Source organism: Solanum dulcamara, chromosome 12, assembly GCF_947179165.1.
Source record: "Solanum dulcamara chromosome 12, daSolDulc1.2, whole genome shotgun sequence".
Lineage (NCBI taxonomy): Eukaryota > Viridiplantae > Streptophyta > Magnoliopsida > Solanales > Solanaceae > Solanum > Solanum dulcamara.
In genome coordinates, this window is record NC_077248.1 from 4,219,084 (window position 1) to 4,280,031 (window position 60,948).

A 60,948-nucleotide genomic window follows, 5' to 3' on the forward strand; every position below is an offset into this window, starting at 1 on the left:
ACACACCTCTCTCTTTTATTCCACTCACACCATGGTGTGTGTGCTACACTCTCTCTTTCATTTTAAAAAATTTGTCACATCACACTTCACATAGACAAAATATTTCACCTAGACAAAAATTAAATAAATTTTTAGAATTAGTTAAAATTAAATATTAAAGTATTACTATCCCACCTCAAAAAAAATATAAAATAAAATATAAAATATTTTTATTACCCCACTCCACCACTTTTTCTCACCATACTCCCCCCCCCCCCCCAAATATTTTTGTTTTATTTTTATTTTCTAAATTTCTTTTATAAAAAAAATTTTAAAAAAATCTTATTTCATCTTCCCCTCTCCCTTCAAATAATAACTTAGATATTATTTTTATATATACATATTTTTAAAAAAATTCTATCCCGCCACACCTAATCCTCTGCTTCCAATTTTTTTTCTCGTTTTGTGTAAGATACATATGAGTGAGAAAAAAATTTATACTTTTTAAAAAAAAATAATTATCCCGCCACACCTAACCCTCCGCTTCCAATTTTTTTCTCCTTTTGTGCTAGATACTTACACATGAGTGAGAAAAATATTTTATACTTTTTAAAAAAAAAAATCGTTTTTTCAAAAAATAATTTCTTTTTTGAGGGATTGAAATACTTTAGTTTTAACTTTTAACTAATATTAATAGTTTATTTAATTTTTATCAATATAGAATATTTTAGCCATGTGGCAATAAAAAATCAAAAAATAGAGAGAGTAGAGAGTGTATTACACACACCACTGAGGTGTGTTTTTCAAATTGAGAAGTGATAGTTTAAGTATGAAACTCACGCTCCCAATAATTTAGGTATGAAATTCAAAAAAAAGGAATAATTTATGTGTGTTTTGACACTTATTTCTTAAATAAAGTAGCTAAGTGGTATGTCTAAGAACAAACTCCGGAGAAACTATAACATAGCTTTTACCCTTTACCAATAGAACTTACGCATCGTAGGGCATCAGTTATTTAGAAACTAAAATCCTGTCAGGGTATAATTAACTTGTCAGATATTATGATACAAAAACATAAATTTAAGCTTCGCAAAAAAAAATTGTGAGTTATGAAGTGCATAAATTAAAGACCAATACAACTTGTTCATGAATGTATGCTGGGAGCTGCAATAAACTCTTGGTCCAGTAGCAAATTATAGAATTGGGCTTACAAAGTATCTGTTCATTTAGTTCCTTTGCACACACTGACCACTGTTACATACAACACTTCCTCACAAGTGCATGAATTACTTTCCTGCTATGCAACAAAGAAAGAACTAAAAATTCTCAAACATACAGATATAATCAAAGACATTATGCAAAACTACAATATAATAATAGTCGTAAGAGTTTGCTCCAAGTGACCAGTTGCTACTACTGATGGAAGTTTTCCAACCTTGTAAAAGAAACTAAGACACAACCTAATCCTAAACTTGGAGTAACCCAGACACCACCAACGTAAAACAGGAAAGGTATGACTATTACAAGTTACAAACTTTACGTATAATCCTATAAACTACCCCTGCAGGATTAACTGCATCAAAATTAATAGCTAGAAAACATCAAGACCTAGACCTTAGCATTGGAGCTAAGGATTAACAAGCATCCAGTTTGCCTAACATCCTATATACATGTTAGTTACGTATTCTATTTACCAGCCATATATTGGGTTTTCTACCTGAGGAGGCAAGAGATGGAGATCATTGCAATGCTGCTTGTCATAATCCCGAGTTCTGGGTATTGCGCCAGTACACAACCTCAAGAACTCGTTCCCTGTGAGACAATTGTGGGTAAATGCCAGACCCCCATCAACCATCTCTTCTAGGTTTGGCATGGAAACTGATTTACCCATGCCCTTCCGACGTCTCCTGTCCAGACTTGTTTCATTACTCAAAACCTTATCGAGGTCAGAATATTCCATGAACCTCAGTGTAGCAGCTTCCCATGATAGCCTGTATTGCTCCTCGGGAGTGAGTGGTCGAGGCTCACTAGACATTGCCTCTTCAACTTTTGCTACAAAGTCTTCAGGTGTCTTGTAAGTCAAACAGTTGGAAAATGCCTGGAAAAACTCATTAGATGGGTGATCTGCACAGACTACAAATTTCCCCATTGCAAGAGCCTCAGCTGTGGCAGTACAGAGCACATCACTGATACTAGGATTTATGAAGACTTTGTAACTGCAAGCAAAATATGTTACATTAAAAAAGGTGAACTGTAAGAAATCAAACAGGGAACACGGAAATGGGAAAAATCAACTGCTAGCATCAAACAAAAGGCAGCAAATTGTATGTACTCAACCTTGTTGATCAAGTACAAGATCTAGCAATTAGAAGTATCATGTAAATGAAAAATCCATAACAACTACGCCTCAGTCCTAAACAAGTTGGGATCGGCTTACATAAATCCACACTTCTTCAATGAAAATGCAAAAAAAAAAAATAAAAAAAAAATTGTATTCAGTTTTTACAAAAGATGTTGTAGAGAAAAGTTTAAGACTTTATACAAGTAAAGTCATTAATGAGGCATTAAAAAGAATAAGAAATTTGCACCCAAGTAAAATAGAAATTCCCACAGTATATCTGCCCCACACTAGAACTCACATAAATCAGGTCTCTTGAGGTTACCCTTGCTGATCATATGAATATCTTTACCATCTTAGAAATGGATACATTAAAAGTAATTCTAGAATCATTTTGCCAAAAGGGAGCAGAATGTTATGATTGTCAGTTCCATTAAAATTCCTCTCTGATGCTTTATAGATCATTGCACCAAAAAGGAACAAGACGCACTGAATAATGCATATTTTGAATAACAATTTCTGAATTTTTCAATAATAAAAGGTTCTATTAAAGGATTCTTACCCATGAAGAGAATCATCTGCATGGTCTCTACCTTTCATGAAGTTGACATTGAGATTTAACCTCTTTGCCGTACCCTGTACTTCATGAGCATCTTCCCCATTGCCGAATACATCCAAATTAAAGCCATCAAGGTCAGTTTTGTGCTTTGATAAGAGATCTATCAACTCCCGGTATCCCTTCGCCCAAACCATTTTGCCTAGGAAATATGCCCCTTTAGAGAAAACTTTCTGACCGCTTTGTCTATCTGCAGCTGCTTTTTCTCCTATTTTCAGAAACTTTGGATTGACACCATGAACATTGCAGACCAAAGACCTGGGTAAATCTTGTGTAGCAGCAGAAAGACGAAGAACCTAAACAGGAAAATTGACATCTCAATTAGGACCAACATGAAATAACATGCTTAAAATTTATAAGAGGACATAGTGCTTTAAAATGCAGTGTTAAAGCATCTTCCAATGCTCAATGCATGTATAACCCACAGTTTCCCTCTTTCTCCTTTTCTGATGACAATTTAGTCCATAGACTAACCATACCTTGTCACAATATGCTCTTGTGACCCAATTGTTAATGTGTTTCACAAAAAAAGCTTGAAGAGCCCCATTCTTTTCCCTCTTGATATATTCCAAATAGTTTGTGTGGACGATGCCAACAACATGATTAAATTTATCAGTCCAACGTTTTCCATGGTGGTACCAATTGAGATGTTCTGGCTCCTCCAAAATTGCAATATCGGCATCCCTAGATGGGATAAACTGAGAAGTGTCTCCAGCTGGTAATATGCTCCGTCTTTCTTTGGAGAACTGGAAGGGAAAAAATATTTGTCAATAATCACATCCATCTCAACATCTTCGCCTATCATATTATAATTTATTTAGCTAGTTAATCAAGGACTACCTTTCCAGGGTAAAATGAAATCTTGAAGTCAGCCTTGAAACCAATTCGCTCCTCAAGCCAATTGCGTATATAAAGCTCTTGAGCTTCAGGAGAACTAAAAGTAAGTTGGTTTGGATAAACTAACTCTTGGTCAGACTTACATAGCCATGGAACCAGCAACGTAACATTCTGCTTTTCTAATTTGGCTAAGTAAGCCGCTCGAAATAGAGGATTTACAGCAGTTCCCGTCATCCAAGGAAGGCTAGCAGTTGTAACTATTGCTACATGTCTCTTATCACCTGCTAGGTTCTGCTTGGTAGAATCTCCCCAAAATCCACCATCATAACAATGACCTGTACTCTGAAGAACACTGGCGATTCTTAAATCTAGTTCATCATTCATAATTTCACCATCAATCAGTGAGGATCCTTCTCCAGGTAAGGATTGTAGCAAAAGCTTGCTTTGTCCTTTACTGCATAAACTTTCCACAATCTTCTCTGATATATCTGCAAACAAATTAAAGACACAGAGAAGATGGCAGACAGCAGATAGACATTTAAAATTAGAATAAAAGTTATAACAAATAAAAAAGAAAGAAAAGTTTAGTTTATGCTTGTACATCATTAGAACCCAGAATTCATACATTGAAGATCTGACACATCAAGTTCCATTGTTAAATTATGACACCCATCACTAACATCTGTCTGTTACAGATTTTGTACTTTCAAATGTGCTGCATCACCACGTTGGACATGGCAAGGACACATTATGAAGAAACTATCCCATTATACTTATTGAAAGTTTGTAAGAAGTTTGTAATTAACAGTGCTACCACAGATTTCACACAAGATGAAAAAACTCAGAGCTTTATGTGCAAACATTTACCATAAATATAAAATGAGAACATTTTAAGAAATATAACTTGTTGCAAAAGTAAGCTAACCATCCTAGTTAACGTGCAACAGTAGGCTAATCATCCTACTAAATGACCAAAAAGAATAAGTGATATCTAGAGAAAAGTGAAAGTACTGATAAAATATCAAACCAGGAGCGCATAGGTAGCAAGCATCACAAGTTTGACTTATGCTAGTGAAGAATATCTACCTTCGACAGATTGAAGAGACTAAGCATCAAAAAGCAGAAGAAAAATAAGGACATTCGCATAGGGTCATAGACTAAATGCATAGATTGAGCATTGCAAACAGAGCATAAACAACAAAGACAATCCAAAATCACAACAATAAATTTGTAAATGCCAATTGAACTATTACCTCTTCTTATTCCAATATGATCCAAAAATGGGCTCGATTGTCTAACTAAATATGCCAATAGTTCTGGCACATCAAGTGGTGGCACTCCCTGCATAGATGAATATCATGTGAGAATGGATAAGAGAAAGAAGATGTCTCTAGTCTAATTGCTTTCAATCTACTAGAATATAATTTAATCCTAGTTTAGATTCACCAATAATTTCGCCAGCAGAGTCTAACTACTAGGTAGTAAACATTATGTCCAATTTTTCAATAAAGGTTAAAATCCATTCTTCTGTTGACATGTAATCCAACTTGTATACATGAAAGGAAAGATTAGGTCGTTTAGAATGTTAAATTCACAGTGGTAAATCAAGATTTAAGAAAGAGATGATTTATTTCACTAGTTTAAAATAGAGAAAAAATAAGAGTGAAACGAAAGCGAACTCTTGCTCTCGCTTATCAAGAAAAAATAATATGTCCCCACTGTGTTTTCCTCTTAAATTTTTCATCACCTCACAGATTATAAGTGTATAACCAAACTAGGCAACAGAAACCTTTTTATTTTCTCTTTCGATTTTCTTCCTTTCTCAAACTTTTGAACCAGGGTATTAAGTGCAGGGCACAGTCCAAATCAAATGCATATATAACCTTGTAGAATAAAACCTCATCCAATGTTAAAAGATAAGACACCAACCTTTGTCTCTTCTGGTTCCTTGCAAATTGATTTCTAGAAAACAATTAGACAAATAGAAAAACAATATATTAATCACATGGATAAACATCAATCAAAACAAATGTGAATAAAGACAACTTACATAACAAAACACATAGTAGTGAATGAAGACAGGAACCGAGAGACACAAAGAAAGAACTAAAAGATCTTAAAATAAAGAGAAATGTCTGTGGCTGACGAGTTGAACAAACCCAAGCTTACCCTCCTGTTGCGACCAAAACCACTCACATATACCATTAAACAGCAAGCTGAATATAAGAATCCACCAACCATTTAAAAAGAAATTCCAGCAATTACAGCATCAAGGTGGGACAACCTATCCCCTAGGGTTTTAGGGCTTTGGTCTAATGGTAAGAGTAAAACACATGATGTGTGGGTTAGGCGTACGTCACATGTTCGAACCCTATAGCAGACAAAAACCTGGAATTTAAGTGAAGAAGGGTAGAGGGGCAGACCCATTACCCACCTAGTTTCTAATCGTGCATAGCTCTGAGGAATTTCTTGGTCATTTTTAAAAAAATGATGGGATAACAAAAAACTGAACTCCACCATTAGCACAGTAACTCACAAAATGGAAGTTTCAAAAATAAGAGAAGTGAAGTATCATGAAAACATCTAGCACATATGAGAAAAAACCATGTACCGCCTAAAGAGACAGAGTTGTTGTGCTTATCCCGAAAAGGAGATTTGTAATACCTAACCTACTAAGCAGAGGTAGATACAAGATTTGAACTTTATGGGTCCGAGTTCAAAATTCTGCCACATCCATTTGATTCACCAGGGTCGGAATCTATTATTCTGCATATTTAGTGGATCTTTTTACACATATATTGGGCCAGATTCGAAGTTACTGGGTTTGGATGAACTCATAACTTGTACACCTAGTCCGCCCCTGGCTACTAGGTGATCCGACAGTCCAATTATTGCTTAAAAAACTTTAATGGGAGAAGGCATATCAGATAATAATGAATCACACTACACAGTATTTTTCATAAAATGAGAGACGTGTTCAGGAAAAATAACCACAGAGGTAACTTTCAGCATAACAACATTTTTTATGCTCTAGGAACTAAAAAGGAACCACAAGTGCAAAGCTAACAAAGTGAATTGAAGCACCGTCATAAACGCATACCATCTTGCTTGAGATAACTTATGTTAAAAGCTGAAGAACCAAATTCAGACTCTATTCCTCTGACGAGTAAAAGGTCTTTTAAGTTACAATTTACTTAAAAGTTTTTTTGTTTTAGGGAGAAGAGGCAACTAGCTTGTTATTGAAGAATTTCTGTGACTGTCACATAGTAGCAGCTCATAACCACTAGCTTATCCAGATCATTCATCAAAGCCAAACGCCTACTATATTCCCTCAAACTAAACAAATAACACACATCAAAAGTTCCATACCAATTTTTACTTTACAAAACCAAAGATACTGCAACAAATAAAAACAGAAGAAAAAGACCATCTATATACTCATCCAAGATTCATTTTTTTTTAAAATAGCAAATCATTTCAACAATGATGGTAAATTGTAGCTTAAATATTACCAGCAAATGAAAAATAATTATACATTTAGTCCATTGAATGAAAAACATATATATGTTTCCATAGTAAGGAATGACAAAAAGAAATAAAGCATAATAATCAGAATCAGAATCAGAAATTACCAAGCTTGATTTTACTTTCCCCACAAATTCACTATTCTTAATCACTTCAAAAATCTCTGCCGGGGAGGAACTCGATCCCTTTAGCTCCACCTCCAGCTCCTTTAACCGAATCTTGAAAGCTTTAATAGGCTCCCAATCAAATTCCCCAAAATGCCTCTCTTCCTTAAGCCTTTCTCTCCTCCATTTCCTCCATATCTCCCTCTCCCTCTCCCTCTCTTCCTCCTCTTCCACTTCCACATCCGCCACAATTGCATTCTTTATCGCTGATAAATCAATCCGAAGCTTCCCCTGCGACGGCCACTTGAACTCCGACGACGAATAAGCTCTACGAATCTCGGAAAGCTTCGGACGAAGCTTCTTCACAAAATCAATCTCAGCCGGTGTCGTATTGGCATAAGCCGTAATTGCTGGAACAGCGAAGGGCGATATTGAAGCTGAATTAAGGAAATTCTCCAGTTCCCTATCCGCTAAGTTCTTAAACTTGTTCGCTCGGTTTTTTATGAGCTGAAGATCCGCGCCCGCTGATGATCGTACCTCTTGCCATCCCTTCGATATAAACGATAACGCTTTCTCCGCCGTCACGACTGAACTCGATCCCACCGAAGGCCTTGTTCTCGTCTCCGGCGGCCTGAAATTGATCATTTTCTCCGGTCAGATTTTGGAACTTTCTAGGGTTTCGAGACGAAATTGGAATGTTCTCCGCTTTCTCCAATGGTGAAGAAAGGGAAGTGAAATAAGAGGGGACGGCTGAGAATTTAAAGGCTGTGATTTTGGGGATTAAAAATAAATTATTTTTTGGCTTAAAATAATTGGGCGAGAGATGACACGTGGATAGACACGTAGGATGAAACCGTGTTGATTGGATTCGCGGAAATGAGGTGGACGTATGGAGATCAGTGATGTGGATTTGGTCACGTGAGTTGATAACGGAATTTATATAGCATATTCCAATTTATTTAAAACTAAAGCAAATTGTTAACCACATTTATTATCTCTTGAGAATTGAGTAGTCTCTATTGTCTATATTTAAAATGAGCCTAATTCAATAGCAGATGGTTTAGCTAATTTAGAATTCAGTTAAAAGTTTCGTTTTGAATGACATTTACTTATGTGTGTTGCGGGAGATATTGTTGGAGTCTCATTTCTTTGTTTAACTTCAGATTAGTTACTTGGTGTCTTAGTTCTCTTGCAAAAAAAAAAGAACCATAATTTATAATGAAGAAAAATTAAGCTCGAGAAAATTATTATATGAATAAAGACAAATCAAGCAACAGTTCTTCCCAAATAATGTCTTGTGCGAAGTAATATGTAAACTTCGAGAGTTGAAGCAGACAGGGAACATGCGTGATTATATTAATGAGTTCACTACCCTTATACTTTAAATTCCCAACCTCACTAGTGATGACTTGGTGTTCTATTTTATGGACGAATTGGAAAATTGGGCTAAATAAGAATTGCAACGCCTACTAAACATTGGTGTATATTAAGCTGAGTCTTTGATGAATTTTAGTAATGAGAAGTATCACAAAGACACGTGTAATAGTCAAAGGATGGATTGCTAAGGGTGGAGGAAACTATAGTAAAAGTAAGGAAATACATCAACAACACCACAAGACTCAAAACATCCACAAAATTGATAATAAAAAGTCAATTGATCGTCGATCTACATGGTTAAGAAAGCACAATTCGAAAAAAAGGATGCTACATATATAGAGGGCCACATAACTTCAAGGATTGTCCCGACTTAAAGAGCCTTAGCGTTATGATGCGTGAGCAGAAGGAGCTGGCGCAAGGAGATAGTTCCATCATAACTCAATTAGGTGTGATTGGACTATGTGGAGCCATCAAAAAGTCAGGTAGCCAAGTTAACAAGAATAAAAATCAGTATGTGGACCTTATCATCAACAATAAGCCTGCTCATGCATTGGTTGATAGTGGAGCAACTCATAATTTTATAACCGAGGATGTAGTGAAAAGACTAGAGTTGAAGCATGCTCCAACTAACTCTCGCATCAAGACCATGAATGTCAATCCATAAAATGCTCATTGTGTTGCCAGTGGTGTTGGCGTGAAATTGGGCAATTGGAAAGGTAGGACAAACTTTACCATTACAAAGATGAATATCTTTGAAATTATTCTAGTCTTCACACAATGTCATACCTTGATTGACCCCTTGTCTCTGGATCATGGAATGAGAAGGAGTTTGCATGGTGCCTATAGTAACTATACCACACAAACAGAATCAAGCACAACTTTTGGCTATAGAACTTGTGAAAGAGTTTAAGAAGGAGGGGCCAATGTTCTTGAAAATCACTACAAGTTTGAAGGAGACAGAGACAAAAAGTTATTATCGTGTTTCACATCCACTGAAAGGGGCAATCATCGAAGAAGGCTACACGAAAATGATATGAGGACTTGTGGCTATTTAAAAATAAGATCCAAGTGTTTATGTAATAGCAATGTGTCGTGGTCGTCGCAACATTAGGTAGGGGAGAATGTGATGATCTGTCATGTCATCATACCGTATAAGTGCCACATGGCAAAAGTGTGGAAGACTTACATAGGAAGAAGGCTAGTCCTTAGTGAAATATTCTAGAAATATGTGGAGTATTCCCTTGAAAAACCTTAGAGTTCCATAGATTTACATGAAAAGTCCTTAGAACATTCTAGTTGTGTAGCGTATTCTAGAATGAAAATTTATTTGTAAATATGTAGTGACTTACATAACAATTATTATTTATATATTAACCCCTAACTTAGTAGTACAAATAGAGAGGCTTCCATTTGCAAAAACATGAAACAAAAATCAAAATTCTCTACAATACAATTTTTCCTAACAATTCTCTTGTATCTCTCTTTCATTCTCTTAGCGATTCGTAAAGTCTTAGGCTGACCTGCCATAACAAAATCGTAAATAAGTGGTGCAAGAACGTGAGCGAGTTGTCAAGTGCCACACGTATTCTTAGTTGAACGTGACCGTTTGTCCATAAAAAAATTAATCTTATATATATTATATAATTTTCTAATAAAGATAGTTAACCGTTCCCGTCATCCTAGGTCGGTCCATGGACTTTAAGATGGAAAGGTTATTGTTACACATTCCATTATTTTGTGATATAATCTTCTTCTTTTTTTAATTACAGTATATATTCAGGGAAAATGGAATATGCTTCCACAGCTTTGGAGCTTTGTTTGGACAAAAACAATTATTGTATATAAACATCTGTAGTGTACTGTTCTTGAGTCTCGACTTTACACAAGGCTTCTTGACACGTGTCATTGATTTGCTTGTTGAATAGTGTTATTGAATGTCGTTTTATGAAGAAAATTTGGTTTTTAGTTTTCGTTTTGTCTTTTGTTTTCAGTATTTCATATCTATAATTATTGATCCGACTAATTCAAATTTATATTGATTCTGGAGTATATCAATCTAATTAAGAGAGTAAAAGACTCTATATCAATCCTATATTATATATTCAGAATTCAACTCGATCTGAAAATTTTAGTTGAAGATAGAGGGATTTCAATCATTCAATCACAATTGTAAATGATGATGGAATAATTAAAGATTACATTTGGTTGTTCAACAGTAATATTAACAGTTGCTTTGGGAAGAAAGGTTGTCTGGTTTTACACTCTTTTTAATATTTTCCACACGTAATTATGTTACTTAGGATAAATTTATGTCCGAATAAAGGGGTCAGTGTCAATTTCTCAGTAAATTGAAATATTATATAAAGATGGGAAAAGAGTCAAAAATGTCATTAAACTATTTGGAATATATAAAAATGTCTTCCGTTTATAGTTTGGTCAAAAAATATTCTTGCCATTAATATTTTGGTCCAGAAATACCCTTATTGTTATTTAATGGGTTAAAAATGTCCCTATTGTTACAAAATGCACCAAAAATGTCTTTTTTCGAATAAAATTTTTTTATATAAAAAATAAATAAATCTCGTTCCTTATAAAAACATTACTTTTAAGGAACTGCATTCTTGTTTTCTTTCTATTTAAATCACTTTAAGTAATAAAAATATCATGTACTCTAAGTTTCAACGGATAATATATGTCATATATATAAGATCATGATAAATTCATCTTTAATTTTTATTCAAATAACGATAAAAAATACTTATAATAAGATAAAAAATATTTTTAATTTTTTTCTAATTGAAGTAGGATAAACATTTGCTAATAAAAGAATTACTATTAGGAAAAATAAGTGTCAAAAAGAAAATAAATAATATATTTATTTGAGAAAGGATATTTTTTACCCATTAAATAATAATAAGGGTATTTTTAGATCAAAATATTGACGACAAAGACATTTTTGAACCAAACTATAAATAAATGATATTTTTATTCTTTTCAAATAATTTAAGAACATTTTTGACTTTTTTTCTATAAAGATTAAAAAAAGTGTCAACAAATATAAGTGACGACAATGAATACTTGGATAAACATAAATTGAAGTATAATTGACAACAATGAATATAATTGTCAAATTTGTTTTTCGTTTTTTAATTATATTTTTTGGTTCTAGTTGATTCCTAGTTGTCTTTTCTATCGACATGTGATAAGTTTATTATCGTCTAAAAAATACATGAAGTTGGTAAATACGTTTTTTATATCGGGATTAATACTATTTAACCTTTTTGTGTGTGTGTGAAAGTCTTACTAATATAACCGACAAACTAATTGATAATCTTTAAATCGATGCTGATTAATCAATATCTTATAGGTTCGCGGTTTTAATAGTTAAGAATTAATAATCGATAAATTGAATCGAACTTTTTTAGGGGAGTGGTTTATGTTTGTTGAACAGCTTTGTGGGCTACAAGAAAAGTGAGCCCACAAATCTTTGTCGTATATGGGCTTCACCGTTTACGTGTCCATCCACAAATTCTTCTTTAAAGATTTCAAAACTAATCATTTTGTTCAATAGTATTTTTTAGTTTCATTTAATATTTTGGACCTAAATTTGGAGTTTACTTGTGTCACTGATTTGAAATTGATCAATTCAATTAAATCACTTTAATTTGTGCAGTTTACAAAGACATAACCCCATCTGTACTTTGTTTCTTTTAATCAAACAATAATAAGTTTTCATGTTGTGGCGGGATAGGATTTTTCCATTTTTAAATAATAATTTTGAGTTTGAGTTTTAGATATGAAAAAAAATCCTATTAGAAGTGTTTCTCCCTTTTTTTGGATCTTATGTAACGGGAATTCAAATTAACTATGACTCAATGTAGTACCGAATATCATGTGAGAAATCAAGAAAAATTTCCTTCACAATTTTTTTTAAAGGAGACACAAGCTTTAAGCACTATATGCGGGGTTCGTAAAAGGACTAGATTACAACTCCACAGAGGTATATTCTACGCAATCTTACCATATATTTCTACGTATGATTGTTTATCTTTTTTTTTTATTTATGAGAAAAGGATGGGTTTATTATTGAAGTGACTTTTTTTAATGTGAATTTCAACCAAAGTTTATTTATGTTGAAAACATAATTAAAGAAATAAAAGAGATAAAGTGTCAAAAAATATATCTAAACTATCTTTTTTTTGGTTTCATACCTAAACTATTGGAAGTGTGAGTTTCATACCTAAACTATCACTTATTAGTTTGAAAAACACACCTCAGTAGTGTGTGTAATACGCTCTCTCTATTCTCTCTATTTTTTGAAAAAACTTTGTCACATGTCATTCTATATGAATAGAATATTTCACCTTGATAAAAATCAAATAAACTATTAATATTAGTTAAAAGTTAGAAACTAAAGTATTTCTACCCCAAAAAAATGGAGGGTGAGGTGGAGCGGGGTATATTTTTTGTAAAAAAAATTTAAAAATATCTAAATTATTATTTGAAAGGGGGAGAGGGGACATGAAGTAATAATTTTTTTTTAAAAAAAATTATAAAAGAAATTTAATAAATACAAAATAAAACTAAAAAATTGGGGTTTGGGGGTGCGGAGGGGGGGGGGAAGGGATATGTTGACAGAAAGTGGTGGAATGAGGTAAGAAAAATGTTTTATATTTTATTTTATATTTTTTGTTAGACGAGAGATAGTAATACTTTAATCTTTAATTTTAACTAATTCTAATAATTTATTTAACTTTTTGTTAAGGTGGAATATTTTGACCATGTAGAGTCTGATGTGACAATTTTTTTAAATGAAAGAGAGGGTGTAGTACACACAATGATGAGAATGGAATAAAAGAGAGATGTGTTTTCCAAACTAATAAGTGGTAGTTTAGGTATGAAACTCACACTCTCAATAGTTTAAGTATGAAACTCAAAAAATGAAAATAGTTTAAATGTGTTTTTTATATTTATCTCAAAATAAAATGGTATTGTTGCATTTTGGGAAAGATGGGTTGGGTATATATATTGCTATAATAACTTCATGTGAAATGATACATTGAAATGTATGTAGTTTTCCAATAGATTAGACATTAATTATTTAATGTTCATTAATAATTACTATAAGGCAGTGATAAGTACTTTATGAGGTAAATAACATGGTCCATGACATGAGATAGAACATGTCTAATTAGTAATTACTTGAGTAGTTGAGTGAGAAAAACTTACTAATTTTGCAATTTAGAAGGTCTAAACAGTCAACATAATTACAATAACATAATTAGTACAATCTCATAAGTTACTATAATGAATCTTTAAATACTTTTGGCACTTAATCTATTTCAAGCATATTGGCTCCATCTTTGAGAATATCCTACCAACATTGGCATCAATTTAGCACCACTTTTAGCACTTGTTACAATGAAATGATGAATATGCCTCATGTTCATGATAGACAACAAATTTCTTAAATTGAGGAAACATTTGCTTTGGAAATAGATATTTTAATGATTTTGAACCAATAAACCTCACCTATTTTTCCCTAGGCTATATAATATTGAATTAAATATTGTACGCATCTTATATACAATTATGTTGTATCTTACTCATTTCGTTCCATATTAGTTGATCATTTTTTTTACACGCATATTAAGAAATCATAATTAAGAGGATAGTTTTATTAATTCACCGAATAAGAACTTCTTCGAAACTTTATAAACAAATGCGAACATTTTCAAAAAAAATTAATTGCAAGGATAATATGAAAAAAAAATTAAAGCTTTCTTAATTTAGTAAAGTGATCAACTAATATGAAATAATTATTCTTAGTATAGTGACCAACTAATATAGAACAGATGAAATATATAATAACATTTCACTTTTTTATTCCTTTTCAATGTTGAATTTGCTTCATGTATCATATGCACCCCTTTCTCAAGAACTTATTAACCAATAATTATACTTATCTTTCTTTTTAACCCGCCCTCTATCATAGATATCACAAATAAGCCCGTCAACAAGGATAGGAAGGAGGAAGTGAAAATGAATTAAAGACATATGAGTAATATTGTGCAACAAGTTTTTTTAAAGTTTTTTTTTGCATATATAAATAGCCAAGCAAATTTACAATTTGCTTTTTCTAATTAGATACATAAATTATACATTGCTTATACACGATCATGCATTTTGATTGTTTCTTGGAGTGTTATTTGTCAAATATTCTTTAATTGATCTACTGCAGTCTTGTTTTTCTTGACAGTTACATGTAACTTTTTTTGTGTATGGCTTTAAAAAATTCACTAAAATAATAGTCTTTAAAAGGGAGGCATAAATACAAATTAAGACCACAAAAACTTGGCACCCATAATTTTATGATATTGATGAAAGTCTTTTACATTAATATTTTTTTTATTTCCTTTTCCAAGTTGATTTTTCAATAGTCGTTCAATTAAAAAATATTTCTTCTCAATTGAAATCGAAAAAAAATATACAACAACAATAATAACAACCCAGTGAAATTCCACAACGTGGGGTCTGGGGAGGATAAAGTGTACGCAGACCTGACTCCTATCAAGGTAGGACGGCTGTTTCCGAGAGACCCTCGGTTCAATAAAAGCATAAAAAAAAGAAAAGAAATATGATTTTATAAAATAATAATTATTAATTGAAAAATAAATATCAATCCTTTTTTATTGCGGTCCTTTATATCATGGAAATTTCTCTTTTATTAAAGAAAAAGTCCAAAGTACTAGTGGTACTTCCAATACCCACTTAAATCTAAGAATATTTTTCTTTCAATTAAATAATTCAGAACATAAACATTTTTCTTCAGGGAAAAACAGGAAAAAAAAATATATGTAGAGAAGTGCTACAAATGCCCCAACTTTTTGACCCTTTAAACTCAAGTAATCTCTCATGCTATACAAACAAAAAGTATGATGTAAGATGGTACCAAAAGCCAGCTTTGCACCATCAGGCCGTCCAGTCAATAAATAGTGCTATATAATATATATTTTTAAATATTATGAAATAATAAAATTCATAATAATTAATAGAATGGAAAGTGTTACAATGAAAATGTCATCATGAAGTATATGTATGATAATTAACAAGGTCCGTGGGGAGATGGATCGTGGCGGTGTACACCTAGCTCTATAGCTGGGTTAGTCACTGGCTAGAGGGCGACCGACCTACTGGTGGGGAGATGGATACGATCGATATCCTTTCTCCTTTAATTAGGGATGAGGTTCGAGCATATACATTCAGTATGAATCAGGATCGGCTCAAATAAATCGATGGCCTAAAGTTAACTTGAATATATTTTTTATGATGTTTATTATAGCTAATTATTTAATCTTTTTTGAAACATAGTATTCAAGATTTGTTAAACTTCTATTACTTTTTTTCTTTTACATGAAAAGTTTATATTTTCTACAAATTATACTCGATATTGAAAAAATATATACTTATAATCTATTATTTTTGTAAAAAATGAGGCCCCCAAAATTTAGGGGACTAAGGCAATTGCCTTTTTTTTTTTCAAAGCTATAGAGCCGCACCAAGTATGAATAAGAATATGGTGTGAGAGCGTTTTCTCTTTAAATATGTCTTATATATCGTTAATTCAAATTAAATCAGAATCCTTATATAAATATCGGAGTGAGATAACTATTGGCCATCCAATATGTCCAATAACGTGCAATGATTATATTCCTCAGTATATTATCACATGTATAGTCTAAGAATTTATTTTTTATAGTTGATTATTTAAATTTTATTGACAGAAGATAAAAAAGGCTTCAAACGAAAAAGACAAGATCCAATCGTAACACTGTTTGTCCTGTTGAACTTCAAAAGTTATCCTATATTTAAATTTCACATATAAAATAAAAATGATAAGATATTATATTTGCTCTCTTGAAAAAAGTTAAAAACAGGTAGAATTTAAAGGTATCATTCATAGTGTAGAAAACAAAAATCCAAACAATTACATTCTTGTGAAACTTAACAAAACATTTTATAATCACAAATGAGTATGTATTGTAATAAATATCATAAGGAATATAAAACTTCATGCATAAGCATCCATTCCAATTTTTATTCGGTGTCCAATATCTTTTTTAAATGCAATTAATTCGAATTTGCATTCAAAAGTCTATTTTAGCCAATTTAATTATCAGAATCCAAACTCAAAATCTCTATTTAAAGATAAATAAATACTTATCATTCCATCATAATAATCTTTAGCGGTAAACATCCATTAGATGAGCATTGATTGAATAATCACTAGTAATATAAGTGTTACAAAATTCAAGTAGTCCAAGGCAAGTGACTAGATTTTTTTTTTATATATATATAAAATCATTTGGTATATATATATATATTCACAACTAGCGGCGTAATTATTTTAAATTTGCATCGTGTTGAGCACATTAGAGAAGAAAGCTTTTCATATCAAAAATTATTTTACTTTAAAAACTTAAAAACAGAATTTCTAATTAAAAATGAAAAGATTTCATTCGACTCTGTGATAGTGAAAAGGAAAAAAAATATTATTGGCATAGGTAGACAATTTGTTAGGGGGTTAATTTGTATTTTCTGTTACTTGAGGGGGTGTAATTTATATTTTTGTTAAAAGACAATTTGTGAAACAACCTCACATGCCGTGAAGTGGCCTCTCAATCATTGACCACTCACGAGGCATGATGGTAATGTGCTATCCACGTGGATCAGCTTAAATTATGGGCAAAATTGTAATTTTATTTTGACACGACAAAAGTTGCAATAAAACGAGATAATTATTCAGTAAATGATTTTTCTTTAATCGACTTTTTAGATCACGATATGAAATTTATTTTTGAGCAGAGAAAGTAGTGACCATTATCTAAAGGAGTCTGATTTTGTTTGTACAATTGAACAATATTATATAATACAAAATCTAAATGATTGTTCATAGAAGAGATATTTGCGTAAATCAACCAACATATCATTAGCTTCCATATATATATATATATATATAATGATATTAGTGAGGTGATTAGAGAGGACATGATCGTTGATAGAAAAGTGTAAATATAAAAATTAGAATAGAAAATTAATACATAGTCAGACGTATTTTTTTTGGTTCCTAAAGTATTATATTGTCTTATTCTTAGATTTTTATTAGGAGCAGTACATATTTTTTTTACTCTTAATTATTTTATTATCATATTGTTATTTCTTCTTGCTTTTAATGCTTCTTGTTTTATCCTATTTGAGTCGAAAGAATATAGAAAACAACCTCTCTATTTTTTAAGATTTGTGTACACTTTATTTTTTAAAAACTTTATTTTTAAGATTACAGCGAATTTATTGTTATAATTGTTTTCTGGGGAAATCAAACCAAAATATATTGAAAACAAAACAAACTAATTTCACAACATTCTTTAACTTTTAGATGTATATATTATGTATATACTCTATTATATTTTGATCCTTTTTTTATTTCGTAAGTTTTTTTTTAACTTTCACATCTTTTTCATACCTTTAATTTTTATAGCTAAGGCCAAGCAATTCCAAAATCTTTTTCCTTAAAAAAGGGCAAATAAAAGACTTAAATAATGTGTTATGCCTTTTGTTTGAGGAATGAAAAAGGGGATTTACTATAGGCAGAGGGAGCTACTATTGAAAATACTACTAACTCTGTAGCAGAGGCGAAAGTGATTCTAGAAGCAAGTAAACGTAATAGGAAGGAGCAGCACAATAATATAATCATTTAAACAGATTCTATGCTATTGTACAAGATTCTAGAAAAAAAATTGTCATGCCACTGGATAATCACAAAAATGGTGACAGAAATCAAAACATGCTTATAGAACAAACAACATACATTCAGCACATTTTGAGGGAAGAAAATCAACTAGCAAACTACTTGGCAAATATTGCAATTGACAAAGGAGGGTGCAACTATCAAGATTTCAACAATTTGAAAGTAGCAGAAAGAAAGATCATTAACAGTGATAAATTAAAATATCCCTATTGGAGAATAATTCCACCAAAGGGATAGAGAGGACAGAGAGATTCAAATTGTTAGGTGTTTTGTTTTTGGTTGTTTGTTTATTTCTTTCCTAATCGATTGAGTCATGTAAGGAATGAACTTTGTCCGAAGTGGTGTAAGGTGGTGTTTTATGCTCATTAATTCATCAATAAAATATCAAAATTTAACATTTTTTTTTGAAAAAGACAATGATGTCCTTGTCATTATTATTATATTTCCTAAGGACCAGAAAATTAGGCACAATTTTCCCTCCACTATCTGCATTTTTTATTTGCATAATAAACCTTTTAATGGAAGATCCACTTTTTATGGTCATCACTTGCTAAATCTTCACAACCAGATTTTTCTTGTTTAATGTTCTTTCATCAATCATACCACTTGTATTAATTATATTGGATTATGCTTATGAGTTCTGCACTTGTCACATAAATTAAATATTTATATATATTTAATAAATTTTTAAATATAAATACAGTGATAAAAGTTACTGCATTTATTCCAAATTGTTTGAAACTGATGCATAGTTATTAGTACTCTTTTTATTTTAATTAATTTATCTTACTTTACTTTTTAGTTTGTTAAAAAAAAATGTCTATTTTTTTTGTTAATAACTCATTGATTCAAACTTTCCAACTGACATATTTAAAATCATATAATTTAATGATATTTTGATACATTCATTAATTTAAAATATCATGAAATTCAAGTGTCACAAATAAATTGATACTAACACTGTTTTATTATGCAACAAAGTGTGCAGAATTCCATACTAATAGAGTTTCTCACTCCAATTATAACACTCTCTCCATCTCTATTTCTCCATTATTCTTGGGTTTGTAGTGATCTGAAACCCATGTTTCCCATCTCTCCTTGTCTAAATTCTAACATGGGGTTGTACAAAAAACAGCCATTAGTTGGCACAAAGAAATCAACTTTCTTGATTTTGTGATTATTGTCAATACATGTCTAGTGGTTCTTGGTGAAATCATCATCTATGGAGGCTGTTCAGCTAATGGGGTTTGCTCTAACAATCTTTGTTTCACTTTTTTCAGTTTCTTATTGTGTTACAGACCCTAATGACTTAGCCATTATCAATGAGTTCAAGAAAGGGTTAAAAAATCCAGAGCTTTTGGAATGGCCAGTTAATGGTGATGACCCTTGTGGTCCTCCAGCTTGGCCTCACATAGTTTGTACTGGTAACAAGATTCAGCAGATTCAGGTTATGGGTTTGGGGTTAAAAGGCCCTTTACCTCAAAATTTTAATCAGTTGTCTAAATTGACAAATTTGGGGTTGCAAAGGAACCAATTTAGTGGAAAGTTACCATCTTTTAGTGGTTTGTCTGAGTTGCGCTATGCTTTCTTGGATTTCAACAAGTTTGATAGTATTCCATCAGATTTCTTTAATGGGCTTGTGAGTTTAGAAGTGTTGGCATTGGATGATAATCCTTTGAATGCCACTACTGGTTGGTCTTTGCCTAATGAGTTGCAAAGTTCAGCTCAATTGACTAACTTGACTTTGATGAACTGCAATTTGGTTGGTTCTTTGCCTGAGTTTCTTGGAAATATGTCTTCTTTAGACGTATTGTTGTTGTCCAAGAATCGACTTTCGGGGAATATTCCAGGTACTTTTAATGACTCTGAGCTCAAGATGCTTTGGTTGAATGATCAGTCTGGTGATGGCATGAGTGGTTCAATTGATGTTGTTTCAACAATGAGATCACTCACTAGTCTTTGGCTTCATGGGAACCATTTTTCAGGTAAAATTCCAAAGGATATTGGTAATTTGACATATCTGCAAGATCTTAATGTCAATAGCAATGATCTTGTTGGTTTAATTCCCGAATCTTTAGCAAATATGCCATTAGGCCATCTTGATTTGAATAATAATCATTTTATGGGGCCAATACCAAATTTCAAGGCTACAAATGTTAGTTATCAATCCAATTCTTTTTGTCAAACCAAAATTTGTGCACCAGAGGTTATGGCACTTTTAGAATTCGTTGATGAGTTGAATTATCCATCTAAGCTTGTTGAATCATGGTCAGGAGATAATCCTTGTGATGGGCCGTGGTGGGGATTAAGTTGTGACATTAACCAAAAGGTTATTGTGATAAACTTGCCTAAGTCCAATCTTTCTGGTACTTTGAGTCCTTCAATTGCACAATTGGATTCTCTTACTCATATTTATCTTGGATCTAACAATATTTCTGGTTCTATTCCATCTAGTTGGACCAACTTGAAACATTTGATTCTGCTTGATTTGAGTAATAACCACATTTCCCTTCCTCTGCCAAAATTTACTCCCCCCTTGAAACTCGTCCTGAGTGGAAATTCGTTACTGAACTCTAGTCCTCTTAGAGCAAGCCCTTCACAAAAAAATAGTACATCCGTTGCTGCTTCACCCTCTTCGTCAGCCAATAAGTCAAGCTCTTCTAAGTCTAACTTAGTCATTTTTGTGGTTCCTATTGCAAGTTTCGCACTTTTAGTTTCTCTTGCTATTCTACTGTATATTTATGTTCGGAAGAGGAGTATGGATAGGCGCAAAGGTCCAACTTCTCTTGTGATTCATCCAAGAGATCCTTCTGATTCGGATCGGATGGTCAAGATTGCAATTTCCGATGAAACTAAAGGAAGTCTATCGATACTGACTGGAAGTGGTTCTGCTAGTATACACAGTGGTAAATACCCTGTGATGGAAGCTGGCAATATGGTCATATCAGTTCAAGTACTTAGGGATGTAACCAAGAACTTTGCTCCAGAAAATGAACTCGGGCGTGGTGGTTTTGGAGTGGTTTATAAAGGAGAATTAGATGATGGAACAAAAATAGCTGTCAAAAGAATGGAGTCTGGAGTAATTAGCAGCAAAGCGTTGGATGAATTTCGATCTGAAATTTCTGTTCTTTCCAAAGTCAGACATAGGAATTTAGTGTCTCTATTGGGATATTCTGTTGAAGGCAATGAACGGATTCTGGTTTACGAACACATGCCACAAGGTGCTCTTAGCATGCATCTTTTCAACTGGAAAAGGTTGAACTTAGAGCCTCTTTCGTGGAAGAGGAGGCTGAATATTGCATTAGATGTTGCTAGAGGAATGGAGTATTTGCATACGCTGGCTCATCAGTGCTTCATACACAGAGATCTCAAGCCCTCAAATATCTTGCTGACTGATGATTTCCGAGCAAAAGTATCAGACTTCGGACTCGTGAAACCCGCTCCTAATGGGGAGAAGAACTCTGTGGTGACCAGGCTAGCTGGAACTTTTGGATATTTAGCACCTGAATATGCTGGTAAGCATTTCATTTCCTGTTCTTTTATTTGTAACATGACAATTTTTTGTAAAACAGGAAAGCGATATTCTACTTGCCATTTGATGTTCTCTTTGTTATGAATACAGTTAGTTACTGTCGTCTGTTTTGGGGTGGATTAGTTAAGTTCCATGGATTTGGCACATGATTGATCTCTGGTCTAATCTACAAGCAAAATATACGATGATTTCAGTAGTGTATCAAAGTCTTGGATATCTTCAAGATTTCTTATGACGATTTCATTCATTTTCTCATTCCACGTAAACAGCAAAGGACGGTAAACAAAAATGCCAGGATCAAGATCTGGACTATTTAGTCATAGTCTAATTAAATCTTATGTTCACTGATAAGATGATATTTAGTATCAATTTTAATGGCTATTCTTGTAGACACCTAGGATTTGCTTTTGATGATTCTGTCTTTCTTAACTCAATAAGCTTGCTGTTTTGATACAGTTACTGGTAAAATCACGACAAAAGCCGATGTCTTTAGTTTCGGTGTGGTCCTAATGGAGTTGTTAACTGGATGGATGGCACTTGATGAGGACAGGCCAAATGAGAGCCAATACTTAGTTGGATGGTTCTGGAATATCAAATCCTCTAAAGAGAAACTTATTGCATCAATCGATCCGGCTCTAGATGTGAAACAAGAGAGTACATTTGAGAGCATCTGCACCGTTGCAGAACTTGCTGGTCACTGCACAGCAAGAGAGCCTGGCCAACGCCCCGATATGTCCCATGCTGTGAACGTACTCGCCCCGCTTGTTGAGAAATGGAAGCCTCTTGAGGAAGATACAGACGACGATTGTGGCATCGATTACAGTCTTCCACTCAATCAAATGGTCAAGGGATGGCAAGAATCGGAAGGAAAAGACTTGAGTTGCGTCGATCTTGAAGACACTAAGGGTAGTATCCCTGCAAGACCTACTGGATTTGCTGAGTCCTTCACATCAGTTGATGGTAGATAATAAAAAGGTACTGCACTACTTTTAGTGTAGTTGATCTGATATTCCTATTCAGTAAATGTGGATAGCATTTTTATTTGTTTTGTGTGATATTTTAATCCTGTTTACCTATGCTTTCTTTCATTTTTATTTGTAGAAATTTCAATCCAATGTATAGTCTTTTTAAGTTCTGTGGGATGTAGATATGGTATAGTGATGAATGAAAACTGTTTCCATATGTAATTCTTTGACAAGATCTTTATTTCCATCAAGTCTTTGAACGCAAGTTGCGCCCGAAGCCATTAGGCCGAGGGAACGTCTGCCTGGGCGTCACACATCATGTAAAAAAAAAAAAATTTACTCAAAAAATAATAATGTTCCATTAAAATGTGTGAACTTGAAAAAGAGTTGAAGTTATACATACACAGTTAATCTATCAGGTCGTCTGAATGATATTGACAGGTAATTAAAATGTGTGATTTGTAATCTTGAAAATACGAAATGTTACATGCTACGACAGGTAGATATGACCTGGTAGTGTAAAAAATTCTTTTGTTGTATGTGACTTAAACTCTTTGAAAAAGGGAGAAGATGCTTGAGGGAAAGGACCAGGTTCATGGTTGGACTTTCCTCTTCAATTACAGCTCTCTTCAATTACAGCTAATATAAGCTTCAACTTGCCAGTGGTACCATCTAGTATGGACCCTAAAGATATTGATTGGCGATATTGGCTTTATGCTTATTACAAATGTTCTTTTAATTATATCGTCATTTTAATAGGAGATCGTGAAAAATAATGTACTAGATCGATAAACGAAATACAAAAGATTGTTATTTTCTTTTCACCGAGTAATATGGTGACACATGAGGGACAAATTCATTTATTTTCACAAAGATCTTTCTGTCCTTTCTAAAGTCCAAGCCCTTAATGGCTCTTTCAACCAATCGAAGTATATATTTTTTTAAATTAAGTTAAGTTATACTGATCATGTCAAAATAATTTGACACTCGTAATATATATGTATAATTTTAATCATATATAGTGTGTATATTCATACAAGACTTTACCTATGTTTGCTGACCCAATAAAATCAATGAAGAAGAGTGATCACAATCAGAGGTGGCCAATATCAATTCAATAAGGAGTCATTTGGAACGTGAGATACAAATAATAATTCTGAGATAAATTTAGAATTAACTTTGTTTATATTTGATTTGAGATATTAGTTGATTTTTAATTATTTTATTTCACCATTTATGTTTTAGTCCGTATAGAAGGTATTAGACTTTAGGAAAAATTCCTTTTCATTGATGATGAATATACTTTACAAGCTATCTTATTGAATATTCTTACTTATTTCTATCCTGCACTAAACGACTTTTATAACACATGAATTTTTATCACTAAATTATAATTAATTTCCTTAAATCGTATTAATTTTATACACAAACTTGATTATTTATTATAGACAGATTAGTCAAATTGAAGTGATTTTGATAATTTTTTTGAAATTGTGCGGAATAAATCATGCTTCATGTTTTTTTTTAAAATTTAAAAAGTACATCTAAATATGATCTTTATTTTGTTTCAAATGTACTTTGGTCAAGAAGATGATGCAACACAATTCCATCTCCAAAATCAAACTTCATTCAAATTTCAACAAATTACTTGGAAACTATGTCCAAGTGCCAATAAAAACTATTGCTATATTTTATATGTATCTTACAAATTTTTTCAACTAGGAGGCTTGCAGCTATCACGGTCGTAAATACTCCGCTCATTCGTAAATTTCTTTAGAGATAGAGGCGAGCCAACAACTTACTTTAAATATTTATGATTCTGATGGTAACACGTGACAGACGATTGACATGATTCTCGAGGAGTTACACGACGGTCATGTGATGATGCATCAAATAGATGCAAGGGGATGACTCAGTAGGTCCTTGTATGGACTGATTGTGTTCTCCACAAGAAGAGCTTTAGAGGATATAGGAGTGGACATCTATATGAGCTTCATGTGATTCAAAGCCAACCACTATGTATTGCAAGAAATTATCAATTTTTTCAACTATCAATATAAAATTTTATTCACACACCCAACAATTTATCTCGAATCAAGTATCACATGATTATTACCACGATCCCCGTCGGATGCACATGTATTATTACTGCTAGTTTTATTCTTTAGAAAGTCTCATTCGCTTAGTGGATCAAATTTGTTCTACTTACATTAATTTAAGGGATTAATGATGCTTAAAGATATATTTAGTTATTAATAAATTTTAATTCTAGTCCTTATAATATTTGATTAAACATATTTACTTTTTAATCAGTTAAATATGTATTTTTGATTCCCTTGTTTGTGATTAATCACATTTAATTACTCATCTATTATATTGAACTTGTAGTGTTATAGCTTGTTTGGATTGACTTATTTTTAAGTAGCTTATAAGTTGAAAACTGCTTATAAATTTTTTTTTAAAAAAAATAGGTGCAAACCAACTTTTTTTTTGACTTATAAGCTGTTTTCAACTTATAAACTGCTTAAAATAAGTTCATCCAAATAAACTCAACTATTTATTGATGCTTATTTTAAGCACAAAATGACTTTAGGTTGGTCAGCCAAACACTCAAAAAAAAACTGAAAACAACTTATAAGCCAATCCAAACGGTCTCTTAGTTGTTACTCTATATTTGAGGGTATTGTACTTATAAAAATAGTCTAAATATAACATATTTTCAACATAAAAGGATCAAAAGCACACATTTCTAATTAATTAAAAGTTAAATACATCAAATCATAACACACAAAGGACTAAAATTAGAATTTACATATAGTTGAAGGACCAAAAGTGCTATTACCCCCTATTATAAAAACCCTTCCTATAAATACCTTGCCTTCAGTCGCCCAATCCTGCATATCAGAAAATTAGGGTTCTCTCGCTCAGCCGCCACAAAGTTATTCTCTTTCATTTTCTTTTTGAATTGAGTTATATTTTTGTTATGTTTATTTAGATTTTTGCAGATTACCTGGAACATGCTTTCTTTATTTTTTCATAATTTTTACATGATTATGGATAGCAAAGGATTAATGTGAAACAAATAAGTGATATCTGAAGAATATTGGAGGAAAAAAGGCATTCAAAGGGTTGTTGTTATGAAGAAATCAAACACTTTATGTTTCTCGTGAATCCTTCGGCTATCCATAATCATGTTGAATGTGGGACTTGAAATTTTCTCGTCTTTATAAATAAAGAAAGCATGGTTTCAGGTAAATGCTAAATATTCGAGCATGATTACACATATTTGTATTATTATATTGTTATTGAGTTACACTTTCATGGTTTGTTAACTTTAGTTGAAGGTCCAATTGCTACAACTACAAGGAGAGGTTATTCATGTACTTGGATTATCGTATTATTTTATTAGTATTTGTTGTTTTTGTTGCTATTTATTGATTCTTGTACTTGAAATTAGCTATTATATTGTCAATACTTTGCTAATTTGCTTGTTGTCAGATATAATTAAGTGCCTAGAATGTGTAGTCAATTTTTTTTAATGGATGGTGTTGTGAATTATGCCATCTTTATTTGTATTATGGTAGACTATCTAGAGCATGCTTGCTTTATTCTCTCTTCATTTTGCATCCTTGTGGGTCGCTCAAGGATTGATGTGAAACTGAGAGGTGATGCACAAAGAATCATTGTGGTGGAGAAGAGAAGGTCCAATGGACTTTTTGGAGTATGTTGTACTTGTGATCAGTAAAACGCTTTGTGTTTCACAAATCCTTCAGCTATCCATAACCATGTTAATGTTGGGACTTGAATTTTCTTGTTCTAAAGTGGTGCAAAATAAAGCAAGCATGGCTTTAGGTAGTCATGATTTTATTCTATATTCATTATATTATGCACACCCTTTTTGTTGATACTTAGTAGTTGAATCTTTTCTTTCCTATGTGAAAAGGAAAGAATCCGCCTTTATCCCGGAAGGAGGAAAATTGCATATCCTATTAGCCCGTAGAGCAGAGTGTGTCGTGACCTCCTTGTATTGGCTATGATTATAGAAAATATTTTACTCCATACCAAACACACCAATATGTGATCTTTGTAATTAGCCACTATATTGTTAATGTTTGTGTACTTTGCTTGTTGTCACTTGAATTTTCTTGGTTCTCAAGTGATGCAAAATTTGGGTATGTCATGATGTTATTCTATATTCAATACATTATGCACACCCTTTTTGTTGATCCTTTAGCGGTTAAGATTTTTCTTGCCTCGTGGGGAATGAAAGAATCCGTCTTTATCCAAAATATGACAAACTCAGATCCTATAGTGAAAGGTAGCTCAAAATATATATACCCCTTTAATAATGAGTTAGCTTCTCTGTTCTTGCTTGTTATTTGTTGGTTGTTATTAGCTCAAAAGTTCTCTCAGATTCTGGTCACAAATTCTCTCATGCATGTATTACATTCCTAACAATTCGTATGGCATCCCATTGGTTAGACTTTTTTTTGAAGGAATTGCTTCATTAGAACCAGCCACTATATTATCATGTTTGTTTTGTGCATTAGTTGATGAGTATAGCTGATTCTTGGATGAACGGAGATCAATATAAAGTATGTTTGAAATCTAAACTATATGGTAAAATGCAAATGACCAATATTGCACTGCAAATAAACATTTCCTTGGAGTGCAGGATTCAGAAATTTTGACAGGTTGATGATACAATTGGAAAGGGAAGAGAGCAAGAAAACACTCAAGACGTATACAACACTTGCCACTTTATATTAGAGTATTGCAAATGTTGTACATGATGTATGTAGCACTTGGGTATTGACTTATTGTATATGTAATGCAATACGTTTTGCTATATGTAAGGCTTTCTTGGTGGGATTGATGAAATGATTTCTTACATGAAACGATACCCATATTGTAATGCTTGGCAATGATATAAACGGATTTTTTGATATACGATTGTTTTTTCTTCAGTGTGTCCATCTATGTGGTCAGCTGTTGAGCAGTCATATTATTACTGTTATAAACCTAATTCGGTTAAAGATTCTTGTGAAGATGTGCTTTTCATCCATTATGTTCACTGCTGCTTGTTAACGATCACTATCACCAATCACCACCACTACTTAATAGTCTTCACGACTTCTACCACCACCACCTCCACTAGCTACCACCACCTTTCAAACTAATATTTTGGGAAAAGTTTAGATATTTGAATATTTAGAAAACAAATAGCATTATTCATCATTCATTGTTCATTTTTCAAATATTGTGTTCATGTCCGGACATTTTAGTTTTTTTATAAAGAAAAAGCTCGCCTTCAATAAACATACGATGTGTGAATGTGAAGAGGCTCAAGAGTTTGGTTCACCTCGAACTTAAAATCAGGGGTGACAAATGCATAACTTGAACTGAATTTGAATTAATAAATGGGTCATTGTTTACTGTGATGGATGCAATTATATAGCAATGGGTTCATTTGAACTCAATACTTTCGATGCAAATGTTAAATTTATTTAAATTACCAGAAATAATAGTAGATCAGAACTAATGATTTTAATAGTAACATAAGTTCAATTCTTAAAATTTTAATAATTGAATACATAAAACTTAAATTGTAAATCCTCCTTGTTTACCCTAAACAAAAGTTATTTGGGTTGAGATTCTAGATCATGATGTGTTATACAATGAATAATAGCACAATCCACCCAACTCTAACAAAATTGTATTTTGTTTACTTGTAATTTATTAGTAATTAATAAAAAATATTTTGACAAGGTTTATGAAGTAATTTTGCCACTCCAACTTAAAATGTTGCATATAAAGTACTTTATTCATCACCAACAACAATGAATCAACTCCAAGTAGGTTCTCGACAAACAGTATAAAGTAAAGAAAGAAAAAGAGATTAGTTTAACAAGATAAGTAAAAAGTTTGGTTAAAATTTTTTAACAGAAAAACTGAATTTAACCTCAACAGAAACTCCTGCTCAAAACATGCCAAAAAGAAGAGCAATATTTTTTTCCAATCTTTCTCTACAAAAACTGTCCTCACAAGATAATAGAATACTTGAATCTCTTATATCTGAAACTAAGAATAAATGCAGTATTATAATCTCTACATGTTCTTTCAATAACCCCAACACTCTTCCAAGCTGCAAATGGGGGATTTGGAGGACCCTCAAATTCAAGCGTATAAATCTGCAAATTTATGAAGAACTAATGAGGTCGTGTATTCAAAGATGATATTCAAATTTAAAAGAGATGGAAACTGAAGCCTAGAAGGGAACCACAAAAGGACTCATCTGTTTGTATAAGAAAGTAAACTCGGCATTACACTTTGCATTACTAATATAACGTCTTGCTTTTAATACAAAACTTAGCATCAGTCATTGGTTTCTAGTACAAACTCCCTATAATTTATACTTGTAATATCAGAACGAGATAGGTCTTGACTTTGGTAACTTTTTTTTGATGAAGAGTTCTTGACTATCATAACTATGCATAACAAAACCCAACACTATTCATAACAAAAAATTCATGTGTTGTTATCTACATAACTAGTCTGTGAAAGATCCAATCTGTAAGTCTCCATCACATTCAAATATATGAAAACGCCAAGCCAAATTAAAATACTGAGTCTATGCACTAAACTTTTGTAACAATGTGTAGACATATAAAATTGAAGACAAAAGAAGTGTGTGCACACGTGCAGTGCACCTGCATATTCTTGTCACAAAGCCACATCCACAGTCACTATCTGTAACCTAATCAGTGGAACACCATAAAGAGTCTGAGCAGCTTTACGTAAGGGTACAGCGATCCAAAGGATTTTCCTATCTAAACTAAGGAGTTGGAAAAGAAAGGGGAGGCAAAAGCTTTGCAGTAAAATATCTGCAAAAGCTTGCCATGTCCAGAAAAAAAAAATATTCACAGCCATACCATATTAGACTTTAGTAGACTTAAAATGTTGATTTCCTAAAACTTTCAAATTTAGAGACTTAGCAGTACAGAAAACCCACTACCACTAAAAGAGTAATCCATGCATTTGTCACTGCCAGTAAAATAAAATGATCTGGACAATATCTCACCATCCAACAAGGATTTCCAAAAAAATGACACACATGCCCATGTATTTAACTATCACTGCTAGTGAAATAATCATGATCTGCAGAATGGACTACCACCCAAAAAAGGGTTAAAACAAAAAAAAGATAAGCACAGGTATTTTAGCTATCAATGTTTCCAGGTCTTTTTTTATTGATAAGGATCAAAGCTTCCAAGTACTATCGTTTTGAAAGTGTTCTATACAACTTTCACAAGTATCAAGATTCCCCATCAGATGGATAATAATAACAGTACTTCAACATTTTCTTTTACAACAAATCTTTAGACAATTTATTTTTACTTCAGTCCCTTATGTCTTCCAAAAGCCATGTCATAAAATAGGTACCCATTGAATTAGTTTCTGTCCTAACAACCACTCAAGAAAAAGTCACATCATTTAAACCGTCACGAGAAAACATAAGGTAAAACCAAATAAAGATGCAAAATCTCTTTAAAGAGGGAGACCATAAGATACCAGCATATCTAGGGGATACTAAATCCAAGTTGACCTGATCAACTGCCTCCCTTCTGCTTGAGTGTTATCTTGTCTCCCAAGCTAAGAGCAATTCCTTGGGTTTTGCTCCTTATCCTAATGTAACCGCTCAGCTTACTATCTGCTTGTTTCTCAATGCTTACATTCACCAAAGCATCCTCGCCAAAAACACTCTTTGCATACAAGTTAGCAGCAAGAAACCCGCATTCCCCTTCCAAAGCAGACCTGGAATTATGCATGAAAGCGCATATATGTGTCAACCAAGCCATGCATCACTAGGACAAATGATATTGCTCGATAAATCCAGATCAGTAACAGAACAAAATGAACTGAACGGCCATTCTGGAGCTTGAATCCATTATTTAGAAACTCATTCAAAGTAGTTCAATTACATCCAACAGTAAAAGAAAGCGGTAAAACAAAGAAACTAAACTAGTTCCTGTAATAATAAACTAATATTTTTTTTCTATGAATTAAGAGGTTGTAAAGCATCAAGAAGATGCAAGAAGTTACAGAGAGAAATAGATGATAACTCCAGAACAACAACAAACAGTTAGGGTCGGGGAGTAACCTAAAGCGAAAACTCATTCAAAGCAGTGCAATTACATCCAACAGTAAAAGAAAGCGGTAAAACAAAGAAACTAAACTAGTTCCTGTAATAATAAACTAATATTTTTTTTCTATGAATTAAGAGGTTGTAAAGCATCAAGAAGATGCAAGAAGTTACAGAGAGAAATAGAAGATAACTCCAGAATAACAACAAACAGTTAGGGTCGGGGAGTTAAAACCTAAAGCGAAAACTCAAGGCTATACAATAATAAACTACTATTTCAACTAAATAAATAACATGTAAGATCCAATTTTTAAAAAGTTCACCAATTTTCCCATGATAAAGTAACTTGTGCTATTCAACTTCAAATTCTTTCATGATTTCTGAATATACACCAAAATACCAACATTTTCGGGGTGCCCAAAATAAAACCTATAATAATAGCCAAATTTCCCCTGATACATTGTTCTCACGACTTCTGACACTAGGTATAATTTGGTAAGCTCCTAGGTCTAACAGCCCCCATAATAGCAGTGGTTCTTAGATTCTAAAGGTCGCTAAGAAAAATACTCCTAAACCAATCTAAACTGAGTCTTATGCAAACACCATCATAGACACGAAGAATCAATTCAAGCACTTCCACATTTTCATGCAGGTCAAACTCATATTCTGGGTAGTTCGTATACATCAAAGTATATCAATTTATCTATAAGGAAAATAATAAACACCTGGTCAAACACAATTTGTTTGTCATCCATAATGAAGTTCTAAGTTGTTTTTTTTTGGATGACAAGGGAAACCCGCAGCCGCTATCCTTTGGGTGCACACAGGGTAAAACCCCTGCTCCTATGCAACAGCTTGCAAACCACATAGGAGAGGTAACCCGCACTAAGCAAGCCCAGTGCGACGACCTCGACCTAGAAGCGAAGTTCTAAGTTTTACACAGCACAATAATCCTCCGGCTACAAGTCTTGTTATTACAGACATTACCTTACTTTTCCCCCCTTCTCTCTTACATATCTAGTCTCCAAAATTGTCCTAAAACATGTTTCATGTATCACAACTTTGGACTATACAAAATAGAAAATGCCAATAATCTAGTACAAGATGGTATGGATATCAATAAAAATATCAAAAATCAGTAAAGGCAGACATAACAACCACGCGTAACTGTCCACACTTTTAGGCAAACAGATAACTTACAGCGCAGTAAGGCACTTCATGTTGGTTGATTTGATTATATGGTCAAGAAATTCTTTTTCATCTTGAATGACAGTGTTGACAGCAACCTGCAATTTAGAAAGCTAGTGGCTCATTCTCAAGTGCTTATAAATATAAATCATGTAGTAATTGTCCCACTATTTTGATGGCAAGACATACAAGAGACTACTCCTAAGTTTAGATGCCAAACAGAGCATTGATTAAATCAATTAACTCCATAAACAGATCAAGATTTACAACATTAACAAGTCGTTTTAAAAACATTAATAACCTATAGAAGTATTTAGCAAGCCAATGTGTAACCTACACTTTGATGCCACATAAACCACACCATAAGATTGGAAGTCATCGAAAACAACAAAAACTATTCCCAGTTTTAGTTTTCATTTCTCCAACTCAAAATCAGTAGTATACTAGGACAGGAAGAACTATTCGATAGTGGTAAATAGTCAAGGAATAGCATACCTTGTTTTCCCACTCAAATTCTGCCCACATGGTTCTAAAAGCAGCATCACTGCACACTGCAGGGGATATATAATCCATGATGTCAATATGAATGTCATTTAGCACCACCACCATCCGGTCAAACACATTCGACGTCTCATAAACAATGTTCCCAAAAATGACACCAGTCTCAGTTGAGGACACCTTGATGTTTGCTTTTATCTGTTTGCTCGACTCAGGAGCCAGAGTATAATTCTGCGGACGCTCAACAAGTTTAAGATCACCCATAGTTGCCAATTCCAAACATAAATTCTGGAGGGTCTCTTTAGTTCTATTAATAACTGTCACATCCAGGACAATATCATAATGATGAACTGTCACATATGCTTCAGCATAAACAGGGTCGCTAAATCCTGTTAGTTGCAGAACCCGGTTTAGTTTATTAGCATCGGTCTCATCTTTGACAAATTCTCCAGTGGCACGCTTCAAATCATCTTGGACCGCATCTTCCAACTCCAGCTGACTCATGCCCTGACAAACAGAAAACATTTAGGACATGGAAGAACAAATGTCACCCTGCATTGAAGCACCAAAGAACCGAACACCGGCTCTAATTGATGAAGTCTGGCTTTAAGTAGAAACTACTTGAGAAACATAATTTTGAGTAAAGCAGAAACAATTCAAATGCAAATGTTTTGAGTTAAACTCATTGTTGTTCATATTGGTACATCATCATCTCCCCTCCTCTTTCCTGGAAAACAATAAACTAATTTAGTGTGGAGAGATCTGCACTCTTGAATCGTGACTATAGTCGTTCATGAAAAATTGAAGTCCCAGCTAGCATTCATAATCAATCAAATTTTTGACATTGATGCTTAAAGAAATTTATGCAATGTAATATGCATGACTCTCTTAATGTGATTGAAACAGTAGTCAAAGAAACAGAAAGTATAACTTAAAAGCTCTGGAAAAGCTGGAATAAAATGTTGAGAACGGCACTTAAAGCACATTTCTTGGAAGGCTTGAGACAGTGAAAGTGGAAAGGTAAGACAAACTAGCAAAGAAATCTGCATCCGTGCAAGGCCCACACAGCACAAAGAAGACACCATCGAGATTACACAAACAAAACCTCATAATACAATTTTATGGTCAGTTAAGATAATTCTCACAAATATATTAACTGAAGGGTGAGAAAAGAGCAGGCGACTTCCTTGTTAATCTAACACATACTATTAGATAGAAGATTCTTTAATTCCTTTTTTGAAAATGTACTGAAATGTTCAGATAGAAGGAACTTACCCTCCTACTCTTCAAATGGTAGAAATCAATGAGGTCATCAGGCTGAGAATGAGAAATTTGAGCCTTTGCTTTGATCTCTTCTGTCTCTCGCATCTGCTTATCAGAAAGCATTTTAACAAAACTCTCATGGCAAGAGTTCAACCAGATCTTCCTGACCTCGTTTCCAGTGTTGCATAGCAATCTTACACACAGAACCATCCTATCATAGGAATCGTTATCAATTGGGTGTGGAAGAGCTGAAGACTGCCCTAGCTGTATCATTGAGACAATTATCAGTAATGCATCAGTTGTTGCTTTGTTCACTTCAACTTTGGATGGTTGAACTTCTTCCAATCTCAAAATGAGCTTAGTCAGGGTGCAAGCAACAACTGCCCCAAGGAAGAAATCACCAGTTAGCAGGAGGGATCTAAGATTTCCAGCGGTCAAAGATCCTTGAACTACTGTCGGGGGTGAAAAAGCAGTTTCAGAGGCAGCACTTTGAGTAGCGTATGTCCCATCAGCAAGGACAGCAGGTCTTCTAGATGAAACGGTAGTGGAGTTTATTTGCTGAGACTTTTTTGAAGAATCATTAGCTTCGCCTTCCTCAGAAGCTGAATAAAATGGTAGGTCTCCAAGGCACTGCTTGATAGTTGCAATGCCACTCTCAACTTCAGAAAGAGATATACAATACTCTCCAATAATCCAAAGGGCACATGAACAAACGCGTGCAGCTCGAATTTGGTAGAAAGTATCCAGTAGCCTTGTAACAATGGAAACCCTTAACTTTGGATTTGTTTCAATAATCTCCCGGACAAAAACAACCACATCAATTGCAGAAGCGACATTGTTATCTCCCAAGAAGTCCATCAACAGATGGACTACTGTGCTTGCAACCTCCGGAAACTTCACAGCACATGAATGAATGGCTTGGATAAGCATTTGACGGTACTCACCGTTTTTCTCAAGTTCACCGCTCTGGGTTTTCATAACTTCTTTCTTAAGCGTGAGAACAACCTCATTGATATTCCGGGGGGTGATCAACTCAAGAACAATGTCAAGTGTTTTTCTCCTGATGTCAAGATTGGGGCTAGAGAGCGCTCTGAGGACATCCATTATCATATCAACCATGATTTCCCTATGAGAAGATTTCAATTCATTCAGTCTATCAAGCACGATAAGCTTCACATTGTTGTCACTCTGAGATTGTAGCAGTTGACAGTAGGTATTGGCTGCAGCTCTTACAGCAGTTGGGGCAGAAGACAAAGAAACAAGAGTTCCAGCACATTCATAGACAACAGCAGCAGAAGGGGCATTGAGCAGTGATATAATTATCTTGATGTACTTCCCTTTCTCCCCTTTGTTTGTCCTGCAAACTTTTCGGACCAAATCCAAGACGACCATTTGAAGTAAATCGCCCCAATCAGATACTCTATCAACATGGGTCAAGAGGTAATTGATAGCACGTTCCTGAGCACATTGGAAAAGCATCAGAAATGCATTCCTTTTAGCTGATGGATCCTGCTCCGTGGTAAGAACGTTCTCAATCTTTTCTGGTGCATCTGCCAGGAGCTGCTCTCCCTGTGGAAGCTTGTAAACAGCCATCACAGCAAGAATTGCATTCCGGCGAACATACGGATGCCGGTGCTCCAAGTTGCTCATAATAGATGGAATCAGAGGTTCAATTATATCAACCTCATTTAGCCGGCAAAGGAATCTCAAAGTAACTCCACGAATATACTCATTAGGATGCTGTAAATTATTCCTCAAGTTCTGACAAATTAGGATCATTTCAGGAAGCACACGCCCCTTAGAATCGGTCTTCTCGATAATCTCCAAATATAGAAGCAGCAGCTTTTGAATCGTGTGATCTTCAGAGGGCAAGACATATCTAATAATAGTAATAAACAGTTGGGGTAGGGTTTCACCATTCAACAAAAGCATGACAGCTTTCTTCATGGCATCAATCTTGGCAGGAACGTCGTTCCCTTCAAGGGCTTCCTTGATCTCATTGGCAAGAGCTGGAGTGCCCTTATCAAAGTGTATTAGCAAAGAACAGGACTTCTCCATTTTATTCTAGTTGGCTTACCTGAAAACTTAAAGGTGCCCATAAGTTCCAAGATTATAACTTTAACAAAGGATAACAAAGTTGCAACAATCACAAACAAAGAGTCCAACTTTTGTTTAGTTGAAGCAGTTAAATTACTCCTTAAGAAGTTCTATATAAAGAACTATTTCTGCAACATCGGTTCTTTGATTATGAACGAATAAATCCATTCAAAAGAGGGATTGAAACCACAAAGCTATCCAAAAGATAGGAAAGAACGCATAAACAAAAAACCTTATAAGAAAAAGTAACATAATAATGAAATTGCCAAAAAAAAAAGAACTTTTAACAATGTTTATTAGATTCATAAAAGTATGTTACCAGCAGAACAAAGGAGGTTAAGCGATTCAATCACTAAAGCCTAGTATCAGATTTAATCCTTCCACAACTCACATCAATACTCAAATCTCACTGCCGCCACGGAAATGCAAGCAAAATGTGGCCAATCATTTAATCTGTCAACAAATGCCTCAATTCCAAATTGGACCGTACACTATATAAACATCGAACTCTATGGTCATAATCAAATTAAATCATACAAGTGAACCACCGATCACTTTATATCAGTAACAAAATCATAAAATGCAAAATCTTACTCTTCTGATCAAAATCATTAATGCTCAGCTCGGAATAGGCGGATCTAACCTTGTCGCGAGGGGTTGTAAGACTCGGATCATGTACAATACATGTATATATATCAAAATGTGCAAATATAACAGTATACATCACTTCTGAATCTACTGACGGCAGTTCGGCAGCATAATTGAACAAGACAAATTACCGGTAGCCCTAATATTCAAATTTCGTAATGCAACAAGACTGACATAGACAAAATCGAGCAGAGAACAGATCTAGAACGAGAAACAAGCGAGTGATTGATCCAATCAAAACAATTAGATGAGATAACAAATAAAAGTTACCAGATTGAAGGCAGAAATAGTTGGATCAAAGTGAATCTTCCAGAAGAGAAATTGGTAGAGAGGAGTTTCTGGGTTTTGGGGGGTGGAGGAGAGAAAATGGGGGATTTTTAAGAAGGGAGAAAAGTTTGGTGCCTTCTTTCTCAGATCTGCGAGATCCGCAGAGTGAGTAATATGTTGTAATGCTACGAGTCTGGAACAAAGCTACAAGAAGAAATAAAAAATGGAATGGAATGGAAAGGCTTAACTATTAATTACTCTTAATTTATGTGACATTTTTTGTGTTTTGAATTTTAAATTATGTAAATTTTAATTTATAGTTTAAAATTATTATTTCATCAAAATAATATAAAAGAAAAAATAACTTATACAGTAGTATTTTTTTCAATATTTAAGTTTTAATTTTAGAATATTGAGTTGATTTGATCAAATTTAGACTCAAAAATTAAATAAATTGAATCTCAAAAGGTAAAAAATATCATATAAATTGAGACAAAAAAAATAAGCAAAGATATTGTTGATTAGCTTTACATGAAAATACAAAGGGTTATTCGATCATGTGATATGGAGCTTATATATATTTAAAGTTTTGATTTGAAATTTATATTTATTTTTGATATTTTAACGCAAAATTAAATTTTTTAAATCCAAGTTTGTGATTGCAATTTTAAAAAATAAAACTAAACTTATAAGCTTGCATTTTACTAAAAAAGATTCATACTTGACGTGAAGAGATTGATTATATCATATGACATATTATATTAAATAAAAGTTTTGTATTACTATTATTCATTTATTGGACAATGAATCTTTACAAAATTATGTGTATTTGAAAATTGTATAATAAATATGTAATCTCACAAAATATTTGCTTGTTAAAAAGAACATGAAATATGTGATTTATTGATGTCGTGCCTTTGAGTATTTCTATACATTAATCATGAATTATGATTTGCTATTTGGTAAGATTGTATAAGAGTTTGAAAAATATTTAATAATTTTTACAAAATTCTGAGATCTATTGTTTATAATACAAGTACAAGTTTTAAAATCTAAAGATATTCAAATAAAATTTCAAACTCCGAATCAACATCCGTGTAAATTAATGATCAAATTCATGTACACACCTATAAAAAAAACTATTTGGGTGAACAAGAACCTTGTCGTCTGCTCGTCAAGACTAGTATGCGTACCTATTTAGGCATTTTAAGCTCCGCATTTAGAGGCCGTTTGGATTGACTTATAAGCTATTTTCAGTGTTTTTTAGTATTTGACTAGCTAACTTAAAGTCATTTTGTGCTTAAAATAAGCCCCAATAAATAGTTGAGTTTATTTGGATGAACTTATTTTAAGCAGTTTATAAGTTGAAAACAACTTATAAGTCAAAAAAAAAAGTCGGTCGGCACCTATTTTTTTTAAAAAAACTTATAAGCAGTTTTCAACTTCTAAGTTATTTAAAAATAAGTCAATCCAAACAGGCTATTATCCCTGTTAATTTACCAGCTTGAATTTTGTTTATTGAGCCACATCATTTTTTTATTATTTTTTTCATCCAAAATCTTGTATTCATATTAAAATCAGATTAAATTCAAATTCACGTTGAAAAATCCTATTTTTTTCTCACGTATTAGGAATCATAGTGATGAAGCCTCTATCTGAAAAAACTAAGAGAGCTTTGCAAGTTCATCAAAATCTAAAAAAAATATGATTTTGTAGCATGGAACTTTATGAGAGGTCGTGGAATATTAATGAAGACAATAAATTTCGGTTAAAATATAAAAAATATTAACTTATTTTTTTAATTGACTTGATTTCGAAAATTATAAATTTAAATTGTCATCAAGCTAAACATTAAAAAGAGGCATACTTAACAAATTAATGCCAATTAATCATAAAGAATAACGTGAAAAGATATCCATGACTATAATTAGACCTAACTATCCATTTAGCTTTGTGAGGGATCGTAGAATTTAGGGATATTCATGTTTTTTTAACCCCGTTATTAAAATTATTCCCTGAAATATTATAAAAACTGACTTTAGTAAATTGTATGAGAATCATACAGACATAGTCAAGGGTGAACTTGCCTATATTCCTAGTAGAATGAGTCTGACATATTTTATGAAAATCAATCACCTATAATGGTTATATGCGTGTCATTATATTGATATAAATTAAATTTTGCAGAGAGAGTTTTGATCACTTTAAATAATGTATGTTATAATAAAAGCATTGCGGATAGGTTGATCAAACATTTTTAAGTTGATGAAAATCTTTACTTGGCTATAATATTCTTGATAAATATAATAAAGTCTTCTATTATTTAAGTAAATTTCGTATCATATTAAACGATATCTCATAATTTTTTGTTAGCCCTGACACTTCACGTTTTATTACTTGATCACCAAGCAACCATTCTCTATCTCTCTCCATCCCTTTCCATTCACCATAAAAGGCCTCTTAACACCATTGTATCACGCTTATCTTCTTTCTACAATTAAACCCCCACAATTTTCTCCATCTACAATTCTCTTTCAACTACTCTTCAAATTTTCACTCATTGCAAAGTGGCTGCAGATAGACCTATTCTTCGGTGTGGTTTTTACTGGAAAAATGGTGGAGGGAGGTAAGGGATCGGTGTTTCCGGTGATATTTTTCGACGGGGAGAGGGAGATTAGCATCGGCAACATCAGAATTCAACCGACGCTTGTGTTTAAGCCTTTTCAGGTGATGCTCAGTGAGAGAATCGGGATTTCACCGAATCAGATTTCTATTTACCTATGTGATCGTCAAGGCTCCAAGTTCGAGGATCGACGGAAAGTTCCTGTCACAGGTAAAGCGAATTTCGCAGTGATTTCTCGTGAGAAGAATTGTTTCTTCCTCGTAGTCATGAAGCGTTCTAGAAAAGTGCGGAACCGGAAGGTGAAGACTAATGGTGTGGAGTTAGGAGAGTTTTTGAAAGAAAATGTGCTTTCACATCTCTCTTCGTCGGAGAATTTGATTCTCCTGCGGCGAAACCAGACGGAAATGAATCAGTTATATGATCAAATTACGCAGACGGAATTGGCGAGCATGAATGAACCAGTGCAGAATCTACAGCTCCAGAGGGAAAATTTCGACCTAGTGATGCAAACAACGAATCCGAATCTGATGCATTTGAATAGTCCGAGTTCATTTCCGAGGATTCAAGATACTTATCCGAAGAAGAAATCACTCTGCTATGAATGTGCGAATACGACCTCCAACGGTGAAACGTCGATGTTCCACCACTGCAACAACGACACCGTACTTGTTGGTTCGTTCAGGAGCCGTTCTGGACCGGTTAACCGGCCAAAAAAACAATCTCTATGAAACCACTTCACCTTTCTGGTGTACAGACTCTACAGAATTATACAGAAGTGGTACAATCAGCTACGCTGTGGTACATGGTATGTGTGTGTTAGCCTAAAAATTAAAAGAGCTAAATAGATTAGCAAAAGTAGAAATTACAGACGTGAAAATTGTCAATTACATAAATGGCTTAGGATAAATATACATTTGACTGGTGGTTAGAGAGAGGAGTTTCGCACTGTGATTGTTTTCACCTATTTTTGGTAATTTGGGATTTACTAAAGATGCTTATTGTGAGCATTTTCTATTTCTCCTTGCCCATTTACATTGGTGCATATAAGTTTAATGGCTTAAACACATTTTCTTTCTCATTTTTAATTGTCGTAGTCAAATAATGGTTAGTTAAAATGAATATGAAAGAATAAAGAGACACAATATTGAAAGTGTTACCTAGTAATTAATGACGCATCACGAGGTTACTAGTTCAATGTATTTTATGAAAATAATTGAGATATGTGCAAGTTAATTCAGACACCATGATTATAAAAGAAAAAAAAGGCAACATAAAATTGGTCCTATGCAATCCAAAATTTGAACTAATTAAACCATTAATATTTTAGATTTAAATTATGGAATTGAGAAATTTTCATCAAGAAGAATTTTCACCCTTAAATAAATTTTATACAACATTTTTCATTAGCCGAATAAATTAAATTTCAAATAACGCTGGTCAATTGCTAGATAACTAAGTAATTTATAAATTACATAATTTGGACTAATAAAAAGATAAATGAGAAAACTAATTGTAGTATGCGTATCCAATTTACTTTAAACCGATATTGTACAATGTACTATGTATGTATCATCAATTCACTTTTTCTTCTTTATTTTTATTTGCATTATCTTGTTTTCAGAAATTATTTTTCATTATTAAACAGATTCAAAAGGAAGTAAAGGGCAAATAACATTTCACCGACATGACAGCTTGGTTGGATCGTTGTTGCCTACGGTTTCATAATGTATAATCATATTCCAATGAATTATATTGTATTATTTTTAATAGCATACTATTTAAGGAATAATATTTTTTTTGTTATTATATAATATCTCATATTAGCAATTTCAAAAATGCATCTAAAAAAAGGTATAATACAATATAGAGTTATTAGTCAAAAAAAAGGTTGGATAAATTATAAATACGAATTATAAAATATTAAGTAAAGATAAAATGACAAAAAAAAAGAGATGATGATGCAAACACAGTGAATAGATGATTATATAAATTAGGATTTTTAATCATTACATAATAATTTATTTAACAATATAGTTGAGTATAATATAAATAGCAATAATCAAAACAAACATTATATTATTCCTATACAATGCAGTATCCAAACAAGTTGTCGAAAACGAAACTTCATAAGTTTTTCCTTTGCACCTTTTATGAAATACTATTTTCTATTTTTGTGAATAGATTTGTAATTTTTTTGTGAATTTAATTATAAATTTTAATTTTTTTTATTCATATATTTAAAAATAACATAAAAATACTATAAATTTATATAATTAATAATTTAAAATAATTATAATAAAGAAAATCTAACTCTTCAAATATCAATACTTACGAGACAGAGGAAAAAATATAAGAGTAGTGATATGGCATGCAAAATGTTATGTCTTTATCTTTTTGCCGTTTCAATTCTAAAATTCTAATCATATTATTTTATATCTAGATATTAGTGGAGTTAATAATGCAGACATCTAAACTAATATAATTGTGGAACTATTTTTAAACCTTTCTTCCAACCAAAGTAAATTCTATAAATTAGCATATCCAAGTATAGTCCTGAAATGGTGCCGTTGTCGAAGATCATTGGTAAAACTGTAAATAAATAGTAATTATTCCCTTTTAAATATACTTATTTCTAATCTTTCATACTTAATCTGTTATTAAATATTCTTATTTCTTTAAAACATTGATATTAAAAGTATTTTCTGTTGCATTTTTTCTTGGAAAAATTAGTTGGATGAACATTTTTTAATAAATAATTATTGATTTTAGTGATATTTTTTATTTATTACATCTATAGCAATACATAACAATATTATGATAAATCTGATATTTATTAAAAATAAATTATGCATGCAATATAAATGTATTACAAGTGTTTTAAAATATATTATGCCTCTTTGATACGAAATTGATACAATGTATTATAAGTGTATTAAAGTGTGTGATAAATGTATTATATGTGTTTTATAAATTATTCTCTGTAATATGTATTAACATGTATTATAAGTGTTCAGTGAAAAAATATTATTAATAAATGATAAATATCTTCTTAATATAACATATGTATGTAGCCACGGATGTCCGAACAAGGTCAGGCATGGTCCATTCCGGGAAGCCTTGGAAACAGCTTCTGCGTACAATAGACCCTTGTGGTCGGGCCCTTCCCCGTACCCTGCCCATAGCGGAAGTTTTAGTGCACCGGACTGCCCTTTATAACATATCTATGTAAATTTCCTTTTTTTCTTTTCCGGGAAACACTTCTCAATAAAATAATTCAAGATAAATTTTGTAATTTTTGTGAAGTCTTCGGGGTGTCTTGTACAATTATTAAGACATTAGGGGCAATTATAGAAATATCATAAAAAGCCATACAGTTTCCCTGTAAAAAATAAAAATAAATCTTCCATATAACAATTCGTTTCCATTTTTGGTTGAAGAAGCTTATAAAATCAGATAACAATGGCGGCTTACGCAGTAGTAATGGAAAATCTGAAAGAGAGATCAGAATTTATGAACGAATCGATGCAGAAAAGCCAAACAATTACTGATAATATGATCTCCATTCTCGGCTCCTTTGATCACCGCCTCTCCGCCCTCGAAACCGCAATGCGTCCTACTCAGGTATTTGCGTTATCGTGTGAGTTTGCATTTTACATAAATGTATGTGATGGTTTTGATAGATTTAGATAAATGTGATTTGTTTGTATATCTATTTTTTGATTTTTGTTTTTGTTGATGGGAAAAGATAAGGACACATTCGATTAGGAAAGCACATGAGAATATTGACAAGACATTGAAGGTAGCTGAGTCGATATTAGGTCAATTCGATCTCGCACGTCAGGTTCGTCTTATTTGGATTGATTTTTTTACTCCATGTGTCACATTTTGCTTTTGGTGCGCTGGTAATGGGAATTTCGTTGCATATTCACTTTGGATTTTCCCGAGTATTGCATTACGAGTACGCATGGTATGTACACATACACATGAACATCAAGTAAAGGAGTAAGCGAAAAAATTCTGTTGATTGGTTCTCATTTTATTTTGGTTACATTTGAAACAGAGTGATGTATTTGTTGATTCCCTTGGTAATTTGAGGATTACAACTTCTGTTCAATTAATCATTCAAAAGTTAGTCTAGTTGATCTCTTTAGTAATATTTTTCTGATTTTTTATAGATCATATATTTGCATTATCCCTTACACGAGTATTACAGCTTAAATGCTCTTTGAACTTTACAGACAGAGGCCATAATATTACGAGGGCCACATGAGGATTTGGAAAGTTATCTGGAAGCAGTTAATCAACTAAGGAGAATTGTTAAATTTTTCAGCACTCCCAAAGGCCTTAAGAGTAGTATTGGTCTGATTAACCATATCTCCAGTTTACTCGCAAAGTCTGTTCTTAAGCTTGAAGAAGAGTTCCGTCAGCTTCTAACATTGTACAGGTCCGTCATGGGCACAGAGACACACTATTATTCATTTCAGGTTTTTTGTGATATTGAGACCTTCTTATGCAATGCCTGACATTATCATTGACAAGCAATTGTTTGTTTGCATTAAGATCAATGGATAATAAACCTTGCCGGATCCATGTAAAAGTAGAAATCTTTTATAAATTTTTAAGTTCACTGCTCAAGTTAACTTTTGTTTGATAAGTATTAATTTTAACCAACTCGGGTTGACTTATATTGATTGCAGTAAACCTGTGGAACCTGATCGTCTTTTTGATTGCCTCCCCCAATCTCTGAGACCATCTATAGGATCACCTAGTAAGGGTGATGGTTCTGGAACGAAAGAGCACCAAAGAAGTTTAGAAACAGTTGTTTACCATCCTCCAGCGCTCATCCCTCCTAGAATACTGCCCTTGCTACATGAGTTGGCTCAGCAAATGATTCAGGCCGGCCATCAACAACAATTGTATACTATTTATAAGTAAGTTATTTCCTTGAATAATGTGATATTTGCAGGAAGCACTTTAATGTTTGAAGTTGATCATAATTAACTAGATCTGTTTAATAACTTCCAAGCTTTTTCTCGATTAATTTTCTATGAAAATCTTTTCTCTGACAAAGCAGTTTTTCCCTGGATGTGCTATTCTGTCTCATGTCATTTGCATTTTCCATGCATTCCGTTTGTATCCAGTGAAATACGTTCTGCGGTCGTGGAACAGAGTCTTAGAAAATTAGGTGTGGAAAGACTTGGTAAAGAGGATGTACAGAAAATGCAGTGGGAAGTTTTAGAGGCAAAAATAGGAAACTGGATTCACTTCATGCGGATATCCGTAAGTGCTGTCTCATTATCCAATTTTGATATGATCCTTGCTTTCTGTTTCACCTTGTAATAACTTATTCATCATTTTTGACACAGGTAAAACTCTTATTTGCTGCAGAGAAGAAAGTCTCTGATCAAATTTTTGAAGGTCAGGATAGTCTTGGAGATCAATGTTTTGCAGAGGTTACTGGAAATAGTGTTGCGGTGTTGCTTAGCTTTGGAGAAGCCATTGCCAAAAGCAAACGATCGCCTGAAAAGCTATTTGTCCTTCTAGATATGTATGAGATAATGAGAGAACTTCAGTCAGCGGTATGATGAAATGACCGAGAAGATATCTGTCTCTTTATCTTTGCTTTTGGAAAATCTTAGTTTTAACTTATACTTTCTGTTGCTTCTGCTGCTAACTTAGGATCATTCTTGCAATGACTAGATTCGTAGGAAAATTGAAGAAATTCTGAGTTATATCTAAGAGTATGTACTAGAGTTACAATGGCTAGCTATAATGGAGCTCTCTCTCTTTAAACATAGATTTATAACCTAAATGCTTCATTTAAAAATACCAATGCTACATTTTGTTCTTCCTTTTTTAAGGGGGTGGGAGAGGGGGGGGGGGGGTTGAGCAACAAGTTTAGCGTAGAGCTTTCAGGTAAAAACTATGGGCAAAATTTTTACACAAATATGACATTATTTTGGCAAAAGTACGTGACAAATTTAATTTTATTAAATTTCCCCCTAGAGATTCTAGTTAGAGTTAACATGATTTTGAGTGCAATCCTTTTGGGTATTGCTTATGCTTTTTTCATTGTTCTTACTTAGGTTCATTGCTTCTTCTCCCCCCTTCTCCCCCTCTTCCTATTTTAGTTGTATGTGTGTTTAGATAAGTTCAAACTCCATAAGATTTATATTCTTGACATTAACAAACATCCTTTGTTTACATTATAAAAGTTATTCTCTTTCCTTTTTCCATGTTGCGGTAAGAGAAAAGTCATTTGTCATTTCATTCTATTGTAGAGCCTTTAATAGATTACATGGTATTCATTGGTTCACCTATGTGTTAGCTTGCCTCAATTTCTTAACATTAAATACTAATATTTGTATTTCTCTCCATTATCCTTCCCCGTGGAAGGGGATTTTTTTTGATGTGACAGATGGATAATATTTTTGGAAGTCAATATTGCAGTGAAATGCGAGAAGCTGCTAAAGTGTTGACTAATCGTCTAGCTGAGACAGCGCAAGAGACCTTTGTGGATTTTGAAGAAGCAGTAGAAAAAGATGCCACCAAGACTTCTGTTCTTGATGGAACTGTCCATCCTTTAACTAGTTATGTGATTAATTATGTTAAGTTTTTATTTGAGTAAGTCTTCATAATGCCCTCCAATCCTTTCCCTACATTCTTCTTTTGTTGGGAATTAGAAGCTTTTTATATGTTGCACTCTGGCAGATGTCGCTGATCATTCTTCATATTGATTTTCGAAATGCTTTATATGTCTCATTCTTCACTACTTGAAATAGTTTTAAGAAATGTGTTTTGAGAGTGTACATTATTGAGGATTTCAACACTATCTACTTACTTTCCATTTCTATGAATTTCCTATGCTTTCATATTCTCCTAATTTTTCTTTCCAGGTCATTCCAGAGCATGACAAGTATTGCATATCATTAACTGTTTTCTCTAGTTCCTGCAAATAGTGATCTCATCTTCACTGTTTTCTGTCTGTTCTTGTGTTCCATCTTCGTATTCCTTCGTCTTTTGATTGCATCACTTCCCATGTCTCCCGAAAACAATTAACTTATCTGATCTGGTGGAACTTACATTCATTTTTTTTGTCAGTTTAAAGCTCATTTTTACAATTTTGCAATATCTCAGTATTATCTATTGACTGTGGACAGCTATCAATCAACTCTAAAGCAACTTTTTGGAGACGCTGATGATGGTCATTCGAAAGACCAGTTGGGAGTTATAACCACACGGATATTGCAAGCTCTTCAGACTAACTTGGACGGGAAGTCTAAGCAATACAAAGATCCTGCATTGACTCAACTATTTCTGATGAATAACATTCACTATATTGTAAGATCTGTTCGCAGGTAAGTTAAAATGTTATTTGAGAGAATGAGCTGTTTAGTTTACTAGAAATCTATTTGTTCACGTTCTATGATGGTCTAGGTCAGAAGCAAAGGACGTGCTTGGTGATGATTGGGTGCAAATACATAGAAGGGTAGTCCAGCAGCATGCAAATCAGTACAAGAGGATCTCTTGGTCTAAGGTTTGCTTGCTATCTCTGTAGTTTTACACTCATGATGATCGACATCTTTCTACTGGAGTTCTGGAACATTTTTTCAAGTTCTCTTTGTTTTTTTGGCTTGTGGGGTTATGGTTCTCCTTCTTGTGAAATAGTAATCTGTGTTGGTATTGATATGGTACGATCTAGACTTCTGCTAACTAGCATGATTGGGACTTCTAGAATGCAGCCTCTGATCTTTGACAAGGGTAGATTCTATATGATTCTTCTGAGAATTGACCTCCTATTAGACATGTGGTCGTTCTTATTAGCTGTAAAAAATGGCGCCTAAACACCAGGAGGGAGGTCTTCAATTAGCACTATTCCTGTTAGATATTGGATTTTTCGTCTGAGCTGTAAAGAAGGGTTCCTAAAACATCTGAAGGGAGATTTTTGTTGGGGGGAGGAAGCACCACAACTTAAATTTGATATGATGAAAATAATGAAAATAAATTGGACACGAGAATTTTACGTGGAAACCCTTCTAAATGATAGAAGGGAAAAACCACGGGGTAGAAGGATCTCACTATAAAAATATGGAGTACACAGCTCTCAAATACAAGGAGAAAACAATAATTAACACTTCTCTCTTGTAAAAGGAACAACTACTAAAGAGGACACTCAAGACTACAATATTTATCTTGATGTATAACTCTCTTTGTATTCTTACTCTCTCTTTCTGGGATGGTTTAAATGAGGGCAGGAAGCCCTCTATTTATAAGAGGATGAAAACGCGTAAACGGATTTTACGCGTTTCATCAAAACTCATAAACAGCTGTCTGCCAACTTTTTCCTCCATTCCCTTTTCCTTTTTGGCTGCCATTTCTTGCTTTTACTTGTCAAAAAGGACGGTGCATGTAGCACCTCCTTTTTGACTTCCTTTCATTCTCCCACTTGAAGATTTAATTGAGAATCAATTAAGTCTTCACACCATCCTTTCTACCCAATTACTGCAATGTTACGTTTCTGCTAGGCCAATAGAAGATCGACACCATATGAATTTGTTACTGTTGATCGGCTTCGTAAACATATCTGCCAGGTTGTCATTAGTGTGAATTTTCTGAATATCCACACTGCCTTCTTCCACCTTCTCACGAACAAAGTGATACTGAACTCGTATGTGCTTTGTCCTTGAATGAAATGCTGGATTCTTTGCAAGATGCAAAGCGCTCTGACTGTCACAAAACAAAGCAATCTTCTCTTGTTTGTGCCCGAGCTCCTCCAATAACATCTGCATCCATATTGCCTCTTTGCTAGCTTGTGTAGCTGCTACATATTCTGCTTCCGTCGTAGATGTAGCCACGATAGACTGCAGTTTTGAAACCCAGCTTACAGCTCCTCCAGCAAGAGTAAACACATAATCTGTGGTGGACTTGCTTTTATCAAGATCACCTGCATAATCTGAATCAACATAACCTTTAACAGTAAAGTCTGATCCTCCATAACACATTGTAACATCTGAGGTACCCTTGATGTATCTTAGGATCCTCTTAACAGTATTCCAATGCTCTCTACCAGGATTAGCCATGTATCGACTAACCACTCCCACTGCTTGTGCAATGTCAGGTCTTGTACATACCATGGCAAACATTAAACTTCCCACTGCTGATGCATACGGTACTCGAGACATCTCCATCCTCTCTGCTTCATTGCTAGGACTCATACTTGAGGATAACTTGAAATTAATAGGAAGTGGGGTAGAAATTGACTTACAGTCTTGCATCTTGAAGCGTCTCAAGATTTTCTTCAAGTAGTTCTTTTGAGAAAGCCAAATCTTCCTATTATTTCTGTCTCGGTGAATTTGCATCCCTAGAATCTTGTTTGCTGGTCCCAAGTCCTTCATTTCAAACTCCCTAGCCAACTGTGCCTTTAAATTTGTGAGACGATCTTTGTTGGGGCCTGCTACCAACATATCGTCAACATACAACAGCAAAATAACAAAATCTTCATCACCAAATCTCTTGTAATAAACACAAGGATCTGAACTATATCTGTTGTATCCAAGGCTTATAATGAAGGAATCAAATCTCTTATACCAACATCTCGGCGCCTGTTTGAGACCGTATAGAGATTTGTTCAACCTGCAAACCAAGTTCTCTTTTCCATGTTCTTCAAAACCTTCTGGTGGAGCATATAAATTTCTTCTTCAAGCTCTCCATGAAGAAATGCAGTTTTGACATCTAACTGCTCCAAGTACAAGTCAAATGTAGCACACATCGCCAGGACCACTCGAATTGTTGTGAGTCGAACCACTGGAGAAAATATCTCATTAAAGTCGATACCTTCTTTCTGAGCGAATCCTTTCACCACCAATCTTGCACGATACCTCTCCACTTGGTCATTACCATTGCGTTTGATCTTGTAGACCCATTTGTTTCCAATGGCCTTCCTTCCTTGTGGTAATTGAACAAGATCCCATGTTTTATTTTTATGAAGAGCTTCAATTTCTTCTTGCATTGCTGCCACCCACAGAGATGATTCTTGGCCTTTCATAGCCTCGTGAAAAGTTGAAGGCTCTCCATCTTCTGTTAGTAGACAGTATGCAATATTACTCTCCATAGAATAATCTGAGTGCCAAGTTGGTTCTCTTCTCTCCCTAGTTGACCGTCGAACTCCTGGAGTTTTGATCTCAGCTTGCTCTTGTTCTTCTTGCTCTGGTGCTGCTTCAGAAGAAACTGGAACTTCTTCTATTTCTTCAACTTCAACTGTAGTAGTCTCTGATTTTTCTTTTGAAGTGCTACCTTCTTTTGCTTGTATCTTGTTTTCAACAAATACAACATCCCTGCTGATTACCACCTTGCGGGCTGTGGGATCCCACAAGCGATACCCCTTGACTCCATCAGCATACCCTAAGAAAATGCATTCCCTGGATTTTGGATCCAACTTTGATTTTTCTTGGGTGTTGTACATAACATAAGCAGGACTTCCGAATATATGTAAGCGAGAATAATCAGCTGGTTTTCCTGTCCACATCTCCATTGGCGTTTTCAGATCAATTGCGGTTGATGGTGACCGATTGATCACATAACAGGCGGTTTTGACTGCTTCTGCCCAGAATGGTTTTTCCAACCCTGCAGTTGCGAACATAGCTCTTGTCCGTTCCAACAAGGTTCTGTTCATCCGCTCTGCTACTCCATTTTGTTGTGGAGTATATGCCACCGTGAACTGCCGTTTAATACCTTCTTGTTTACAGAAGTTATTAAATTCATCACCAGTGTATTCTCCTCCATTATCTGTCCTCAAACACTTGATTTTTTTCTCAGATTCAAGTTCCACCCGCGCTTTGAATTCTTTGAAAACTAAAAAAACATCTGCCTTCCTCTTGATTGGATACACCCAACTTCTCCTGGAGTAATTATCAATAAATGACACGAAATATTTCGCTCCTCCTAGAGACTCCACCGGTGCTTGCCAGACATCAGAGTGAACCAGATCTAGTATTTCCTTGCTTTTAGTAAAGGAACTGCTAAACTTCAATCTATTTTGCTTACTGGTAACACAATGCTCACAAAAGGGTAGTGAAACCTTTTTGAGCCCTAGAAGAAGTTTTTGCTCAGCAAGAATCTTCAAACCTCGTTCCGACATATGGCCAAGTTTACGATGCCACATCATCGTTGATTCTTCAAATGAACTTGCTGACGCGGTTGATGCTTCTCCTTCTTGGTGTGTTTCACCTTTAAGCACATATAGATTTGCCGCAAGTTTTTCCGCTTTCATTACTACAAGCGCTCCTTTGGATATTCTCATGACTCCACCATGAGTCTTATATGAACATCCATTATCATCTAGTTGTCCTAAAGACAATAGATTCTTCTTCAAGTCTTTTACATGTCGTACCTCCTGGATGGTGCGAACCGTGCCATCATACATCTTTATTTTGATGGACCCAATACCAATAACATCCAAAGCATGATCGTTTCCCATGAACACAGACCCTCCTGAGATAGGATTATATTGATGGAACCATTCTCTCCTGAAAGTCATGTGCCATGTTGCTCCTGTGTCCATGATCCAGACATCAGCGAAACGTTTTCTGCCTTCATTATTTGATATTTCCTCACTACATAAAATATCGCCATCATCCGAGGTACATGCAACATTCCCTTGAGCATTTGATGGCTCAGGGTGTTCACTCTTCTTCTTGAACCGACAATCTTTCTTGAAGTGCCCTTTCTTGCCACAGTTGTAGCACTTGATATTCTTCTTACTTCTTGATTGAGATCTGCCATGATTGTGACTCCCACTGGGGCCACGTTCCGTTGGTCTTCCTCTCACCATCATCAAGGCTTCAGCTTGCTGCGAACTTGCTTGTTTGTCTTCCTTATTTTTGCGCCGATTTTCTTCTTCCAAGACAGCGGCTGCAATTTCATCGAAAACTAGACCGTCTGTATTGTTCGTTAGGTTGATGATGAGTTGATCATACGAGTCAGGCAGACTTTGAAGTAGAAGCTCCGCACGTTCAGTACCCTCTATTTTGCAACCCATTGTTGTAAGTTGCGAAAATAGAGTATTCAAAGTATTGATGTGTTCAGTAACTGACATGGACTCTGCCATTCGAAGAGTATACAATCTTCTTTTTAAGAAGATTTTATTATGCAAAGACTTGGCCTCATACAACCCTGTAAGGGTATCCCATATTTCCTTCGCCGTCCGCTTTTCCGCTACACTAGACAAAACTTGATCAGCTAGTGCCAAGTGTAGATCAGCAACTGCGTTGCTGTCTATGTCGTTCCACTTGCTGTCATCAACAAAGTCTGTGGGCCTGCCATCAATTGCAGCTAAGCAATTGTCTTTTCTCAATATCGCTTTTATTTTCATTTTCCACAATGAGAAATTAGTCCCATTGAATTTTTCAACATCAAACTTTGTTGTACTCGACATTGTTATTTGTTTCACACCCTTCTAGATCGTTTCTGAATATTTTTGTGAACAATCGTGACAAACTGTTCCGTCACCGAAATTTTACTATTCACGTGAATAGTACTATTCACCGAATTTACTATTCTCGAAAAGTTACTATTCACAAATAGTACCTTCGCATAAAATAGACAGAATAACCGAGGGCTCTGATACCACTGTTGGGGGGAGGAAGCACCACAACTTAAGTTTGATATGATGAAAATAATGAAAATAAATTGGACACGAGAATTTTACGTGGAAACCCTTCTAAATGATAGAAGGGAAAAACCACGGGGTAGAAGGATCTCACTATAAAAATATGGAGTACACAGCTCTCAAATACAAGGAGAAAACAATAATTAACACTTCTCTCTTGTAAAAGGAACAACTACTAAAGAGGACACTCAAGACTACAATATTTATCTTGATGTATAACTCTCTTTGTATTCTTACTCTCTCTTTCTGGGATGGTTTAAATGAGGGCAGGAAGCCCTCTATTTATAGGAGGATGAAAACGCGTAAACGGATTTTACGCGTTTCATCAAAACTCATAAACAGCTGTCTGCCAACTTTTTCCTCCATTCCCTTTTCCTTTTTGGCTGCCATTTCTTGCTTTTACTTGTCAAAAAGGACGGTGCATGTAGCACCTCCTTTTTGACTTCTTTTCAATTTTCAGTAAATTCCTGTTGAGAGTTGAGGCAAAAAATTGGACATAATCAAATTCTAGTTAATTTTATCTTCAGGAAAATGGCGTGTTATGATCATAGTGATTAAGAACAAGATAGTTGTTTAAAATAGTCCTTTTATTAATTTGTCTAGTTCTGAACCCTATCTCTTTCCAAGTAGTGGATTAGTTGAATACATAATAAAGATGACTGTGGAATCTTTTTTCTTCCTCTTCCATTCTCATGACCTCAATAACGTTCTCGTTGAGGGAACTATCCTTCTTCTAGTATTCTCATTTGTCAAAAATGTGGTTTAAAATATGAAGCCTTCTGAAACTTTGCTCCCTAGCCTCATCTTTTCACTTCATTGTTACCTTCTAGTTAGCCTGGTCATATCTGTTGGATAAGTGTGGAGTACTGCCTCATTTTATGTCGTCCTGAATATTTATCTTTGAATGTTACAAAGTAATATTATACAATCCTGTTGGCCTTTGCTGCAGATTCTGCAGACTCTCTCCGTCCAAGGAGCTTCATCAGCTGGAAATTCTTCATTTACTGGTGAAGTTGTCAGTAATAACACTGGTATCTCTAGGTCTGCGGTGAAAGATAGGTTTAAGACCTTCAACATGTTATTTGAGGAGATTCATCAGAGGCAATCTCAATGGACAGTTCCTGATAGTGAGTTGCGTGAGTCTTTAAGGCTGGCAGTTGCCGAAGTCCTATTGCCTGCATATAGGTCTTTTGCTAAGCGTTTCGGGTATGATTTCTTGGACTTGCTTAACACTACTTTGGAAATGAATAGTAGAACTCCTATATCTTGTCTCTCCAAGCATTATTTTTTGAACTCTTCATATGTTGTGTTCATTAATCATGCCTTGAAAAATACGCGTTATTGCATATTTCATTGTTTTGTGTGACGTGTTTCTTCAGTCTAGTACTTCCTAGTAGTGTTAATTGTAGTTTTCTGTTTGATCAAATTGTATTCTATCCAATAAAAGAAGTTCGATGTACTAGCTTCCGATCATGAATCTCCAGTTTTCCTTTTTGTAACAGAGAAAGTTTGTTCTATTTTCATGCCATTAATGATGTCACCATACGACTTAACTTAATGTTATGTGATTAGGCCCATGATTGAGGGTGGCAAAAATCCGCAGAAGTATATCAGATACAGTCCGGAGGATCTTGAACGAATGCTGGCTGAGTTTTTTGAAGGAAAAACCTGGAAAGGACCTTAAACAGATGTAAAAACATGGTACTCTAGTTGATAACAGTGGTTTTTCTGAAGTTTTTATTTTATTTTGTTGTTTCGATATTCTTTAGTTACTGCACGGTTGATCAAATAAAGGGTGTAAAAGTGTGTAATGCATTTATTATAATGTTGTAATTATCATTTCTTGATTGAAATAAAAATCATTTCACCAAGCTCCAATTCTTACGTGATGTCCAGTGTTTTTGTCCAGATTACAAGACCAGGAAGTAAATAATACGATCCTTGAATGCTATTAATAGATTGTACAGCAATAGTCCCTTAAACTCGGAAAATAATATTATACATCTCCAAGTGCCTTTCTTTAATTTGTAAATAAACACTCATGCATCGAACAATGTATATTTGTTGGGTGAAAAGCACAATACTATCAGGAGCGCAATTAGAGTTCTAAGAAATCCACTTATTATTATGTATAAATAATTTATTATAAGAACTTAGTAAACTAGCTTTGTTAGAAGCCAAAATCCATAAACTCTAAATTTGAAATTTGCCACTGATTACTACAAATTTTCTATGTGATTCCCCTCTTGACATTGAAATTTACTACTATTAGTTTTCCTGTATTTCAAAAAAGAAAAAATTGCACATGATTCCTACGATCGAGCAAAGGTTTTACAAATTGAAGGCTTAGTGCGAGAAATAATTATGTGAGGAAAATGTTTTTTCTTGTCTCAATTTTTCATTGTGAGTGATAAATTATTTCATTCAGTGTGCACATAGTTGATCTTGTTGAAGAGTTTAGGCAAAAATCATTTATTTAATACGACTTCATCTTATTCTTGTTTTATGATATTGATCTCCATATTAGATTTTCAATAATTCAGATGTCCAACGCTGAACATGAAGTCGGATGTTGAAGAGTCTCCACCTTTCATCAGATGAAAGGGATGAGTAACCCCCTTCTATAATTTTGGACAATCCTCATTTTTGACAAATCAAATTTCGATCGCCTTTTAATTGAAAAGTTGCTTATAAATAAAAAATATAAATAACAAAATATCATGAATTTCAGAACCATTTTTAATTTGATAGCCGCGATAAATCCAAATGTCAAATATTAAACCAACTTCTAGAAGTGCGTGTCCTAAACGAGTAACAAAAGTGCAAAACAAGTGTTTTTTTAGCACTTCTATTATAGTCCTTACAAAATCAAGAATTCAAATTCATTTCATGCTTTATATATATTAACCTTAGTAACAATATTTTAAAATAGACAGAAAAAACATTTCTTACTTGAGTTCTCTCTTCCGCACTTTAATACCAAAAATTCCGCCTTCGTTTTTTTTTTCTTCGAATTTATATCTCTGTAATTTTAGAATCTCCCTTCTCGCCTAGATTCTCCAGAAAAAAAATCAAATCGTCCTCTCTCCCTTCCTTTTATCAAAAAGGAAAGGGAGGAAGGGGACGAATTATAACGATGACAAATTCTTCAGGTGATGATAAAAAAGACGAAACAAAACTCGTATTAGGTTATCTACATTCTGAACAATATCCTAAATCGGATCATAATTTTGCCCCGTCTTATCTCAATCGTACATATCACTATCCTCCACCATATGATCTATATCAATATCAATACCCCTATTATTACTATCCAAATTATCAATCAAATCACTATAACGATGACACTAGCAACAACAACAATGATAATAATATCGTGCAACCCCAATTATCCAATGTACCCCCACCACGGCGAAAGATTATAACTTTTTGTCGTGTCCTTTTTTGCCTTATCGTTGTTCTAATATTGAGTTTCAGTATTTTTTTCGTAGTTCGAATTTGGAAAAATTACGCATATTACCCTTCATTTGAGGTTGTATCATTTGTTGTACATTCTTTCAACATATCAAATTCTACAAATAAGTTGACAGCTGATTGGGAAGTAGATGTGAGGGTGAGGAATTCAAATAGGAAAGTGGAAATTAGTTTTGAGTACATAGCAACTAGCTTGATGTACAAACTTCAACTACTTGAAGTGTCGTTCAGCGCACCTTTTGATGTGCCTGGAAAAAGCAACGTTAAGTTTCATGTCGATTCTAATATTCCGAATCTGAATCAGGTGAAAATAGGAGGCCTCGTAGTCAATGAAATGGCTCGAGATTTGAGAAGACGTGACAACTTGTTAATTGATTTGAGGATAGAAGCTAATATAATGAATAAAGGTAGCAACAGCTACTACAGAAGAGCGTTATATGTATTATGTGATGGTTTAATGTTGAATTTCAAGAATTCATCTAGTTTGCCAGAGTGGGACGGTCAAATAAATAATTACAAAATGGAATGCACTTACGACGATACTTGGTGGTAAATTTTCATTCATTCTTTTTTCTTCATACGTGAAATCAATTACAATCAAGCCTCTCTATAATAATATCGTTTATCCAAATATTTGGCCCTCACAATGAAATATTGTTACAGAGAGTTCTGACTATTCACATATGTCTATTAATGAATTACTCATCCTAACATCTTAATTTCTCTTGCCTCATTTTAATTGAAGGGATATCATATGGCAACCTTGGTGAAATTTCATGTATACATCAACGTCCAAAAAGAAGGAGAGGCCACAAGTGACCTTATTATCTATATCCTACAATATCGAGGAGCATGGTGAAATGAATTTCTTCATCTTTAAGCAGAGTCTCGCATTGTAAATATTTTTGAAAATGGAGAAACTTCTAATACAGAACGAACGCTTCTTTACATGTACCTTTTTTCACCAACAATTAACATGCCCCCTTTTTTTTTTTCTAGTCAAGTTTGATATACTAAAGCTAGTATATATACTAGGTATCAATCATAAGACCTAAAGTGATAAAGCATAGAGATGAATATTACAAATAGTTTAAATTATATACACCATATATTATGTGTATAAGTTTCTTTTTTAGGTCATGTTTACTCATTATAACATATAACTTGTCTTCATTTTTAATTTTTACAGATCTCACTTTTTATAGAGGCATATCTGTAAGTATCCTTTGATAACTTGATAAGTAAAAACTTTTTGTGCACAAAATGTAATGTATATAAATATATTTGATTTCTCTACCTCTGTCTCTCTTTTTGGGTAGATATATAGTTATCAGCTAATTACTTTTAGCACTTTTCTTGCCTTTTAAATAGAAAAACTTTTTTACTTTTTATTTGTTTATTTTTTAAAATTTGTTTTGATAAAATATTTTTTCTTCAGCCGACAATCTATTAGAAATAATTTTTTTATTCCACGAAAGTAAAAATAAAATCTGTGTAAACTTTTCCTTCTTTCATCAGATTCACGTGTGACATTGGATATGTTATATATTATTATTGTTATATAATTAGCTTATAATTTTTTTAAGAGTTGTGGAAAGTTAGGTGAAGTGCATGCCGGGTGGGGTGGGGGCCTGGGGTTGAAGGGGTGCTTTTATATTTTTCCTTTTGTATTATTCCTTTATTATTATTTTTTACGGTGTTTGATAATATCACTTTGGAGTCGTAGTCAGGGGCGGACCTACCTTGTGCCGAGGGGTTCATCCGAACCCCCAAAATTATACTATTTATACATGGTTAAAATAATCTTTTATGTATATAAAATAGATGTCGAACCCCCTTCGACTAGCTCGTGTGTCTACTTATTTAGATTTTGAACCCCCTTATTTAAAATCATGGGGCCGCCACTGATCGTAGTAATTTAAATTTGTGCTAGGAAATTCGACTTTAAGGGTAAAGCTAACGCTTCCTATCAAATTTAAAATTCAAATTCGAAACATCTAGTTAAAATGAAGAATTAAATACACATTACTTTATCAAAACCTTTATTAATAATAATAATATTGTAACAGATGCAATATGCCTTCATAAAGTTTCTTATACATTCTGACTCCCATCCACCCTAAAGTAATTGCTCAACTGTCAAGTTTATCAATCATATAACCCCCCCCCCCCCCCCCTTTCTAGAACTGCAGTGGTATATATGAAATTGAAATATCTCTCCTCAACTAGTAAGAAATTTGAGTTCGAATGTTGAGTATAAGTAATCTTACTGAATAAATCGATTTATTTCTTTAGTTAGCTTTCTTAGTGCAAATCTACATTAGTCAACCATTTGTGTTTCGTGTGATGAAGTAATTTGACATAACTTAACAATGCATTTTAATTATTTGAGCTTATGAAGAGTCCATTTTTTATGATAGCTAGCAACACCTTATTAAATGAATGAAATTAAAGTCCTCGAATGTCAAAAAAGAAGGCCCTTTTTATTGTTCCCTTTATGGACTCACTAAATTTGTGAAAAGGACCAATGACCTACACACGTATGTATGTCTCACATTTGATTCCCCTATATCCTTCCTTTCATTTTCCACACCTACTGATCGGAGCTAGAAATAGTGGCAAAATTAGAATTTTTGTTAAGAAGTTTAAAATATAAAGTAAACATATGAGGAAGTTAATGAGATCATAATTTTATATATGTAATATTTTGTTTTTTGGTGAAGGAGATTCAGATGAATTCTCTAAGGCCTATTACAAATTCAATTGAATTCAATATATTTAAATTGAACTCTTTATTTGAATTAAAAATTTCATCAAATATATATATACAAAAAGATCAATTCAGAATCCACTTAATGAATAACACCTAACATCATTATATTAAAATTTTAAAATTTAAATTTTGATTTCGACTATGCTCAACATTCTCTATTTACTTTACTTTCCATCATCTCCAAGTCTTACCCCCCACCCCTTCAATCCTGCCCCAAAATCAATCAATTCCTCTTTGAATTTTCACATTTGTCTATTAGGGAAGCATAAAAATCTTGAAGTCCCATCTAAAAGGACACCTTCTTTCTTTCTTTTTTAATAGGGGAAACAGGAAAGTTGAAAATTTCAACAATAGAATAGGTCAAGTAAAAGAAAAAAAAAATTAAAGGAAATTTGTGAACTACTTTGAATAATAAGAGAGCTCAAACTTCAAAGAAGATGTTGTTATTACAAGTACGAATAATTGAAATTTTTCCAAGGAAGGTCTGTGTGTGTCAGAGCCAAAAAGTATACCTTTTTTAAATTTTTTTTTTTTTTGGAGTATGTACATTTATAATGATAAGGTAAATTATGTGAAATTCTTGTGGGGAATATGCATATACTTAGATTTGTTAAGTGACAGCAGCAAAAAACATTAAAATGGCATTTGTGGGGACTTGCTTCTTGCTTTTTCCAGCAATATTGTCCTAAAAGAAACAACTAGAGGAGTTCATCTTCATGTACTTGAAAGACTTGCTTGTAGTAATAAGTCATAGGTAGACATGACCTAATATGTGAGACTATGACGAACAAAAATGTAGTGAAATGGTAAGTGTTCATTTAGAGTTTTTAAGTTGGATATGATGAAGTCGTTTTTGTTTGGGAGCAATTTAACCCTCTGTTTTCAATGTGAGACTTCTCGACATACTTATATGAGTGTGTGTGAATATATATTAAATTTTTTAGTAAATATTAAATTTTGAATTCATAATTTTAAAAGTACAATTGATCGCATTATAAGAATTTTAAAAATTTGAATCCAATCTCAAATTATCCTAAATTTAAATCTAAGGAAAAGTCCTTCTTTTAAGAGTTCAATTTCAATCTTTTTCTAATGGCAACAAAAAGTTAATTACACAATAAAGTTACTTACATTGCCTTGTGTAAAATATCTACTTTGTCACAGTAAATTTAAATTTTATTTAAACTCTTGTACAAAATAGTAGACAACAAACAATAGAAGGAGAAGATAATTAACTCTAGGTACCACTTCCATTAGTAGAAACTAAAACAAATTAAAAGAAGGGAAAAATAATAATTCTTCTACCTATTTTAGAGTCTTTTGATATAGAACCTTTTACCAGACTAACCCTTTTAATTTCTTTTCTTTTTTTTAAAGGAAAATTCCTCATTCATATAATTCTTAAAAAATTGACAACTCAATCTCATGTTCTTTCATTTCCAAGCTTCTCCCTTGATCTTCTCACCGCAAAAATGAAAAAAAGAATTAGCTATAAATTTTGACGCTACATAGATAGCCCCACGATATTTATATATATAATTCATCGTTAAATAAAATTAACAAAAGATTTTTATTGTTTAATCAAAGAAATGGTTGGTTGCCATTTTTTTGCGAATTTAATTAATCCAATGGTAAATAATTTATAATCAAATCAAAAGGGCAGTATTAGAAAAAAATGTAGAACCTAAGACAACATAATTACTCACATGTAAATGCCAAGAATTTCCAAACAAATAGTTGTTGATTGAACTTTCTAGTACTTGAGTCTTTTGCTGATCTTTGTTGGGGACGGCTAATTTGTCAAATCCAAGAATAATTTGCAGCAAATTTCTGTGGATACATTTGATTAATCAGTTAATTAATTAGTTAAACAATTAATTTATAGACTATAGAGAATAATTATTGAGTAGGGGAAAAGTGAACATTAGCTAGTAGGAATACATGGTGGAATATAATGCTAGGAAAATGATGTTCCAAATTGACCACATGGGGATGGTTGCTAAAGAAAAGTTCTTCTTTTCCATCATTAATAATAGTATGTTCTAAATAGAAAAATATATAACTCATGTGAGAGTGATGTTATGCGTTTTCGAAGTAAATAAATTTACTTTTAAATAGTAAAAATATAAAAAAAAATCGCCATGATATTTTAAACATATAACTGATTTTTTGGGATAAATTTAAAATTAAATTTATGCCTTTTTTCTATCATATAAATTGTAACGG

General features: G+C 33.4%; 6 protein-coding genes across 8 annotated transcripts; 4 read left to right on the plus strand and 2 right to left on the minus strand.

Annotated features, from left to right (window-relative positions):
* Nucleotides 1–1,312: 1,312 nt before the first annotated feature.
* On the minus strand, nt 1,313–8,151 carry LOC129875538 (digalactosyldiacylglycerol synthase 1, chloroplastic-like). The gene is made up of 7 exons (XM_055950848.1): nt 7,403–8,151; nt 5,700–5,732; nt 5,024–5,111; nt 3,774–4,258; nt 3,413–3,679; nt 2,880–3,229; nt 1,313–2,195 (listed from the first exon to the last, which is right to left on the minus strand). The coding sequence occupies exons 1-7, from the start codon at nt 8,042–8,044 to the stop codon at nt 1,670–1,672; spliced, it is 2,391 nt and encodes a 796-aa protein (XP_055806823.1). The 5' UTR covers nt 8,045–8,151; the 3' UTR covers nt 1,313–1,669.
* An 11,398-nt stretch (nt 8,152–19,549) lies between these two features.
* LOC129876065 (receptor protein kinase TMK1-like) lies at nt 19,550–23,328 on the plus strand. Its single transcript, XM_055951369.1, has 2 exons — nt 19,550–22,099; nt 22,573–23,328. Exons 1-2 carry the CDS (start codon nt 19,807–19,809, stop codon nt 23,082–23,084), a joined length of 2,805 nt encoding a protein of 934 aa, XP_055807344.1. The 5' UTR covers nt 19,550–19,806; the 3' UTR covers nt 23,085–23,328.
* Nucleotides 23,329–28,961: 5,633 nt separating this feature from the next.
* Nucleotides 28,962–37,406, minus strand: LOC129875524 (coatomer subunit beta-1). Of its 3 annotated transcripts, none has more exons than XM_055950822.1 (6): nt 37,189–37,406; nt 34,186–36,250; nt 32,908–33,417; nt 32,425–32,510; nt 30,688–30,896; nt 28,962–29,272 (listed from the first exon to the last, which is right to left on the minus strand). In XM_055950822.1, exons 2-5 carry the CDS (start codon nt 36,229–36,231, stop codon nt 30,692–30,694), a joined length of 2,847 nt encoding a protein of 948 aa, XP_055806797.1. In that variant the 5' UTR covers nt 36,232–36,250; nt 37,189–37,406; the 3' UTR covers nt 28,962–29,272; nt 30,688–30,691. The 3 variants fall into 3 exon arrangements, with proteins under 3 accessions (XP_055806797.1, XP_055806794.1, XP_055806796.1); XM_055950819.1 differs by having other exon boundaries at nt 30,654–30,896; nt 37,189–37,405; XM_055950821.1 differs by having other exon boundaries at nt 30,654–30,896; nt 34,186–36,257; nt 37,189–37,405.
* A 2,135-nt stretch (nt 37,407–39,541) lies between these two features.
* Nucleotides 39,542–40,812, plus strand: LOC129877104 (uncharacterized). The gene has a single exon (XM_055952586.1). The coding sequence runs from the start codon at nt 39,799–39,801 to the stop codon at nt 40,534–40,536; it is 738 nt and encodes a 245-aa protein (XP_055808561.1). The 5' UTR covers nt 39,542–39,798; the 3' UTR covers nt 40,537–40,812.
* A 2,438-nt stretch (nt 40,813–43,250) lies between these two features.
* Nucleotides 43,251–54,300, plus strand: LOC129877728 (exocyst complex component EXO70A1-like). The gene is made up of 11 exons (XM_055953254.1): nt 43,251–43,429; nt 43,554–43,649; nt 44,047–44,252; nt 44,506–44,739; nt 44,950–45,088; nt 45,175–45,387; nt 46,227–46,432; nt 46,969–47,166; nt 47,246–47,345; nt 53,425–53,681; nt 54,048–54,300. The coding sequence occupies exons 1-11, from the start codon at nt 43,268–43,270 to the stop codon at nt 54,157–54,159; spliced, it is 1,923 nt and encodes a 640-aa protein (XP_055809229.1). The 5' UTR covers nt 43,251–43,267; the 3' UTR covers nt 54,160–54,300.
* A 1,127-nt stretch (nt 54,301–55,427) lies between these two features.
* On the plus strand, nt 55,428–57,203 carry LOC129877727 (uncharacterized). The gene is made up of 2 exons (XM_055953253.1): nt 55,428–56,498; nt 56,695–57,203. Exons 1-2 carry the CDS (start codon nt 55,612–55,614, stop codon nt 56,717–56,719), a joined length of 912 nt encoding a protein of 303 aa, XP_055809228.1. The 5' UTR covers nt 55,428–55,611; the 3' UTR covers nt 56,720–57,203.
* Nucleotides 57,204–60,948: the final 3,745 nt, after the last annotated feature.

Coding starts and splice junctions, on each gene's coding strand:
- LOC129877728 (XM_055953254.1), top strand. CDS start 43,268: ATGGCGGCTTACGCAGTAGTAATGGAAAATCTGAAAGAGAGATCAGAA. Junction 44,253..44,505: donor CAGCTTCTAACATTGTACAG/GTCCGTCATGGG, acceptor TATTGATTGCAG/TAAACCTGTGGAACCTGATC. Junction 46,433..46,968: donor TATGTTAAGTTTTTATTTGA/GTAAGTCTTCAT, acceptor GACTGTGGACAG/CTATCAATCAACTCTAAAGC.
- LOC129877727 (XM_055953253.1), top strand. CDS start 55,612: ATGACAAATTCTTCAGGTGATGATAAAAAAGACGAAACAAAACTCGTA. Junction 56,499..56,694: donor ACTTACGACGATACTTGGTG/GTAAATTTTCAT, acceptor TTTTAATTGAAG/GGATATCATATGGCAACCTT.
- LOC129875538 (XM_055950848.1), bottom strand. CDS start 8,044: ATGATCAATTTCAGGCCGCCGGAGACGAGAACAAGGCCTTCGGTGGGA. Junction 5,112..5,699: donor AGGAACCAGAAGAGACAAAG/GTTGGTGTCTTA, acceptor TCATCTATGCAG/GGAGTGCCACCACTTGATGT. Junction 3,230..3,412: donor CAAGAGCATATTGTGACAAG/GTATGGTTAGTC, acceptor TTTCCTGTTTAG/GTTCTTCGTCTTTCTGCTGC.
- LOC129876065 (XM_055951369.1), top strand. CDS start 19,807: ATGGAGGCTGTTCAGCTAATGGGGTTTGCTCTAACAATCTTTGTTTCA. Junction 22,100..22,572: donor TTTAGCACCTGAATATGCTG/GTAAGCATTTCA, acceptor GTTTTGATACAG/TTACTGGTAAAATCACGACA.
- LOC129877104 (XM_055952586.1), top strand. CDS start 39,799: ATGGTGGAGGGAGGTAAGGGATCGGTGTTTCCGGTGATATTTTTCGAC.
- LOC129875524 (XM_055950822.1), bottom strand. CDS start 36,231: ATGGAGAAGTCCTGTTCTTTGCTAATACACTTTGATAAGGGCACTCCA. Junction 33,418..34,185: donor ACCATTTGAAGAGTAGGAGG/GTAAGTTCCTTC, acceptor TCTGTTTGTCAG/GGCATGAGTCAGCTGGAGTT. Junction 32,511..32,907: donor AATTTGAGTGGGAAAACAAG/GTATGCTATTCC, acceptor TCTAAATTGCAG/GTTGCTGTCAACACTGTCAT.